The sequence below is a fragment of the Pelobates fuscus genome, chromosome 13, assembly GCF_036172605.1.
Source record: "Pelobates fuscus isolate aPelFus1 chromosome 13, aPelFus1.pri, whole genome shotgun sequence".
Taxonomy (NCBI): domain Eukaryota; kingdom Metazoa; phylum Chordata; class Amphibia; order Anura; family Pelobatidae; genus Pelobates; species Pelobates fuscus.
In genome coordinates this window covers 102,789,934-102,862,022 of record NC_086329.1, presented here as the reverse complement: position 1 = coordinate 102,862,022, position 72,089 = coordinate 102,789,934, and the positions used below count along the sequence as shown (strand labels likewise).

At 42.0% G+C, this 72,089-nt stretch overlaps 2 protein-coding genes across 4 annotated transcripts; both read left to right on the top strand.

Annotated features, from left to right (window-relative positions):
• The first annotated feature begins 26,154 nt into the window (after positions 1-26,154).
• LOC134582387 (C-reactive protein-like) lies at positions 26,155-41,262 on the top strand. Of its 2 annotated transcripts, XM_063438966.1 has the most exons (4): positions 26,155-26,225; positions 31,980-32,035; positions 39,864-40,514; positions 41,001-41,256. In XM_063438966.1, the coding sequence occupies exons 2-3, from the start codon at positions 31,981-31,983 to the stop codon at positions 40,466-40,468; spliced, it is 660 nt and encodes a 219-aa protein (XP_063295036.1). In that variant the 5' UTR covers positions 26,155-26,225; position 31,980; the 3' UTR covers positions 40,469-40,514; positions 41,001-41,256. The 2 variants fall into 2 exon arrangements, with proteins under 2 accessions (XP_063295036.1, XP_063295035.1); XM_063438965.1 differs by having other exon boundaries at positions 39,864-41,262.
• A 5,233-nt stretch (positions 41,263-46,495) lies between these two features.
• Positions 46,496-58,516, top strand: LOC134582556 (C-reactive protein-like). 2 transcript variants are annotated; one of them, XM_063439232.1, is made up of 5 exons: positions 46,496-46,634; positions 51,217-51,357; positions 51,999-52,057; positions 56,164-56,769; positions 57,280-58,516. In XM_063439232.1, exons 3-5 carry the CDS (start codon positions 52,003-52,005, stop codon positions 57,924-57,926), a joined length of 1,308 nt encoding a protein of 435 aa, XP_063295302.1. In that variant the 5' UTR covers positions 46,496-46,634; positions 51,217-51,357; positions 51,999-52,002; the 3' UTR covers positions 57,927-58,516. The 2 variants fall into 2 exon arrangements, with proteins under 2 accessions (XP_063295302.1, XP_063295301.1); XM_063439231.1 differs by lacking the exon at positions 46,496-46,634 and adding an exon at positions 48,993-49,170.
• The last annotated feature ends 13,573 nt before the right edge of the window (positions 58,517-72,089 follow it).

Here is a 72,089-nt window from a genome sequence, read left to right as displayed (position 1 = left end):
TTATTAAATGGACACTCCAGGCTTCCACACACGTTAGATGCACTGTGTGGGTTAGGTTAGAGTTAGTTATACTGGATGGGTTATTATTAAAGGGACACTCCAGGCTTCCACACACGTTAGATGCACTGTGTAGGTTAGGATACAGTTAGTTATACTGGGTGGGTTTATATTATTAAAAGGACACTCCAGGCTCCCACACACGTTGGATGCACTGTGTAGGTTAGGTTAGAGTTAGTTATACTGGGTGGCTTTATATTATGAAAGGGACACTCCAGGTTCCCACACACATTAGGTGCACTGTGTAGGGTAGCTTATAGTTAGTGAAACTGAGTGGGTTTATATTAATAAAGGGACACTCCAGGCTCCCACACACGTTAGGTACACTGTGTAGGTTAGGATACAGTTAGCTATACTGGGTGGGTTTATATTATTAAAGGGACACTCCAGGCTCTCACACACGTTAGATGCACTGTGTAGGTTAGGTTAGAGTTAGTTATACTGGGTGGGTTTATATTATTAAAGGGACACTCCAGACTCACACACATGTTAGATGCACTGTGTAGATTAGGATACAGTCAGTTAAACTTGGTGGGTTTATATTATTAAAGGGACACTCAAGGCTTCCACACACGTTAGATGCACTGTGTAGGTTAGGTTACAGTTAGTTATACTGGGTGGGTTTATATTATTAAAGGGACACTCCTGGCTCACACACACTTTAGATGCACTGTGTAGGTTAGAGTTAGTTATACTGGGTGGGTTTATATTATTAAAGGAACACTCCAGGCTCCCACACACATTAGTTTCACTGTGTAGGTTAGGTTACAGTTAGTTATACTGGGTGGGTTTATATTATTAAAGGGACATTCAAGGCTTCCACACACGTTAGATGCACTGTGTAGGTTAGGTTACAGTTAGTTATACTGGGTGGGTTTATATTATTAAAGGGACACTCCAGACTCCCGCACACGTTAGGTGCACTGTGTAGGTTAGGTTACAGTTCGTTATACTGGGTGGGTTTATATTATTAAAGGGACACTCCAGGCTCCCACACACGTTAGGTGCACTGTGTAGGTTAGGTTACAGTTAGTTATACTGGGTGGGTTTATATTATTAAAGGGACACTCCAGGCTTCCAAACACGTTAGGTGCACTGTGTAGGTTAGTATACAGTTAGTTATACTGGGTGGGTTTATATTATTAAAGGGACATTCCAGGCTCCCACACACGTTAGATGCACTGTGTAGGTTAGGTTAGAGTTAGTTATACTGGGTGCGTTTATATTATTAAATGGACACTCCAGGCTTCCACACACGTTAGATGCACTGTGTAGGTTAGGTTACAGTTAGTTATACTGGGTGGGTTTATATTATTAAAGGGACATTCCAGACTCCCACACACGTTAGGTGCACTGTGTAGGTTAGGTTACAGTTAGTTATACTGGGTGGGTTTATATTATTAAAGGGACACTCCAGACTCACACACATGTTAGATGCACTGTGTAGATTAGGATACAGTGAGTTAAACTTGGTGTGTTTATATTATTAAAGGGACACTCAAGGCTTCCACACACGTTAGATGCACTGTGTAGGTTAGGTTACAGTTAGTTATACTGGGTGGGTTTATATTATTAAAGGGACACTCCCGGCTCACACACACTTTAGATGCACTGTGTAGGTTAGGTTACAGTTAGTTATACTGGGTGGGTTTATATTATTAAAGGGACACTCCAGGCTCCCACACACGTTAGATGCACTGTGTAGGTTAGGTTAGAGTTAGTTATACTGGGTGGGTTTATATTATTAAAGGGACACTCCAGGCTCCCACACACATTAGGTGTACTGTGTAGGGTAGCTTATAGTTAGTGAAACTGAGTGGGTTTATATTAATAAAGGGACACTCCAGGCTCCCACACACGTTAGGTACACTGTGTAGGTTAGGATACAGTTAGCTATACTGGGTGGGTTTATATTATTAAAGGGACACTCCAGGCTCCCACACACGTTAGGTGCACTGTGTAGGTTAGGTTACAGTTAGTTATACTGGGTGGGTTTATTTTATTAAAGAGACACTCTAGGCTCCCACACGTTAGGTGCACTGTGTAGGTTAGGTTACAGATAGTTATACTGGTTGGGTTTATATTATTAAAGGGAAACTCCAGGCTCCCACACACTGTGTAGGTTAGAGTTAGTTATACTGGGTGGGTTTATATTATTAAAGGAACACTCCAGGCTCCCACACACATTAGTTTCACTGTGTAGGTTAGGTTACAGTTAGTTATACTGGGTGGGTTTATATTATTAAAGGGACATTCAAGGCTTCCACACACGTTAGTTGCACTGTGTAGGTTAGGTTACAGTTAGTTATACTGGGTGGGTTTATATTATTAAAGGGACACTCCAGACTCCCGCACACGTTAGGTGCACTGTGTAGATTAGGTTACAGTTCGTTATACTGGGTGGGTTTATATTATTAAAGGGACACTCCAGGCTTCCACACACATTAGGTGCACTGTGTAGGTTAGTATACAGTTAGTTATACTGGGTGGGTTTATATTATTAAAGGGACATTCCAGGCTCCCACACACGTTAGATGCACTGTGTAGGTTAGGTTAGAGTTAGTTATACTGGGTGGGTTTATATTATTAAATGGACACTCCAGGCTTCCACACACGTTAGATGCACTGTGTAGGTTAGGTTACAGTTAGTTATACTGGGTGGGTTTATATTATTAAAGGGACATTCCAGACTCCCACACACGTTAGGTGCACTGTGTAGGTTAGTATACAGTTAGTTATACTGGGTGGGTTTATATTATTAAAGGGACATTCCAGACTCCCACACACGTTAGGTGCACTGTGTAGGTTAGGTTACAGTTAGTTATACTGGGTGGGTTTATATTATTAAAGGGACACTCCAGGCTTCCACACACGTTAGATGCACTGTGTAGGTTAGGTTAGAGTTAGTTATACTGGGTGGGTTTATATTATTACAGGGACACTCCAGGCTCCCACACACGTTAGATGCACTGTGTAGGTTAGGATACAGTTAGTTATACTGGGTGGGTTTATATTATTAAAAGGACACTCCAGGCTCCCACACACGTTGGATGCACTGTGTAGGTTAGGTTAGAGTTAGTTATACTGGGTGGCTTTATATTATGAAAGGGACACTCCAGGTTCCCACACGTTAGATGCACTGTGTAGGTTAGGTTAGAGTTAGTTATACTGGGTGGGTTTATATTATTAAAGGGAAACTCCAGGCTCCCACACACGTTAGGGGCACTGTGTAGGTTAGATTAGAGTTAGTTATACTGGGTGGGTTTATATTATTAAAGGGACACTCCAGGCTCCCACACACATTAGTTGCACTGTGTAGGTTAGGATACAGTTAGTTATACTGGGTGGGTTTATGTTATTAAAGAGACACTCCAGGTTCCCACACATGTTAGGTGCATTGTGTAGATAAGGTTACAGTTAGTTATACTGGGTGGGTTTATATTAATAAAGGGACACTCCAGGCTCCCACACACGTTAGGTGCATTGTGTAGATTAGGTTACAGTTAGTTATACTGGGTTGGTTTATATTATTAAAGGGACACTCCAGGCTCCCACACACGTTAGATGCACTGTGTAGGTTAGGTTACAGTTAGTTATACTGGGTGGGTTTATATTATTAAATGGACACTCCAGGCTTCCACACACGTTAGATGCACTGTGTGGGTTAGGTTAGAGTTAGTTATACTGGATGGGTTATTATTAAAGGGACACTCCAGGCTTCCACACACGTTAGATGCACTGTGTAGGTTAGGATACAGTTAGTTATACTGGGTGGGTTTATATTATTAAAAGGACACTCCAGGCTCCCACACACGTTGGATGCACTGTGTAGGTTAGGTTAGAGTTAGTTATACTGGGTGGCTTTATATTATGAAAGGGACACTCCAGGTTCCCACACACATTAGGTGCACTGTGTAGGGTAGCTTATAGTTAGTGAAACTGAGTGGGTTTATATTAATAAAGGGACACTCCAGGCTCCCACACACGTTAGGTACACTGTGTAGGTTAGGATACAGTTAGCTATACTGGGTGGGTTTATATTATTAAAGGGACACTCCAGGCTCTCACACACGTTAGATGCACTGTGTAGGTTAGGTTAGAGTTAGTTATACTGGGTGGGTTTATATTATTAAAGGGACACTCCAGACTCACACACATGTTAGATGCACTGTGTAGATTAGGATACAGTCAGTTAAACTTGGTGGGTTTATATTATTAAAGGGACACTCAAGGCTTCCACACACGTTAGATGCACTGTGTAGGTTAGGTTACAGTTAGTTATACTGGGTGGGTTTATATTATTAAAGGGACACTCCTGGCTCACACACACTTTAGATGCACTGTGTAGGTTAGAGTTAGTTATACTGGGTGGGTTTATATTATTAAAGGAACACTCCAGGCTCCCACACACATTAGTTTCACTGTGTAGGTTAGGTTACAGTTAGTTATACTGGGTGGGTTTATATTATTAAAGGGACATTCAAGGCTTCCACACACGTTAGATGCACTGTGTAGGTTAGGTTACAGTTAGTTATACTGGGTGGGTTTATATTATTAAAGGGACACTCCAGACTCCCGCACACGTTAGGTGCACTGTGTAGGTTAGGTTACAGTTCGTTATACTGGGTGGGTTTATATTATTAAAGGGACACTCCAGGCTCCCACACACGTTAGGTGCACTGTGTAGGTTAGGTTACAGTTAGTTATACTGGGTGGGTTTATATTATTAAAGGGACACTCCAGGCTTCCAAACACGTTAGGTGCACTGTGTAGGTTAGTATACAGTTAGTTATACTGGGTGGGTTTATATTATTAAAGGGACATTCCAGGCTCCCACACACGTTAGATGCACTGTGTAGGTTAGGTTAGAGTTAGTTATACTGGGTGCGTTTATATTATTAAATGGACACTCCAGGCTTCCACACACGTTAGATGCACTGTGTAGGTTAGGTTACAGTTAGTTATACTGGGTGGGTTTATATTATTAAAGGGACATTCCAGACTCCCACACACGTTAGGTGCACTGTGTAGGTTAGGTTACAGTTAGTTATACTGGGTGGGTTTATATTATTAAAGGGACACTCCAGGCTTCCACACACGTTAGATGCACTGTGTAGGTTAGGATACAGTTAGTTATACTGGGTGGGTTTATATTATTACAGGGACACTCCAGGCTCCCACACACGTTAAATGCACTGTGTAGGTTAGGATACAGTTAGTTATACTGGGTGGGTTTATATTATTAAAAGGACACTCCAGGCTCCCACACACGTTGGATGCAATGTGTAGGTTAGGTTAGAGTTAGTTATACTGGGTGGCTTTATATTATGAAAGGGACACTCCAGGTTCCCACACGTTAGATGCACTGTGTAGGTTAGGTTAGAGTTAGTTATACTGGGTGGGTTTATATTATTAAAGGGAAACTCCAGGCTCCCACACACGTTAGGGGCACTGTGTAGGTTAGGTTAGAGTTAGTTATACTGGGTGGGTTTATGTTATTAAAGAGACACTCCAGGTTCCCACACATGTTAGGTGCATTGTGTAGATTAGGTTACAGTTAGTTATACTGGGTGGGTTTATATTAATAAAGGGACACTCCAGGCTCCCACACACGTTAGGTGCATTGTGTAGATTAGGTTACAGTTAGTTATACTGGGTTGGTTTATATTATTAAAGGGACACTCCAGGCTCCCACACACGTTAGATGCACTGTGTAGGTTAGGTTACAGTTAGTTATACTGGGTTGGTTTATATTATTAAAGGGACACTCCAGGCTCCCACACACGTTAGGTGCACTGTGTAGGTTAGGTTACAGTTAGTTATACTGGGTGGCTTTATATTATTAAATGGACACTCCAGGCTTCCACACACGTTAGATGCACTGTGTGGGTTAGGTTAGAGTTAGTTATACTGGATGGGTTATTACTAAAGGGACACTCCAGGCTTCCACACACGTTAGATGCACTGTGTAGGTTAGGATACAGTTAGTTATACTGGGTGGGTTTATATTATTAAAAGGACACTCCAGGCTCCCACACACGTTGGATGCACTGTGTAGGTTAGGTTAGAGTTAGTTATACTGGGTGGCTTTATATTATGAAAGGGACACTCCAGGTTCCCACACGTTAGATGCACTGTGTAGGTTAGGTTAGAGTTAGTTATACTGGGTGGGTTTATATTATTAAAGGGACACTCCAGACTCACACACATGTTAGATGCACTGTGTAGATTAGGATACAGTGAGTTAAACTTGGTGTGTTTATATTATTAAAGGGACACTCAAGGCTTCCACACACGTTAGATGCACTGTGTAGGTTAGGTTACAGTTAGTTATACTGGGTGGGTTTATATTATTAAAGGGACACTCCCGGCTCACACACACTTTAGATGCACTGTGTAGGTTAGGTTACAGTTAGTTATACTGGGTGGGTTTATATTATTAAAGGGACACTCCAGGCTCCCACACACGTTAGATGCACTGTGTAGGTTAGGTTAGAGTTAGTTATACTGGGTGGGTTTATATTATTAAAGGGACACTCCAGGCTCCCACACACATTAGGTGTACTGTGTAGGGTAGCTTATAGTTAGTGAAACTGAGTGGGTTTATATTAATAAAGGGACACTCCAGGCTCCCACACACGTTAGGTACACTGTGTAGGTTAGGATACAGTTAGCTATACTGGGTGGGTTTATATTATTAAAGGGGCACTCCAGGCTCCCACACACGTTATATGCACTGTGTAGGTTAGGTTACAGTTAGTTATACTGGGTGGGTTTATATTATTAAAGGGACACTCCAGGCTCCCACACACGTTAGATGCACTGTGTAGGTTAGGTTACAGTTAGTTATACTGGGTGGGTTTATATTATTAAAGGGACACTCCAGGCTCCCACACACGTTAGGTGCACTGTGTAGGTTAGGTTACAGTTAGTTATACTGGGTGGGTTTATATTATTAAAGGGACACTCCAGGCTCCCACACACGTTAGGTGCACTGTGTAGGTTAGGTTACAGTTAGTTATACTGGGTGGGTTTATATTATTAAAGAGACACCCCAGGCTCCCACACACATTAGATGCACTGTGTAGGTTAGGATACAGTTAGTTATACTGGGTGGGTTTATATTATTAAAGGGACACTCCAGGCTCCCACACACGTTGGGTGCACTGTGTGGGTTAGGTTACAGTTAGTTATACTGGGTGGGTTTATATTATTAAAGGGACACTCCAGGCTCTCACACACGTTAGATGCACTGTGTAGGTTAGGTTACAGTTAGTTATACTGGGTGGGTTTATATCATTAAATGGACACTCCAGGCTCCCACACACGTTAGGTGCACTGTGTATGTTAGGTTACAGTTAGTTATACTGGGTGGGTTTATATTATTAAAGGGACACTCCAGGCTCCCACACACGTTAGATGCACTGTGTAGGTTAGGTTACAGTTAGTTATACTGGGTGGGTTTATATTATTAAAGGGACACTCCAGGCTCCCCCACACGTTAGGTGCACTGTGTAGGTTAGGTTACAGTTAGTTATACTGGCTGGGTTTATATTATTAAAGTGACACTCCAGGCTCCCACACACGTTGGGTGCACTGTGTAGGTTAGGTTACAGTTAGTTATACTGGGTGGGTTTATATTATTAAAGGGACACTCCAGGCTCCCACACACGTTAGATGCACTGTGTAGGTTAGGTTACAGTTAGTTATACTGGGTGGGTTTATATTATTAAAGGGACACTCCAGGCTCCCACACACGTTAGATGCACTGTGTAGGTTAGGTTACAGTTAGTTATACTGGGTGGGTTTATATTATTAAAGGGACACTCCAGGCTCCCACACACGTTAGATGCACTGTGTAGGTTAGGTTACAGTTAGTTATACTGTGTGGGTTTATATTATTAAATGGACACTCCAGGCTCCCACACGTTAGATGCACTGTGTAGGTTAGGTTAGAGTTAGTTATACTGGGTGGGTTTATATTATTAAAGGGAAACTCCAGGCTCCCACACACGTTAGGGGCACTGTGTAGGTTAGGTTAGAGTTAGTTATACTGGGTGGGTTTATGTTATTAAAGAGACACTCCAGGTTCCCACACATGTTAGGTGCATTGTGTAGATTAGGTTACAGTTAGTTATACTGGGTGGGTTTATATTAATAAAGGGACACTCCAGGCTCCCACACACTGTAACGGATCACCTGGCACCCCGACTGAGTACCTCCGTTAAAGGATGCTCCTAGTGCTTCCTGAGGACTCCAAGCACTCTGGCAGACACCATAATCACCGAATCCAAGAAACCTTTAAAGTCTCCCAAGCGTATGAATGCTGTAGACCATTGAATAGGAACCATACGAATAGGCTTGTACCCCTAGCAGTCAACTGGAACAGCATACAATAAATCCTTCCCCCAATAATGAGACGACACATCACTTTGAGGTTAAAACAGGAACTCTGGACTGTCTCATCCAGCCTGGCTTTTATTACAATAATACACATACAGGCCACACCCAGGGGGAGGCATAAAATAACCAATCACATACATGGTTCCGCCCACACATCCCCTCCCCTCAGATAACATTAAACCCAATTATCCGGTACACCTTTTCAGCCAAGTTCTGGATGTACCCCAAAAACAGGGGGTACACCTTTAAATCTAGCATCGATGGATAGCCCTTATTCAGGGGGGAAACATATCCAAAATTCAAGTCATTCGGATGAACAGTTCGGGAGATATGGGGTTCCAAAGATTTGACCGACCGCATGGGTAAAGTATCCGAAAACAGTTCCATGCATTTTGGCCCTGCGGTCGGTCACAAACAAGGGAATGAAAACAGGCGAATTGCCTGTGTTATAGAGCCTGGAGAGGGATTGAATGAATTCCCTTGTTTGAGGGGTTCTTTCTACCGAACGGCGGGCCATTCGGTAGTTTTTATACGAATTTCTGGAAGTATGGAGGTCTCAGCGGTGTTTGCCTAGTCAAGTGTCCGATTTTAGTTCCAGACACTCGACGGCAAAACACCGCTGTTCGGTAGTTTAAGATGGCCGCCGCCACGTGTTTGTTTCCCGAATGGCGGCCACCCAGAGGACAAAGAATACATTACACTGATTGCCAATTACCCGTTTGCAACATTGTTGCAAACTGTAATTGGAGGCACACTTATTCCTGGGTGGTCTGGTTGTTCGGTAGTTTCACTCAATATAATGAATGGAGTGATTCTACCGAACAATCAGGTGAATGCTGCATACATATCCCAGGTTAAGCTTAACACACAAATACACATATAATATTACAGGCAGTACACTAGAATATGTAGCACAGTCTTAAAGGGACAGTAGTCCCAAAAGTCCCAATATGTCCATAGATGCTGTTAAAAGGGCCAGTAGCAGCAATATACAGTACAATATGCCCCAAATAACCCAGGGGCCATAGTCAGTAGGTAGGAGGCTAGCAAACAGGCTTCTCCAGGGCCCAGTGGCGAGGTTGGTTTCGCCACATTTCTCCCCTTTTCCAAACATACTAACAGGGTACCTGACCTCTTGCCGGTCAGTGCCCTTGTTAGTCCAGCAGCCCACCCACAAAACAGAAACAGCAGTACAGTCCACCCACAATGAATGGTTACTACACCTGAGTAATGGAAAAACTTGTCCAGGTGCCTCACCCCGGCTGTGTGGGGGACTGGTAGGCTGTTTTGGTGGGTTGCTGAGTGGGCAGAGACCAGCGGTACTCTGCCCTGGTGCCAGCACTACTACAGGAGTAGTCTGGTTGGAGCCTGGTTGCTGGAGACCGACTGTCTCCCCTTTAGCTGCGCAGCTCTGCTGCTGGAGACCGACTGTCTCCCCTTGAGTTACACCGCTCTGCTGCTGGAGACCGACTGTCTCCCCTTTAGTTACACAGCTCTGCTGCTGGAGACAGACTGTCTCCCCTTTGGCTAAACAGCCCTGTTGTGGGGGGGCAGGACCGACCGTCCCTACCCCCTGTGCTGGAAGTGCAGAGACCACGGTCCCATCTGCACAGGTGTGGGGCTTACAGTCTCCCCCTGGTACATTAAGCTGCCGCTGGGGAGAGGTGGTAACCAGCTCCTCTCCCATTAGAACACTCTGCCCATTGATGATCCGCCGCTGGGGAGAGGTGGTAACAATCTCCTCTCCCATTAGAACACTCTGCCCATTGATGATCTGCCGCTGGGGAGAGGAGGTAACAATCTCCTCTCCCATGCCTACTTTCAGTCTTTGTGGAGGGAGACCGACTGTCTCTCCTCCCAATTCAGTGTCCTGCTGCTGGGGAACGGAGACTGGGCTCTCTATTCCCAAAAAATCACGCTGCTGCTGGGGGGTAGGACCAACTACCTCTGCCCCCTGTAACTCAGCCTGCCGCTGGGGAGGGAGGACGCTGCTCTCCTCTCCCTGCACTTCACACTGCCTTCCCGGCATATCACTCTGCTGCTGGGGGGTAGGACCAACTACCTCTGTCCCCTGTAACTCAGCCTGCCGCTGGGGAATGGAGACTGGGCTCCCAATTCCCTGCAATTCACACTGCCGCTGGGGAATGGAGACTGGGCTCCCAATTCCCAACAAATCACACTGCCGCTGGGGAGGGAGGACGGCCCCTTCAGCTCCCTGTAACTTGGGCGCAGAGACCACGGTCCCATCTGCGCTGGTGAGGGGTTTACTGTCTCCCCTTGGTGGGTTAGGTTGTCGGTGGGGAGAGGGGGTAACAAACTCCTCTCCCTTACACACCTTCAACCGCTGGGGAGAGGGGATAACAGGCTCCTCTCCCTGCACCGTAGACTGCCGCTGGGGAGCAAGAACGGCACTTTCAGCTCCCTGTAACGCACACTGCCGCTGGGGATCTGGGCCGACTGCCCAGCATCCCTGTAGGGCCGGTAGAGAGACCGCAGTCCCATCTCCACCTGCCATCTGTGGGTCTTCCCAGGACCAATCCGTGAGGCCCCTCAACATTTGTGAGTAAGGGCCACCTGCTTCCCCACCTGGCAACTCTGGCTGCTGCTGGGGATCTGGGCCGGCTGCCCAGCATCCCGGCGGGCCCGGTGGAGAGACCTTGGTCCCATCTCTACCTGCCTGTTGTGGTTCCTCACAGGACCAGTCTATGAGGACCCCCACTTCGGGTTCCTCCCGCCGCCTCAGGGAAAGACGGCTAACCTCCTCGGATGCAGCCTCTACTCGGCTGCTGTAACGCTCCTGCTGCTGAGCATACTTCCTCTCTTTCGCCAACCGGAATTCTCGGTCCAGCCTTGTGTTTCGCTCGGCCATGACCTGGTTCCAGATCACCCGGCGTGTCTCCATGGGTATATCATCCCCATACTCGGCCACTCGCTGCCTCACCTCGGCCAGCCAATCATCTCCAGAGCCAGAACCTTCCATACTAGTCTGCTCCCAGGGGCGCTGCACGACTGCTAGCGTTGCCCTCAATTTGTAAATCCAAACGTACTGTGTCTCCGAGCTGCTTTACCTCGCACTAGGACGCCATCCCACCGCTTGCCACCAATGTAACGGATCACCTGGCACCCCGACTTGGTACCTCTGTTAATGGATGCTCCTAGTGCTTCCTGAGGACTCCAAGCACTCTGGCAGACACCACAATCACCAAATCCGAGAAACCTTTTAAATTCTCCCAAGCGTATGAATGCTGTAGACCATTGAATAGGAACCATACGAATAGGCTTGTACTCCTAGCAGTCAACTGGAACAGCATACAATAAATCCTTCCCCCAATAATGAGACGACACATCACTTTGAGGGTAAAACAGGAACTCTGGACTGTCTCATCCAGCCTGGCTTTTATTACAATAATACACATACAGGCCACACCCAGGGGGAGGCATAAAATAACCAATCACATACATGGTTCCGCCCACACATCCCCTCCCCTCAGATAACATTAAACCCAATTATCCGGTACACCTTTTCAGCCAAGTTCTGGATGTACCCCAAAAACAGGGGGTACACCTTTAAATCCAGCATCGATGGATAGCCCTTATTCAGGGGGGAAACATATCCAAAATTCAAGTCATTCGGATGAACAGTTCGGGAGATATGGGGTTCCAAAGATTTGACCGACCGCATGGGTAAAGTATCCGAAAACAGTTCCATGCATTTTGGCCCTGCGGTCGGTCACAAACAAGGGAATGAAAACAGGCGAATTGCCTGTGTTATAGAGCCTGGAGAGGGATTGAATGAATTCCCTTGTTTGAGGGGTTCTTTCTACCGAACGGCGGGCCATTCGGTAGTTTTTATACGAATTTCTGGAAGTATGGAGGTCTCAGCGGTGTTTGCCTAGTCAAGTGTCCGATTTTAGTTCCAGACACTCGACGGCAAAACACCGCTGTTCGGTAGTTTAAGATGGCCGCCGCCACGTGTTTGTTTCCCGAATGGCGGCCACCCAGAGGACAAAGAATACATTACACTGATTGCCAATTACCAGTTTGCAACATTGTTGCAAACTGTAATTGGAGGCACACTTATTCCTGGGTGGTCTGGTTGTTCGGTAGTTTCACTCAATATAATGAATGGAGTGATTCTACCGAACAATCAGGTGAATGCTGCATACATATCCCAGGTTAAGCTTAACACACAAATACACATATAATATTACAGGCAGTACACTAGAATATGTAGCACAGTCTTAAAGGGACAGTAGTCCCAAAAGTCCCAATATGTCCATAGATGCTGTTAAAAGGGCCAGTAGCAGCAATATACAGTACAATATGCCCCAAATAACCCAGGGGCCATAGTCAGTAGGTAGGAGGCTAGCAAACAGGCTTCTCCAGGGCCCAGTGGCGAGGTTGGTTTCGCCACACACACGTTAGGTGCATTGTGTAGATTAGGTTACAGTTAGTTATACTGGGTTGGTTTATATTATTAAAGGGACACTCCAGGCTCCCACACACGTTAGATGCACTGTGTAGGTTAGGTTACAGTTAGTTATACTGGGTTGGTTTATATTATTAAAGGGACACTCCAGGCTCCCACACACGTTAGGTGCACTGTGTAGGTTAGGTTACAGTTAGTTATACTGGGTGGCTTTATATTATTAAATGGACACTCCAGGCTTCCACACACGTTAGATGCACTGTGTGGGTTAGGTTAGAGTTAGTTATACTGGATGGGTTATTATTAAAGGGACACTCCAGGCTTCCACACACGTTAGATGCACTGTGTAGGTTAGGATACAGTTAGTTATACTGGGTGGGTTTATATTATTAAAAGGACAATCCAGGCTCCCACACACGTTGGATGCACTGTGTAGGTTAGGTTAGAGTTAGTTATACTGGGTGGCTTTATATTATGAAAGGGACACTCCAGGTTCCCACACGTTAGATGCACTGTGTAGGTTAGGTTAGAGTTAGTTATACTGGGTGGGTTTATATTATTAAAGGGACACTCCAGACTCACACACATGTTAGATGCACTGTGTAGATTAGGATACAGTGAGTTAAACTTGGTGTGTTTATATTATTAAAGGGACACTCAAGGCTTCCACACACGTTAGATGCACTGTGTAGGTTAGGTTACAGTTAGTTATACTGGGTGGGTTTATATTATTAAAGGGACACTCCCGGCTCACACACACTTTAGATGCACTGTGTAGGTTAGGTTACAGTTAGTTATACTGGGTGGGTTTATATTATTAAAGGGACACTCCAGGCTCCCACACACGTTAGATGCACTGTGTAGGTTAGGTTAGAGTTAGTTATACTGGGTGGGTTTATATTATTAAAGGGACACTCCAGGCTCCCACACACATTAGGTGTACTGTGTAGGGTAGCTTATAGTTAGTGAAACTGAGTGGGTTTATATTAATAAAGGGACACTCCAGGCTCCCACACACGTTAGGTACACTGTGTAGGTTAGGATACAGTTAGCTATACTGGGTGGGTTTATATTATTAAAGGGACACTCCAGGCTCCCACACACGTTAGGTGCACTGTGTAGGTTAGGTTACAGTTAGTTATACTGGGTGGGTTTATTTTATTAAAGAGACACTCTAGGCTCCCACACGTTAGGTGCACTGTGTAGGTTAGGTTACAGATAGTTATACTGGTTGGGTTTATATTATTAAAGGGAAACTCCAGGCTCCCACACACGTTAGGTGCACTGTGTAGGTTAGGTTACAGATAGTTATACTGGTTGGGATTATATTATTAAAGGGACACTCCAGGCTCCCACACACTGTGTAGGTTAGAGTTAGTTATACTGGGTGGGTTTATATTATTAAAGGAACACTCCAGGCTCCCACACACATTAGTTTCACTGTGTAGGTTAGGTTACAGTTAGTTATACTGGGTGGGTTTATATTATTAAAGGGACATTCAAGGCTTCCACACACGTTAGTTGCACTGTGTAGGTTAGGTTACAGTTAGTTATACTGGGTGGGTTTATATTATTAAAGGGACACTCCAGACTCCCGCACACGTTAGGTGCACTGTGTAGATTAGGTTACAGTTCGTTATACTGGGTGGGTTTATATTATTAAAGGGACACTCCAGGCTCCCACACACGTTAGGTGCACTGTGTAGGTTAGGTTACAGTTAGTTATACTGGGTGGGTTTATATTATTAAAGGGACACTCCAGGCTTCCACACACATTAGGTGCACTGTGTAGGTTAGTATACAGTTAGTTATACTGGGTGGGTTTATATTATTAAAGGGACATTCCAGGCTCCCACACACGTTAGATGCACTGTGTAGGTTAGGTTAGAGTTAGTTATACTGGGTGGGTTTATATTATTAAATGGACACTCCAGGCTTCCACACACGTTAGATGCACTGTGTAGGTTAGGTTACAGTTAGTTATACTGGGTGGGTTTATATTATTAAAGGGACATTCCAGACTCCCACACACGTTAGGTGCACTGTGTAGGTTAGTATACAGTTAGTTATACTGGGTGGGTTTATATTATTAAAGGGACATTCCAGACTCCCACACACGTTAGGTGCACTGTGTAGGTTAGGTTACAGTTAGTTATACTGGGTGGGTTTATATTATTAAAGGGACACTCCAGGCTTCCACACACGTTAGATGCACTGTGTAGGGTAGGTTAGAGTTAGTTATACTGGGTGGGTTTATATTATTACAGGGACACTCCAGGCTCCCACACACGTTAGATGCACTGTGTAGGTTAGGATACAGTTAGTTATACTGGGTGGGTTTATATTATTAAAAGGACACTCCAGGCTCCCACACACGTTGGATGCACTGTGTAGGTTAGGTTAGAGTTAGTTATACTGGGTGGCTTTATATTATGAAAGGGACACTCCAGGTTCCCACACGTTAGATGCACTGTGTAGGTTAGGTTAGAGTTAGTTATACTGGGTGGGTTTATATTATTAAAGGGAAACTCCAGGCTCCCACACACGTTAGGGGCACTGTGTAGGTTAGATTAGAGTTAGTTATACTGGTTGGGTTTATATTATTAAAGGGACACTCCAGGCTCCCACACACATTAGTTGCACTGTGTAGGTTAGGATACAGTTAGTTATACTGGGTGGGTTTATGTTATTAAAGAGACACTCCAGGTTCCCACACATGTTAGGTGCATTGTGTAGATAAGGTTACAGTTAGTTATACTGGGTGGGTTTATATTAATAAAGGGACACTCCAGGCTCCCACACACGTTAGGTGCATTGTGTAGATTAGGTTACAGTTAGTTATACTGGGTTGGTTTATATTATTAAAGGGACACTCCAGGCTCCCACACACGTTAGATGCACTGTGTAGGTTAGGTTACAGTTAGTTATACTGGGTGGGTTTATATTATTAAATGGACACTCCAGGCTTCCACACACGTTAGATGCACTGTGTGGGTTAGGTTAGAGTTAGTTATACTGGATGGGTTATTATTAAAGGGACACTCCAGGCTTCCACACACGTTAGATGCACTGTGTAGGTTAGGATACAGTTAGTTATACTGGGTGGGTTTATATTATTAAAAGGACACTCCAGGCTCCCACACACGTTGGATGCACTGTGTAGGTTAGGTTAGAGTTAGTTATACTGGGTGGCTTTATATTATGAAAGGGACACTCCAGGTTCCCACACACATTAGGTGCACTGTGTAGGGTAGCTTATAGTTAGTGAAACTGAGTGGGTTTATATTAATAAAGGGACACTCCAGGCTCCCACACACGCTAGGTACACTGTGTAGGTTAGGATACAGTTAGCTATACTGGGTGGGTTTATATTATTAAAGGGACACTCCAGGCTCTCACACACGTTAGATGCACTGTGTAGGTTAGGTTAGAGTTAGTTATACTGGGTGGGTTTATATTATTAAAGGGACACTCCAGACTCACACACATGTTAGATGCACTGTGTAGATTAGGATACAGTCAGTTAAACTTGGTGGGTTTATATTATTAAAGGGACACTCAAGGCTTCCACACACGTTAGATGCACTGTGTAGGTTAGGTTACAGTTAGTTATACTGGGTGGGTTTATATTATTAAAGGGACACTCCTGGCTCACACACACTTTAGATGCACTGTGTAGGTTAGAGTTAGTTATACTGGGTGGGTTCATATTATTAAAGGAACACTCCAGGCTCCCACACACATTAGTTTCACTGTGTAGGTTAGGTTACAGTTAGTTATACTGGGTGGGTTTATATTATTAAAGGGACATTCAAGGCTTCCACACACGTTAGATGCACTGTGTAGGTTAGGTTACAGTTTGTTATACTGGGTGGGTTTATATTATTAAAGGGACACTCCAGACTCCCGCACACGTTAGGTGCACTGTGTAGGTTAGGTTACAGTTCGTTATACTGGGTGGGTTTATATTATTAAAGGGACACTCCAGGCTCCCACACACGTTAGGTGCACTGTGTAGGTTAGGTTACAGTTAGTTATACTGGGTGGGTTTATATTATTAAAGGGACACTCCAGGCTTCCAAACACGTTAGGTGCACTGTGTAGGTTAGTATACAGTTAGTTATACTGGGTGGGTTTATATTATTAAAGGGACATTCCAGGCTCCCACACACGTTAGATGCACTGTGTAGGTTAGGTTAGAGTTAGTTATACTGGGTGCGTTTATATTATTAAATGGACACTCCAGGCTTCCACACACGTTAGATGCACTGTGTAGGTTAGGTTACAGTTAGTTATACTGGGTGGGTTTATATTATTAAAGGGACATTCCAGACTCCCACACACGTTAGGTGCACTGTGTAGGTTAGGTTACAGTTAGTTATACTGGGTGGGTTTATATTATTAAAGGGACACTCCAGGCTTCCACACACGTTAGATGCACTGTGTAGGTTAGGATACAGTTAGTTATACTGGGTGGGTTTATATTATTACAGGGACACTCCAGGCTCCCACACACGTTAAATGCACTGTGTAGGTTAGGATACAGTTAGTTATACTGGGTGGGTTTATATTATTAAAAGGACACTCCAGGCTCCCACACACGTTGGATGCAATGTGTAGGTTAGGTTAGAGTTAGTTATACTGGGTGGCTTTATATTATGAAAGGGACACTCCAGGTTCCCACACGTTAGATGCACTGTGTAGGTTAGGTTAGAGTTAGTTATACTGGGTGGGTTTATATTATTAAAGGGAAACTCCAGGCTCCCACACACGTTAGGGGCACTGTGTAGGTTAGGTTAGAGTTAGTTATACTGGGTGGGTTTATGTTATTAAAGAGACACTCCAGGTTCCCACACATGTTAGGTGCATTGTGTAGATTAGGTTACAGTTAGTTATACTGGGTGGGTTTATATTAATAAAGGGACACTCCAGGCTCCCACACACGTTAGGTGCATTGTGTAGATTAGGTTACAGTTAGTTATACTGGGTTGGTTTATATTATTAAAGGGACACTCCAGGCTCCCACACACGTTAGATGCACTGTGTAGGTTAGGTTACAGTTAGTTATACTGGGTTGGTTTATATTATTAAAGGGACACTCCAGGCTCCCACACACGTTAGGTGCACTGTGTAGGTTAGGTTACAGTTAGTTATACTGGGTGGCTTTATATTATTAAATGGACACTCCAGGCTTCCACACACGTTAGATGCACTGTGTGGGTTAGGTTAGAGTTAGTTATACTGGATGGGTTATTACTAAAGGGACACTCCAGGCTTCCACACACGTTAGATGCACTGTGTAGGTTAGGATACAGTTAGTTATACTGGGTGGGTTTATATTATTAAAAGGACACTCCAGGCTCCCACACACGTTGGATGCACTGTGTAGGTTAGGTTAGAGTTAGTTATACTGGGTGGCTTTATATTATGAAAGGGACACTCCAGGTTCCCACACGTTAGATGCACTGTGTAGGTTAGGTTAGAGTTAGTTATACTGGGTGGGTTTATATTATTAAAGGGACACTCCAGACTCACACACATGTTAGATGCACTGTGTAGATTAGGATACAGTGAGTTAAACTTGGTGTGTTTATATTATTAAAGGGACACTCAAGGCTTCCACACACGTTAGATGCACTGTGTAGGTTAGGTTACAGTTAGTTATACTGGGTGGGTTTATATTATTAAAGGGACACTCCCGGCTCACACACACTTTAGATGCACTGTGTAGGTTAGGTTACAGTTAGTTATACTGGGTGGGTTTATATTATTAAAGGGACACTCCAGGCTCCCACACACGTTAGATGCACTGTGTAGGTTAGGTTAGAGTTAGTTATACTGGGTGGGTTTATATTATTAAAGGGACACTCCAGGCTCCCACACACATTAGGTGTACTGTGTAGGGTAGCTTATAGTTAGTGAAACTGAGTGGGTTTATATTAATAAAGGGACACTCCAGGCTCCCACACACGTTAGGTACACTGTGTAGGTTAGGATACAGTTAGCTATACTGGGTGGGTTTATATTATTAAAGGGGCACTCCAGGCTCCCACACACGTTATATGCACTGTGTAGGTTAGGTTACAGTTAGTTATACTGGGTGGGTTTATATTATTAAAGGGACACTCCAGGCTCCCACACACGTTAGATGCACTGTGTAGGTTAGGTTACAGTTAGTTATACTGGGTGGGTTTATATTATTAAAGGGACACTCCAGGCTCCCACACACGTTAGGTGCACTGTGTAGGTTAGGTTACAGTTAGTTATACTGGGTGGGTTTATATTATTAAAGGGACACTCCAGGCTCCCACACACGTTAGGTGCACTGTGTAGGTTAGGTTACAGTTAGTTATACTGGGTGGGTTTATATTATTAAAGAGACACCCCAGGCTCCCACACACATTAGATGCACTGTGTAGGTTAGGTTACAGTTAGTTATACTGGGTGGGTTTATATTATTAAAGGGACACTCCAGGCTCCCACACACGTTGGGTGCACTGTGTGGGTTAGGTTACAGTTAGTTATACTGGGTGGGTTTATATTATTAAAGGGACACTCCAGGCTCTCACACACGTTAGATGCACTGTGTAGGTTAGGTTACAGTTAGTTATACTGGGTGGGTTTATATCATTAAATGGACACTCCAGGCTCCCACACACGTTAGGTGCACTGTGTATGTTAGGTTACAGTTAGTTATACTGGGTGGGTTTATATTATTAAAGGGACACTCCAGGCTCCCACACACGTTAGATGCACTGTGTAGGTTAGGTTACAGTTAGTTATACTGGGTGGGTTTATATTATTAAAGGGACACTCCAGGCTCCCCCACACGTTAGGTGCACTGTGTAGGTTAGGTTACAGTTAGTTATACTGGGTGGGTTTATATTATTAAAGGGAAACTCCAGGCTCCCACACACGTTAGGGGCACTGTGTAGGTTAGGTTAGAGTTAGTTATACTGGGTGGGTTTATGTTATTAAAGAGACACTCCAGGTTCCCACACATGTTAGGTGCATTGTGTAGATTAGGTTACAGTTAGTTATACTGGGTGGGTTTATATTAATAAAGGGACACTCCAGGCTCCCACACACGTTAGGTGCATTGTGTAGATTAGGTTACAGTTAGTTATACTGGGTTGGTTTATATTATTAAAGGGACACTCCAGGCTCCCACACACGTTAGATGCACTGTGTAGGTTAGGTTACAGTTAGTTATACTGGGTTGGTTTATATTATTAAAGGGACACTCCAGGCTCCCACACACGTTAGGTGCACTGTGTAGGTTAGGTTACAGTTAGTTATACTGGGTGGCTTTATATTATTAAATGGACACTCCAGGCTTCCACACACGTTAGATGCACTGTGTGGGTTAGGTTAGAGTTAGTTATACTGGATGGGTTATTACTAAAGGGACACTCCAGGCTTCCACACACGTTAGATGCACTGTGTAGGTTAGGATACAGTTAGTTATACTGGGTGGGTTTATATTATTAAAAGGACACTCCAGGCTCCCACACACGTTGGATGCACTGTGTAGGTTAGGTTAGAGTTAGTTATACTGGGTGGCTTTATATTATGAAAGGGACACTCCAGGTTCCCACACGTTAGATGCACTGTGTAGGTTAGGTTAGAGTTAGTTATACTGGGTGGGTTTATATTATTAAAGGGACACTCCAGACTCACACACATGTTAGATGCACTGTGTAGATTAGGATACAGTGAGTTAAACTTGGTGTGTTTATATTATTAAAGGGACACTCAAGGCTTCCACACACGTTAGATGCACTGTGTAGGTTAGGTTACAGTTAGTTATACTGGGTGGGTTTATATTATTAAAGGGACACTCCCGGCTCACACACACTTTAGATGCACTGTGTAGGTTAGGTTACAGTTAGTTATACTGGGTGGGTTTATATTATTAAAGGGACACTCCAGGCTCCCACACACGTTAGATGCACTGTGTAGGTTAGGTTAGAATTAGTTATACTGGGTGGGTTTATATTATTAAAGGGACACTCCAGGCTCCCACACACATTAGGTGTACTGTGTAGGGTAGCTTATAGTTAGTGAAACTGAGTGGGTTTATATTAATAAAGGGACACTCCAGGCTCCCACACACGTTAGGTACACTGTGTAGGTTAGGATACAGTTAGCTATACTGGGTGGGTTTATATTATTAAAGGGGCACTCCAGGCTCCCACACACGTTATATGCACTGTGTAGGTTAGGTTACAGTTAGTTATACTGGGTGGGTTTATATTATTAAAGGGACACTCCAGGCTCCCACACACGTTAGATGCACTGTGTAGGTTAGGTTACAGTTAGTTATACTGGGTGGGTTTATATTATTAAAGGGACACTCCAGGCTCCCACACACGTTAGGTGCACTGTGTAGGTTAGGTTACAGTTAGTTATACTGGGTGGGTTTATATTATTAAAGGGACACTCCAGGCTCCCACACACGTTAGGTGCACTGTGTAGGTTAGGTTACAGTTAGTTATACTGGGTGGGTTTATATTATTAAAGAGACACCCCAGGCTCCCACACACATTAGATGCACTGTGTAGGTTAGGTTACAGTTAGTTATACTGGGTGGGTTTATATTATTAAAGGGACACTCCAGGCTCCCACACACGTTGGGTGCACTGTGTGGGTTAGGTTACAGTTAGTTATACTGGGTGGGTTTATATTATTAAAGGGACACTCCAGGCTCTCACACACGTTAGATGCACTGTGTAGGTTAGGTTACAGTTAGTTATACTGGGTGGGTTTATATCATTAAATGGACACTCCAGGCTCCCACACACGTTAGGTGCACTGTGTATGTTAGGTTACAGTTAGTTATACTGGGTGGGTTTATATTATTAAAGGGACACTCCAGGCTCCCACACACGTTAGATGCACTGTGTAGGTTAGGTTACAGTTAGTTATACTGGGTGGGTTTATATTATTAAAGGGACACTCCAGGCTCCCCCACACGTTAGGTGCACTGTGTAGGTTAGGTTACAGTTAGTTATACTGGCTGGGTTTATATTATTAAAGTGACACTCCAGGCTCCCACACACGTTGGGTGCACTGTGTAGGTTAGGTTACAGTTAGTTATACTGGGTGGGTTTATATTATTAAAGGGACACTCCAGGCTCCCACACACGTTAGATGCACTGTGTAGGTTAGGTTACAGTTAGTTATACTGGGTGGGTTTATATTATTAAAGGGACACTCCAGGCTCCCACACACGTTAGATGCACTGTGTAGGTTAGGTTACAGTTAGTTATACTGGGTGGGTTTATATTATTAAAGGGACACTCCAGGCTCCCACACACGTTAGATGCACTGTGTAGGTTAGGTTACAGTTAGTTATACTGTGTGGGTTTATATTATTAAATGGACACTCCAGGCTCCCACACGTTAGATGCACTGTGTAGGTTAGGTTAGAGTTAGTTATACTGGGTGGGTTTATATTATTAAAGGGAAACTCCAGGCTCCCACACACGTTAGGGGCACTGTGTAGGTTAGGTTAGAGTTAGTTATACTGGGTGGGTTTATGTTATTAAAGAGACACTCCAGGTTCCCACACATGTTAGGTGCATTGTGTAGATTAGGTTACAGTTAGTTATACTGGGTGGGTTTATATTAATAAAGGGACACTCCAGGCTCCCACACACGTTAGGTGCATTGTGTAGATTAGGTTACAGTTAGTTATACTGGGTTGGTTTATATTATTAAAGGGACACTCCAGGCTCCCACACACGTTAGATGCACTGTGTAGGTTAGGTTACAGTTAGTTATACTGGGTTGGTTTATATTATTAAAGGGACACTCCAGGCTCCCACACACGTTAGGTGCACTGTGTAGGTTAGGTTACAGTTAGTTATACTGGGTGGCTTTATATTATTAAATGGACACTCCAGGCTTCCACACACGTTAGATGCACTGTGTGGGTTAGGTTAGAGTTAGTTATACTGGATGGGTTATTATTAAAGGGACACTCCAGGCTTCCACACACGTTAGATGCACTGTGTAGGTTAGGATACAGTTAGTTATACTGGGTGGGTTTATATTATTAAAAGGACACTCCAGGCTCCCACACACGTTGGATGCACTGTGTAGGTTAGGTTAGAGTTAGTTATACTGGGTGGCTTTATATTATGAAAGGGACACTCCAGGTTCCCACACGTTAGATGCACTGTGTAGGTTAGGTTAGAGTTAGTTATACTGGGTGGGTTTATATTATTAAAGGGACACTCCAGACTCACACACATGTTAGATGCACTGTGTAGATTAGGATACAGTGAGTTAAACTTGGTGTGTTTATATTATTAAAGGGACACTCAAGGCTTCCACACACGTTAGATGCACTGTGTAGGTTAGGTTACAGTTAGTTATACTGGGTGGGTTTATATTATTAAAGGGACACTCCCGGCTCACACACACTTTAGATGCACTGTGTAGGTTAGGTTACAGTTAGTTATACTGGGTGGGTTTATATTATTAAAGGGACACTCCAGGCTCCCACACACGTTAGATGCACTGTGTAGGTTAGGTTAGAGTTAGTTATACTGGGTGGGTTTATATTATTAAAGGGACACTCCAGGCTCCCACACACATTAGGTGTACTGTGTAGGGTAGCTTATAGTTAGTGAAACTGAGTGGGTTTATATTAATAAAGGGACACTCCAGGCTCCCACACACGTTAGGTACACTGTGTAGGTTAGGATACAGTTAGCTATACTGGGTGGGTTTATATTATTAAAGGGACACTCCAGGCTCCCACACACGTTATATGCACTGTGTAGGTTAGGTTACAGTTAGTTATACTGGGTGGGTTTATATTATTAAAGGGACACTCCAGGCTCCCACACACGTTAGATGCACTGTGTAGGTTTGGTTACAGTTAGTTATACTGGGTGGGTTTATATTATTAAAGGGACACTCCAGGCTCCCACACACGTTAGGTGCACTGTGTAGGTTAGGTTACAGTTAGTTATACTGGGTGGGTTTATATTATTAAATGGACACTCCAGGCTCCCACACACGTTAGATGCACTGTGTAGGTTAGGTTACAGTTAGTTATACTGGGTGGGTTTATATTATTAAAGGGACACTCCAGGCTCCCACACACGTTAGATGCACTGTGTAGGTTAGGTTACAGTTAGTTATACTGGGTGGGTTTATATTATTAAAGGGACACTCCAGGCTCCCACACACGTTGGGTGCACTGTGTGGGTTAGGTTACAGTTAGTTATACTGGGTAGGTTTATATTATTAAAGGGACACTCCAGGCTCTCACACACGTTAGATGCACTGTGTAGGTTAGGTTACAGTTAGTTATACTGGGTGGGTTTATATCATTAAATTGACACTCCAGGCTCCCACACACGTTAGGTGCACTGTGTATGTTAGGTTACAGTTAGTTATACTGGGTGGGTTTATATTATTAAAGGGACACTCCAGGCTCCCACACACGTTAGATGCACTGTGTAGGTTAGGTTACAGTTAGTTATACTGGGTGGGTTTATATTATTAAAGGGACACTCCAGGCTCCCCCACACGTTAGGTGCACTGTGTAGGTTAGGTTACAGTTAGTTATACTGGCTGGGTTTATATTATTAAAGGGACACTCCAGGCTCCCACACACGTTGGGTGCACTGTGTAGGTTAGGTTACAGTTAGTTATACTGGGTGGGTTTATATTATTAAAGGGACACTCCAGGCTCCCACACACGTTAGATGCACTGTGTAGGTTAGGTTACAGTTAGTTATACTGGGTGGGTTTATATTATTAAAGGGACACTCCAGGCTCCCACACACGTTAGATGCACTGTGTAGGTTAGGTTACAGTTAGTTATACTGGGTGGGTTTATATTATTAAAGGGACACTCCAGGCTCCCACACACGTTAGATGCACTGTGTAGGTTAGGTTACAGTTAGTTATACTGGGTGGGTTTATATTATTAAATGGACACTCCAGGCTCCCACACACGTTAGATGCACTGTGTAGGTTAGGTTACAGTTAGTTATACTGGGTGGGTTTATATTATTAAAGGGACACTCCAGGCTCCCACACACGTTAGGTGCACTGTGTAGGTTAGGTTACAGTTAGTTATACTGGGTGGGTTTATATTATTAAATGGACACTCCAGGCTCCCACACACGTTAGATGCACTTTGTAGGTTAGGTTACAGTTAGTTATACTGGGTGGGTTTATATTATTAAATGGACACTCCAGGCTCCCACACACGTTAGATGCACTGTGTAGGTTAGGTTACAGTTAGTTATACTGGGTGGGTTTATATTATTAAAGGGACACTCCAGGCTCCCACACACGTTAGGTGCACTGTGTAGGTTAGGTTACAGTTAGTTATACCGGGTGGGTTTATATTATTAAAGGGACACTCCAGACTCCCACACACGTTAGGTGCACTGTGTAGGTTAGGTTACAGTTAGTTATACTTGGTGGGTTTATATTATTAAATGGACACTCCAGGCTCCCACACACGTTAGATGCACTGTGTAGGTTAGGTTACAGTTAGTTATACTGGGTGGGTTTATATTATTAAAGGGACACTCCAGGCTCCCACACACGTTAGGTGCACTGTGTAGGTTAGGTTACAGTTAGTTATAACGGGTGGGTTTATATTATTAAAGGGACACTCCAGGTTCCCACACACGTTAGATGCACTGTGTAGGTTAGGTTACAGTTAGTTATACTGGGTGGGTTTATATTATTAAAGGGACACTCCAGGCTCCCACACACGTTAGATGCACTGTGTAGGTTAGGTTACAGTTAGTTATACTGGGTGGGTTTATATTATTAAAGGGACACTCCAGGCTCCCACACACGTTAGATGCACTGTGTAGGTTAGGTTACAGTTAGTTATACTGGGTTGGTTTATATTATTAAAGGAACACTCCAGGCTCCCACACGTTAGATGCACAGTGTAGGTTAGGTTACAGTTTGTTATACTGGCTGGGTTTATATTATTAAAGGGATGATCCAGGTTTTTAAAACAAGTTGTAAGTCATTTTAATTCAATGGTGCAATTTCTAGAGATCTGACAACATAAATTCTGCATGTGAAAGGAGCAATCTTGACTTCAGTTTAGAGTCAGTAGTAAGACAACAATAACAAAACTGATAAAATGTTAAATTATAGCATTCGTTACAGGAAATCCTGTGTGGACTTTCCATCCCTGTAATAGGATTTTCCCAGGAAACCTGTTTTACTGTCCGTGTATAAAACAGCTGGACACAACGTGTCTCTAAATACATTGTCTTGAAATCCAACCAGGAAAAGTTCAAAGTTCAGAAACTAAATAATCTGGGCAGTAGACTCACAGGTGAGTGATGAAGCATTAACTTACAGCAAAGTGAATTCATTAGTTGTAGCGTTATGACCTGGTAACTTCAACAGGTGCCACCTCGCAGTACAATATTTTATATAAATTTAAAAATCATTGTGATAAAACAGATTTGTTACAGAGGAAGACTCGGTGATTATAGTCTCCTAGTCCTCTTCTGTGACAAGTCTGTTTTATCAGAATTATTTGTTCATTTCGTCATGTAAATTATATGTCATTTATATATATATGTAATCAGTTGTTACGTAGTCATTTCATAGCTTCAAATATATCTAATTATCTGTTCAATCCTCTTATAGTTACTAGACTTGTGAACAAAATGCGTTTCCGTTTTGGGCGATTGAATCAATCCGTGTGGGATTTAGCTCGTATTATTCATTGAATAAGACGCCACAGTTTTTTAGGGTGCAGATTAATGGGCATTTGATTTTTCTCATCCCAAATGAAAAGCAATAGTTATATTGGGGTGTCGCTAGGTCGCTTTGGGGGGAGGGCAGAGGGGACCATGGCCCTCCCTACATTATGCAGTGCACCCCCTTGTGACCCCCCCAATTGAAATTGAAATATGGAGCACTGAGTCTCCCTTCACAAGCTGCAGCCGCACTGTCACTGTGGAACTGTGTTCCACCCTTTTCCCACGAGTGGCCAGAGGGGGCATTGTGCTGGGAGGACTTCCTGCTGGGTCACAGCAGGAAGGGTCATTCTGTGTGGGGGAGCAGTCTGTGTGCGTGTGTATGGGGGGGCTGTCTGTGTATGTGTGTATGGATCTGTGTGTATGGGTCAGTCGGTGAGTTTGCATGGGTCTGTCTGTGTATGTGTATGGGTCAGTCTGTGTAAGTGCTTGAGCTCCAAGAGAGAGATCTCTCATCTTGTGACCCCCCCTGTACCCGATAGATAGGCAGCCTTCTCAACCACCACGGATCTGATTGTGACACCCCTTCCCTGCAAGGTAAGATTGGGTAAAGGGGAATATTTTTTTTTTTCGATTATTCAAGTAAAAGTGTAAAGCTCTTCCCTATTCCCACTCTCTACACTCTGAACACAGCACACCCTCACAGACAATGAACCCCGCAGATACAGTACACTCCCACCAACACAGAGTACACCTTTGCATACACACACAGCGCACCCCTCACACATATCATCTCTTCACCCACATACACACTTCTTCCCCACATACCTTCACCCCCACACACATATATACATACATACATGCTTCACCCCATTACACACCAAATCTCATATATAAATATATATATATGTACAATAACTACAGCTCCTTGATAAGCACACAACGCAACCCCAATACACATACACTCTCAATGAAGCCCCTAGATGCATAAGCACATACTTTACAGGCCCTTTCAGCATACACACAGTCTCAAAAACTCCTCTACATGAGCGTGTGCACACACTACAGCCCCTAGTTACACATAGTACACCATTAGCAGACTCCTCTATACACACAATTCACCACAGCACCGTCTAAACAGCATGGAAAATTATCTTGCATCTCCTGAAAAGGTTTTCCAGTTTTCGTGAAAAGGTGTCTTGCATGTAATAAGGAAGGCACAGCGGTGGGACTACAGGGAGTGCTGATGCTGCGGTTACACCGGGGCCCATCGAGTGGCCCTTGCTATTAGGGCCACCAAACGGGCCTGTGTCTTCAGGGGCCCAAAACGGATTTTGCACCAGGGCCCACTCTATGTTAGTTCCACCACTGTGCAGCAGTTTTCCCCGGCACACACGCTCTGCCCCTGCATGGAAGATTGCCTCTGCCCCCAATCTCTAACTGAGACACACATTGACAGACATACACACATTCTGACAGACATACAGTGACAGGCACACACTCTCTGACTGAGACACACACTGACTGAGACACACACTGACGGAGACACACACACAAAGTGAGAAACATACACACATTTTCTCAAACACTCACAAATTGCTATTTTTATTTAAATTCACCCAGCCTCCTTACCTTTGGGAGAGCTGAGTGGATCTTCCCGTGGCGTCCAGTGTGTCTCCTCTCAATCTCCCTGCAGTTTCTCTCTGCTCCCCTGCGCGCTCTCTGTAGTGATGCCAGGAACGGAGTGACATCATGTTACTAAACAGTGTGTAAGGGAGCAGAGAGGAACTACCTGAAGGCTACTGCTCCCTCGCGCGCTGTCTCCATGCTCCCCACGGCAGCCAGCTTTAATGTTTCCTATGCAGCTTAGCAAAAAGAATTACAAATGCCAGGCACCAGGGCAAAATGTATAGTTGCCATGGTGACCTTGCGCCTTGAATTTGTTGAGCCCTGTGTATGTATGTGTGTGTGTATATATATATATAGTCAATACAATAATAAACAACTATCTGCGCACCAGTCAAGCCATAAGACTTGCTTTTCCCACAGAAATCACGAATTTGCAGTGATGTTACTGCCGCAAAGGATTCTGGGTGGGCATATGCAAATTAGTTTAACAAAGAATCGCATATTTGCCTCATTCCATTTTAAACATGGATTCCTTTGAGTGTTGTTGGGCTGCTGAAAAATCACCACAGAGTCTCATAAACCCTTACGCTGCCATGGACTTACGCCCTAAGACGTTTCTCCTTTCCTTGTCTCTGTCTAAACTCAGCCACTGGGAATACTCAAAAAGTCACACCAGTTCAGATAGATTATCAATAAAATATATATATATATATATCACACGTGCTCACCACATTGGGTAAAAGAGTATATAAAATATAATTTACCCTAATGGGAAAATAGATGGTAAGAAGATCTTCTTTAGATAAACATACAGAAAATACAATCTAAAAATTGGGACAATAAATAGCAAGTAATGGTGCAGGATTGAAGACACCAGAAAAAGCGCAAATTTTGAACCTTAGCGTGGGGTCATTTTTCCGCTAGCTTGTACCAAGTGTAGTGGTAATAAGCATTTGTTTCTGCCTTTTTGACACACAAAGTGAGTTTGCGCAGTATATTTTACAAACCTTATGCATGCTATGACTGTATGATACTTCATATGTTGCTCAGCTATGTGGTCTGAGTACAGCAATACCTCCATAATTACCTTTGCCAGGTATATGTGGACATGGAAGGGGCACATTTGACACACAGTCATTCCAGGTTTTTTTTTTCAAACTTTGAATATTTACACTGTGTCCATGTCCCATTTTAGCAGGCTATATAATCCAACTACCCCATAAAGGCATACCATTTCTTAAAGAAGACATCCCAGGGTATTTCAAAAGGCATATTTTGAGAACAGGGGGGAAGAGTCAGCGCTAAATAACAGATAGAAGGGCAGCAACCCAAAAAAGGGAATCTCTCAAGACCCTAATAAAAACAAAAAATGGAGATATAACAACAAGTGGGCCTAGGTAAAAAAATGATAAAAAGTCTCGCTAAGACAACAGATTAAAAAAAGGGGGTGAGATCCTCAGGAGTTGATCCGTCAGGATAAAAAAAAATATTCATATAAAAGTCATATAAAAGTCTCACTAATATATCAGGATAAGGTCAGGAGTACAGCAATACCCCCATATGTACCTTTGTCAGTTATATGTGGATGTTGTTATATGTGGATGTTGTTATATGTGGATGTTGTTATATGTGGATGTTGTTATATGTGGATGTTGTTATATGTGGATGTTGTTATATGTGGATGTTGTTATATGTGGATGTTGTTATATGTGGATGTTGTGGATGTTGAAGGTGCACATTTGAGATGCAGTCATTCAGTTTTTTTCTAACTTTGAAGTTTTACGCTGTGTCCATGTTCCAATTTGGAGTAGTTTAGTTGGTTGGTTATTGAAACTTTCCCACAAACACATACTATTTATTAAAGAATACACCCTGGGGTAATTCAAAAGGCATATTTTGAACCTTAGCGTGGGATAATTTTTTCTCTAGTTTGTTCCAGGTGTAGCATTTTTAAATGTATTTTTTTACTTTTTGAACTTTTTTTGCTTATTATTTTTTTAAAAACTTTCCTAAACTTTCTTAAAACTTTTTTTACAGATTTAACATTTCTATAAGCTTTTCTTTTACCATTAACCCCTAACTAGCGGTAAGCAGCACTAACTGTAAATTCCCCAATGTCCCATAACTCCCACCCACCACAGATAGCAAAATATATCATTTTACAATATTTAAATTGCTTACTTAAATAAATTGAACCCCTGAGGGTTAAAAAAAAAAAAAAGTTAACCCTAAGGGGTTAAAAAAAATTGGATCACAGTATAATACTCTGATCTGTAATTTGATCGCTGTAGGTTCTGATCCACTGGCAGGGAAGGGGTTAATTTTAATTAGGACTGGGTAATGGAGGGTGGGATTTTTGTAACTTTTTTTAAAATGTTATTAAAACTTTTTTTTAAACTTTTTTTTAACGTTAACCCCTAGCTAGCCTAACACCAACTCCCCACTAACTTCCACCCACCCCAGCTAGCTAAATATATTATTTTAATATATTTAAATTAATCAAATAAAATTAACCCCTGAGGGTTACAAAAAATAAAAGTTGAAAAAATCAGATCAATGTAAAATGTATACCCTGCCAATTGATCACTGTAGTCAGTGATCAATTGGCAGGGAAGGGGTTAATTTTTATCTAAAATGGGTATAGGGGGGTGGGATTTTAAACTAACTTTATTTTTATTTTTTTTACACAGGCAGAAGATCATCACTGATCCATCTCCCTGCACTTCACACAGAACCCGGAAGAGCAGGGAGGCGGATCGTGAGTCCCTACAGCACATGTGCTCGCTCTGACAGCTTCGGCGATCGCGGGTTAACTTTACCGGATCCAGCACACTCACCTATCGACTAAACAGCAACTTCAATTTTGAGAGATTTTATTAGTTTTTTTTTTTTTTTTAAAACACCTAATCTAGGCAAAAATAATAGGGGTTTAGTTACATTATACGATCATACATTGCATAAGCCTGCCACAACATCAATGTACCCCATCTTTGGCAGGTCCTACACTAACAGCCTAATGTCTGCTCTTCTCTATATATATATTCTATATCTATCTATATATATTTTTATTTCTATATATATTTATATATATGTTATAAACGCACATATACACATTTTATAACTGCCCCCTACTTTTATCTCTGGCCCCTTATGTGCCCCGTCTAAGTATGAATCCGGGAATCGCCACTGAGGTTATATGGTCAGTTCTCTATGTCAATTATATGGTTACTTGGTAGTTATGGGTTAGTTCCCTCATACATGCCATTAATAATTTACTAAAACATCCAATTCTGAAGTATTCAAACGTTCAAATAACCCTGAACAGTGAAGTGTTAATTCACTTAAAAATACATAATTATATGCATGCAGGTTTTCATTGTGGGTAGTATATCTACCGAACAGTTTTTTTTTTTTTTTTTTTGTTTTTTTTTTTTGTATTTAGACAGTAGATTGTCCCTTTAATTTGTTATTACACCCCAAATCATCATTCATAGCATACTAACACCTCCAGTCTCTAAATGGGACTTGTATAGAGTCAAACTAAGAAGAAATACAATCTCCCATATCAATGAAATAAATCTCTTATATTTTTTTATTGAAATTTTGCAAGACACATCACAGTTAGCTGTTTATTAAAAACCCTCACAATTAGAACCAATACCTAGTTATCAGATAAGGTGCCGTTGTTACTAAGATAGGAGTGACTTCATGGGAACTAAAAAAGCTGAACTGATGGTGTGTTTTTTTATTAGGATGCAGCTTCAATTCCTGTTCATCGCATTTTTCATGGGATCTTTCGCAAAGAAAGGTAATTAAAAAAATAAATCTTAAAAATTTAAACTATCAGAGATTATGCATCATTTCATATCTAACAAATCCATCATCACCCGATTTAATAAAATGTTAATAATTTTATTATGTTCTGTCTGGTTCTTATAATTTCTGGACAGGTTTATGTAAATTATTAACGACTTTTCAAGCCTTTCTGGGTATAAATTAAATTTATATAAATCAGCCGCGCTCCCAATTAATCTAAGTATTCGGACAAGTAATATTTTATTGGATTAATATGGACTTGATTGTGCGATTAGTTCCTTTAGATGCTTAGGCATAGAAATCTTGGGCGACCCCACCAAATAAGTGAAGGTAAATGTCCTCCCACTATTAAAATATACTAGTAAAAAACTGAAAGAATGGATAATGAAAGAAGTCTCGTGGCAGGGGGAGAATTAATATCAACAAGCCCTATAATGGATTTATCTCTTTTTATATGATCCTTGTGCCCTGTCCGGTCATCTGGCTAGATTTGGTTTAATTCCCTTTTACTGAATTTATCTGGCTTGGTAAGCGCCCTCATATTAACACAAGTCGTCAAGTCTTGAAATTAAATCAAAGGGGGTTAAGAATTCCTTGGATAAAGGACGATTGGAAAGCTTGTTCCCTTGCTCATATTATCTATACTCATTTTGGTAATGATGAAACAAAATCGAAATATGCATGACAAAAACTGGCAAATTAAATGAAGAACTGAGGATAATATTTTGGCGAAACAAAAGAAAAGCCCAAAAGAAAGTCCACTGTTTAAATTTAATGGAAGTCCACTATAAACTTTTAAGTAAATGGTATTTAGTCCCAAGTAGGCCGTCGAGGATCTACTGTAGTGTTCCAGATAGATGCTGGAGATGCTCTAATCAGAAAGGACATTTTACGAACATATGGTGGGATTGCCAACCCGTGCTATTTTTTCGGAATATGGTGCATATTAAAATTCAGATTTTACTTAACAAAACGTTAGAATTCCACTCCAGCTTTTATCCTATGTCCATCCTCAATGATTATTATACATATTTTAGCTGCAGCCAAAATTATAGTAGTTAGAAACTGGAAGATGAATCTCGCTCCTTGTTGGCGTCCGGTTAAAGAACAACCTATTTCATAAATTAAAATGGAGATGGGTATCTCCAAGTCCTAACATGCAGATTATAAAAACTGGTTAGAATCCATTGAGCAATTATAACATGCTATTTCTCCCCCAGGCATTATTATTGTTAATATTTTGAATCCGCTAATTATGAGGTTCTCCTCTTGTGCTCCATTCCAGCCTCACCCAGTTTTGTCTTGTTGTCTTTTATTATTTATAATTATTCACAATTTTATGGAATGTGGATTTGAGTTTTATGTTTCTCATAGTATTGTTAAGTGTACGTATACTGTGCTAATCAATAAAAATTAAAGACATAAAACACAATGTTGATCATTACTTTGTTATTTATTTATTTATAAAATATTTTACCAGGATGGATACATTGAGATTTCTCTCGCTTTCAAGTATATCCTGGGTCCACAAAGCATTGCATTGTTACAATAGGATACAATAAAATACAATATACAAACTGTATATATATATACAGTATCTCAGAAAAGTGAGTACGCCCCTCACATTTTTGTAAATATCTTATTATATCTTTTCATGTCTTTTCATGGGAGACATTTCCACTTTTTTTTTTGTATTGAGGTATGCTAAATATCGTGCTAGTACTGGATCAAAGGTTATAGGAGGTGGGAACAGCTGGGGAGAGCATTCTACTCTGGTAGGGTGGGAGCTTCCCAGAAATGCTCTTATGCACAAGGCTGGACAGATTAAGAGTGTGTCAGGATTCTAGCCATAGCCAGTTTAGCTCTTTTAAAGGGACACTCCAGGCACCCAGACCACTTCTGCCCATTGGAGTGGTCTGGGTGCCAACTCCTACTACTCTTAACCCTGCAAGTGTAATTATTGCAGTTTTTTTTTTTATAAACTGCAATAATTACCTTGCAGGGTTAACTCCACCTCTAGTGGCTGTCTACTAGACAGCCACTAGAGGGCACTTCCTTGATCATAGCACAGGAAACCTGTGCTAGAGCGTCCCTGGATGTCCTCACGCTGTGTGAGGACCTTCAGCGTTGCTCATTTCCCCATAGGAAAGCATTGATCGCCCCGGCCGGTGGGTGGGATCAGTCTCGCCCACCGGCCTACGCAATCACTAGGAGGAGCGGCGGCGGAGGGAGAAGCAACGGATTGTTTTCCTGGCACTGGAGTTTCCTTTTAACATGTCACAATGGTGGGTAAAGTTATTACATTCTAGTACAAAGCGGCAGAACATATTATATAAAGTATTACGTTTATTAAGGTGGGTTTGCGATGCAGGTGCATACACGACATCCCCATAATCAATGACCGGCATTCACATTTGTTGCCTTGCTGTAGGGATTAGGCAGGATTTGTTTCTGTACAGGGAACCTAGTTTTGGGTAAAGTTTTGAAGATATTTTTTTAAATGTGAAGGCCAAAGGATAGATTGGTATCTAGCAATATACCTAGATATTTGAAAGAACAGACAGTGTGCTATTTGAATTTGTTCTGATACATAGTTGTTGATTTTGTTGTCTATGTAATTTAGGTACAGTTCCAAAGATGAAGAGTTTGTTAACCGCTATCCACTTTTCTACCTCTGTGAATTGGTTTTGGAGCACAGTCTCAAGCTGCGGAAGATTGGGTTTATTAGCGTAGATTACAGTGTCGTCTGCATACATGTGTACAGTTAAGGATTTGCAGACATTAGGCAGATCATTTACAAATAATGTGAATAGCAGGGGGCCGAGTATGGAGCCTTGGGGAACACCACACGTGACTGGTAGAGGGAGGGAGGCGCTATCAGAAATGGCCACATATTGCAATCGGTCTGAAACATATGATCAAAACCAGGTTAGCGGACGATCACCAATGCCTGAGTTTTTATGTTTTTGCAAAAGAATGCCATGTCTACTGTGTCAAATGCATTGGCAAAATCAAGGAAAATAGCTCCAGTTGAGTCTCCTTGTTTCATGCTAATTTGGAAACTTTTAAGAGGGCAGTCGAAGTTGAATGATTTGGCCGAAAGCCTGATTGATCACGGGTCCGATAATGTGATAGTTGATAATATTCACATAGTTGCGTGTGGACGTATTTTTCCACAATTTTTGACAATACCGGGAGCAATGATATCGGGCGATAGATACTAAAGTATTGTCACCACTTTTATAGATAGCTACATGTTTTGCAGTCTTCCAAAGTTTGGGTATGTTTCCCGACACTAGGGATTCATTGATTAGGGTAGTGACAGGCTTAGCAATTGCTGGCGCACTGAGCTTCAGCAACATTGCTGGGATTTAATCTGGTCCACACTGGTTTTTATTTTTTTTTTATTTTTTTTTTATTCTTTATTTTTGTAGTGCTTATAGACGTAACAAGGTGCACATGCGGTACCCCAAAGGCAATCCACATGCTTTTGCAAACATTAAGTACAGTTAGGTATATAACAGTTTTTGCACATTTTTAGTATTAATTTGAGTAAGATCAGGATGTAACAGTGCGTGTAATTATTCTTGGCATAGTAGGTGCAATCTAAACAACTGGTTTTACATTAACGTCTGGCTACATTGGTTCTGTCATGTTATGTTGAAGTCGTTGACTTCAAAGTGTATGTTTAAAACTATAGTTAGGCTTAGTCTGCGCGTCTGTCGATCTGTTAACATCACAAATGCTGCATACATAAGGGTTCACGTGAGTACTACTGGTTGGCATTAAGACTTGTCTACATCGTTAAACAACATATTATACTAGGTCGCGCGTTTGTTGGTTCTAAGCCGTGGCAGGAAACATAAAAATTAAGAAAAAACAACAGGCCATATAATAACATCTGACCACATGAATTGTATTATATACTGCTTATGAACTTAACTTTAAGGTGTATGTTTATAGCTATAATCAATCTTAGTCTGCACGGTAACTGATCTGCTGACCTTCTAGATTATGCATGTATGTACGTAGTGGGGAATCGCGATGCAGCCTAGAACAAAATCTAACCCCATTAAACCCCCCAGTAACGACAGACCACTTAGTATGGATGAAACAGGCCACAGCATTTATTATGACAAACTAAATTACTGCATAACACATCCATAACTTTATTTATTAGATCTCTTCTTTTCTGTAACCAAAACATTAGACATAAATAAGCATAAATTAACATATATACATATATAACTCCACCCATAGTGTTATACAGTGACCCAACCGTCCTTGCCAATAAAACCTGGAGTGGTTCCTAATCACCACTCCCTCTCACCTCCCCCCTCGTCATAAAAATCATATATTTCCAATGCCTGCCATCAGATATCACCTTATCCACGCTCGATGGGCACGAGACCTCAGGCAACCTAAAGTTTAACCTTTAGAGCAGGGGAGGTTTGAGACCTTAAAAAACTTGTTCATCTCATTCCATCTACTTAAACGTAACCTCAAACTCAATTGGCAAGGACATACCCAAGGCTAGCTGTGACGAAACGTACTATAGGGTGGGCGGGAGGGAAGCTGTTTGCTGGCCCGAATCCCAAGTGGCACTGAGGTAAGACCTCCCCCACACTGTCTTACACAGAACATAATCCCACCCACAGACTCTTTTCAACCAATGCTATGCATCTATCCCCACACTCCTACATGTGCCCTTGTCCGCTTAGCTGCGCTATCTCCCCAGGGCCTTATGTTGCAATTCAAGTGAATACTGCAGGCTAGTACTAGGGGCTGTCTGCGACTCTAATGTACAGGTTATAGTAGGTCGCTCATTTGCTGGATTCGTGCTGTAGCAATAAGGGTAATGAAATTAAGATGAAGATAACACAACATTCTATACAATAACTTCTAATCACATGAATTCCTTTGAGTGCTGCTAGTGTAATCAGCTCCAAAGTGTATATTTAAAACTGTGTCTAGGCGACATACAAGGTCTGCAGAGCATGTAACAGTACTTTTCAAGTCAAGGAGAATATCGTTGCATTCGGGTATTACTAGCGTGTGTCAGGCCCAGTAACATGGAAGTAAACCATAAATGAAATGTCAGTGAGAAGCTTATGCGAAATGTATCCTTAGCATACGTTAGCAGGTGGCCTAATGCAGTGCTAGTGTATGTTATAATTCGTGGACCTTGTGTGTATGGTGTGCTCTGCTGATCAAGACCTGCTTGGAGCATACCTATGTATGCTGGGTATAGGGAAATGTGTTAGTCTCTTGGCCGCCTGCCCCCATGGTGTGGTTAAATTGTTAAACCGTGAGATAAATAAACGGAGAAGTGAGTGCATCTGAACTAACTGGTAGTGACTTGTGTTCCGCTAGTGTGGGTAGTTTAGCCGTGCTGTATATCCGAGGAGAGACTAGGTGCCAGGGGGTAAATAAAACCTAGGATGCCTTAGCTAGGATGCGGGCGTGCTGCCGTTGGGCGACCACTTAAGGCAGGAGCCTACTAGTTACCTCGTGCCGGAGCAAGCGGTGGGCCAATAGCAAGGGGTGTTATGATTAGCACACACGGTGTGAGTGCAACAGGTGAGCAACAGGTGATACGAGTTACGGTAATGGCTGGGCCGCAATCAACTAGCAGTGAGACATTAATAGGAGGCATGCAGGAGAAACATAAACAGTTAAATCAATATTAAAATTAAGATGATCGGAACCAAAAATAACACATGGAAACATTAGTCAGGCCTGCAGTATGTGGGTTGCTTGGCCTCGTAGTATCGGTCACTGAAACCCGGGCAGGGTGTTAAATCTCTGCATTCCGGTCATGTGGTAACTGTTGCATATGGGTCGGGTGTTAGTCCCTGTGGTACAAATGGGGTTGTTCGGGATGGGTCCCAGGTGCGGTTCGGGGGTGGAGTGCTCTGGCAGTGTGGCGGCGTGAGGGAGTCTCGTGGTAGGCCCAAGGCCTGCAGTAGCTGTGCTGCCTCGCTCATGTCGCGGATTTGGTGGGAGTCTGTACCCTGATGAATGGTTAGTGTGTGGGCTGGCTGCCATCGATATTGGAGGTCCCTTTCTCGTAGGAGCGTGGTGAGTGGCCTGAAAGAGCGCCGCCACGCTAGGGTGTCGCTCGATAAGTCCGCAAAGAAAGACAGTGTCATGCCCTCGAATTGGAGTGGTGGTTTTCCCCGTAAGGTGGTGAGGATTGCCGTCTTGTCTTGGTGCGTGCGGAAGGCCAGGATGATATCCCTGGAGGCTGAAGCTGGCGCTTTGGGTGAGATGGGGATTCGGAAGATACGTTCAGGGCCCGTTCTTTCAGCTTGAGTGTGTGACAGTATGGTCATAAGCAAGCGATTAATGAGTGGTGGTAATGCCGCTGTGGGTATTGCCTCAGAGATCCCTCTCAGTTTAATATTATTGCGCCTTCTGACATCCTCTTGGTCCGCCATGCGGCGCTCCATGCTCCGCTGCTGTTGTTGTAGGTCACTCACGGTTTTTTGGAGTTCCCCAATGTCTTGGGTGTTCTTTGTGGAGGTGGTTTCGAGGGTGTCCATACGGGTCGTCAGGCCTCTCAGGTCCCCCCTTAACGCCAATATATCTGCCTGCAAGTTGGTTTGAAGATCTGCGAGCAGTTGTTTCAGGATCAACGTGGTTACCGGAGAAGAATCCGGTGAGGGTCTGTTAGGCTGTGGAGGTATTCGTGGCGCCGGAGCTGGAGTGTATTCTTCCCCCGACAGGTCATCGGAGAAGTCTGAGCAGCCTCCGTGGAGCGCCGCCATGTTGTGCCCGCTGGCGCCATGCGCTTGTCTCCACATATCTCCTATCGTAAGCCCTGGGGTGGCTTTGTCTGCGTTGATTTTCTTTGATTTGCGACCCATGTCGTGGGGGGTGTACCAGGGTTCCCGGTTCTGTTCTGGGGGGTACACAGTTTGGGTGTAATGTCCCGGTTTTCTCGTTTGGGCCTAGGAGCTCCGATTTGGTGTGACTGCTGTCTGCTGCGGCTAGCTGGTTTTTATTTTTTAATTATTAAAATGTTTATTAATGGCACTAACAGGCACAGGTCTAAAATTGAATGTATCTAAATAAGGATTTTGAAGATTTGGCAGGGCCTGATCTTTATTTGTGGTCTGAAAATGAGTGTCATTCGTTATCTTAGCAACCAGGAGGATTAGCACATCCAACAAAGTAATTATTAAAGGCATTTGCTACATCTATAACACCTGTCTGCTGAGTCTATCCGACAGGGCATTCACCAAACTCTACATTTTTTAAAATTAAACTAGAATTGTAAAATTGAGGCTAAAATAACTGATTTGGATAAAAACAATCCATGTCAGTTGTAGGCATAGCTTGGCTATTTTTTTTAGCTTTTATTTTGCAATTTGGGCTTAATTTGATAAAATTCTTAATTCACCGAATAATGCTGTATGTGTTTTTTTTTTCATTCCTATGCCTAAAGAAAATGAGAAGGTTTTCTCTATAACACAGTTTTGTTTGTGTAAATCTCTGTAGTTTTCCTAACAACAGATATTAAATATGCAGAGAATTGACATTAGTCAGCCTAGAATAGAGTTCTGGGCTACCTAAGTCATGTGTGCCTGAGTGCAACTACCCCCCAGCACACAATTAATAATAACAGTGTTTCAAGGAGAACCTACCACCATGACCTCTTCAAAAAGTGGTGATGGTGGTTTGTATATATATTTTTGTTCTCTGATTGTGTCTTATGTTACTGTAGTTAAAAGGCAACTGATATTCTGAATAGTGAATTTTATTTTACAAACTACAGAAAACCCTTATGTCTCTTCTTTCTTTTTTGTCATTTCTAGATCTAAACGGGAATGTGTTCCTGTTTCCCAGGCAATCACCATCGTCCTATGTCACATTGAGTTCAAATTTGTCACGACCACTGAGCAAATTCACTTTGTGCCTGAAGTTTTACAGCGAACTAAGCAGTCGATATGGTCTCCTGACCACGTCCACGTCTGAATCAGAAAGCAATGATGTGTTCTCACTTTCTGTAGTCCCAGGATCCAGTTCATTGCTCTTTACCATAGGCAGTGAGTCTCTATATTTTAAAGTGGCTCTAGATACAGGTAACTGGATAAAAACCTGTGTGTGTTTTGATTCTGATAGCAAAGTGATGCAAGTATGGGTAAATAACCGTGCCTTAGTGCGAAAAGTTGCAAGCAGGAATTTCTGGAGTGATACACAAATTGTGATGAGTCTAGGGCTGCTTAAATATGCAGGTCAATATATATCATTTTATTCTTTTTTGGGCGAAATTAGCGATGTGAATATGTGGGATTATGTTTTGCCCCCATACAGCCTTAAGCAAGATATTTTTACATTTGCGGAAGGGAATTTGATAAACTGGAGCAACCTGGACTTTGATATTCAGGGAAATGTTATAGTCCAACCGAGTCTCCAGTGAGAACCTTGTTCAAGCCTTTATTCTCCATGATAAGATACAGTGGAACCTAGGAACTCGAACTTAATCCGTTCCAGAAGGCTGTTCGAGTTCCGATTTGTTCGAGAACCGAATCAACATTTCCCATAAGAATTAATGTAAATTTGATGAATCCGTTCCAGACCCCCAAAATTACAGCATTTTAACACACATTTTACAGTTTAATAATGCCTTACATGCATAAAATCATAAAGGAAAAAAATGATAAACACAATGTACAGTAAATGAAATTAAAATGTAACTTCACTTTACCTGTAATGATGAGAGTTGATGGTGTAAGTGGAAAGGAGAAGATATATTATTCTTGGTTGGGGATATATAACTGTTCTTCTTGCATTTAAATGTGTCTAAAGTGTGTCTAATTGAACATGTTTGTGGCATGATTTGTTTGGGTAGCGAGGATCGATCACATTTTTTACTAAAAATTTTTGTTCGACTTCCTAATTGTTCGAGAAAGGGACTGTTCGAGTTCCGAGGTTCCACTGTAATTACCAACCTATATACAATCACCGATCTCCCTATTTCTGCCCGACATCTCTTGAACTTATGCGATACCTTGGTCAAGGTTAGTCACTTAATTGGTAATTTTTTAGTATTTAAAAGGGAACTTTAAATACAGGCAGAAATACATAAATAATAATAATGATAATAATAAAAAATAGTAAGAATTGTGAACCCTTTTCATAATTGTTCAAATGTACTTTTTTACAATTTAACATAAAAACAGTGGTTTATTATTACTTGATAACAGAGTAACTGTTTTATAGTCTCTGTGTGTATTATTTAATAAAGCTTACACATAGGTAAATACCCTTTATCATTATTTATTTATTTATTTATTATTGCCATTTATATAGCGCCAACAGATTCCGTAGCGCTTTACAATATTATGAGAGGGGGATTTAACTATAAATAGGACAGTTACAAATAAACTTACAGGAACAATAGGTTGAAGAGGACCCTGCTCAAACGAGCTTACATTCTATAGGAGGTGGGGTGTAAAACACATTAGGACAGGAATTTACAATCAAATAAGGTGGGCTGCCCTTTTGGAGAGGGCAAGAGACAGGTATGTGAGGTAAGGGTTAGTCTTGGAGGCCATAAGCTTTCCTAAAGAGATGGGTTTTAAGGCACTTCTTAAAAGATGCAAGACTAGGGGAGAGTCTGATGGCGGTAGGCAGGCTATTCCATAGGAAGGGAGCCGCCCGCGAGAAGTCCTGCAAGCGCGAGTTGGCCGTACGAGTGCGGACAACGGACAGGAGGTGGTCACGGGCAGAACGGAGAGACCGAGAAGGGACATACCTATGGATCTGTGAGGAGATATAAGAGGGGCTAGAGTTGTTCAGTGCTTTATAGGTGTGAGTTAGTACCTTGAATTGACTCCTATAGCATACAGGAAGCCAATGTAAGGACTGGCAGAGGGGTGAGGTGTGAGAGAAACGACTAGAGAGGAAAATCAATCTAGCAGCAGCATTCATTACGGACTGTAAGGGTGCAGTACAGCTATTGGGGAGATCATTACATCTCCTTACTTATCCTTGCTCTATGTGGATGGTCACTTAGATCAGAAGCGCATATATATCCTACCAAAAAAACAGGCGAATAATGAAATGTTAGTGTACATTCACATTCTGAAATCATGCACCAAATATCTCAAAAATGCACTCTGGTGAGGTTTCAGAGCTTCAAATTGTGCATGGTGATAATCAACAATAGGACAAATCTACCCCACTGTCTCATCTTAACCTGACATGGGGATCAATAAACCTTCAGTTTACTTTACTTTATCTTATAAAAGCATTCGTGTATGTCATCCACCTTAAATGTTAAAAGGTTCTCTATAAACTCACATGGTTCAGAGCCTTCGACAAACTCTAACAGCTCAGCATTATGGGAGGGATTCCCTTAAATGTTAAAAGGTTTTCTTAGACTTTGATTGACATAATATGCGAAAGGAATCTGTTTTGTGTTTCTCTACATTCATACATGTGACGAAATGCCACCAGGGATGATAAAGACTGTCACCTAGACTGGGGGTCAAGCCAGCAGCTACAGAGACCCCAGCTGGACTGACCTACGAAAGGCTTGACCAACCAGGCAAACTCTCTGACCGTGCCTCCAACTCACAGGCAGGTATTTATCCCTCTGCACGCGCCTCCGTCTCCCAGGCAGGTATTGATCTCTCTGCACATTAAATTTACATTAATTACCCAGGCAGCTAGGGACCCCTTCTGCCTGTCCTGCTTCTCCCAGGCTGGCATCGACCCCTCTACCTGTCTTGCTTGCAACTATTACCTTTACAAAGGCATTTACAAAGGCGTTTGAGGCTCTCAGGCCCTTTCTTGATACGTCCCAGGGATCAGAGAATAATGCAGCCAGCAAGCAGGTCCAAAAACTCTGCTACTGGATAACTTAAGCAAACCAGACAGGATACAGTTCCCAATGGAATTAACACACAATGTTTTATTATGAACAAAGACAAGCCTTTGGTGACGTGTCCTTAAACACGTAGTGAAAACCATTTAAAATGCAAATATATAGAACATTGGAGAACAAGCAATTATAATTAATATGTGAAATATATTATACAAGTAACTTTTTCAAACACAATAAATAGCAGCAATATAATTATTGAATTACTCGATTGGTTGCACTAATTTGCATACCAGCATTATGTAAATATACACATTTCTATTCAGTCTGCAGAGGGCACTGCAAAGTTATCACAATAGCAATAGATCGTTCGTACATTTATTGCTGCTGTCACAATAAACATTACACGAATCTGTGTGGGTTCACTGACACAGAATGTACATACTTAACTGTGTCAATGGTTCTAAAAAAATAATGTCAGAAGAGACATTGTGGTAAGTCATGGCAGACTTAATGGGAAACAAAGTATCATGGAAGGCGTAGTCATATTTTTGGCTATAGCTTTGTAGTAAGGGCATAAGTATTGTTTACCCCTTAAGAATGGAGGCAATTGTACAAGTTCTGACCAAAACAAAAATTAAATGAAACCTAGAATTTGTGCTATATGTCTGTTTAGCCAAAATGTACTTCTTCATTTTAAGTGCACCCACACTTACCCAATCATTCAAAATGTCCAGTGTTTTTTAGTAGCCTTGTAGTCACAAATCCTGGCCAAAGTTAGTGTTCGTGTTTGTTTTTTGCATTTTTCACACACAAACGTTTTACTGCTCTAATACATTCATATTTGTATTCAGTGATGTGTCACAGTAACCCACATGTACATGTTTTATGGGGTTTTGGGAAGTCACAGGGTCAAATATAGGGCTTGCCCATTTCAGTTTGCCAGATTGGTTTGCTGGACCTATGTTGCCTTTGAGACTATATGGCAGCTTAGAAATACGATTTACCCCATTTTGACATACCAGTTACAAAAATAGACAACCCAAAGTATTTAAATGGGGTATGTCCAGTTTTTTTTAGTACCCAGTAGTCGAACAGTTTTTATGAGAGTTTAGGAAAGTTACAAGGTCAAATATACGGCTTTAAAATGAGATTCTCTGGTATTTCTGCCTGGTATAGGCAATTAATAAATAATATATTAATACAATAATATAATTATATATATATATATATATATATATATATATATATATATATATATACATATATATATATATACACTGTGAGTGCAGCTATCTCTATGGATATATGGATAAACAGAGCCCGGGCTTTTTAGCACCTAGCACTTAAGGGGAAGTGGAACAAAAGATTTACTATTGTTGTGTGTGTAAAACAATCAAAAACCAGCACCATAGGTCATACTATTGAAATCCCCTTGTATCCTACTCATAATAAATGGTGCCCAGTACAAGTTTTTGACGCTTATTTTCTTTCACTTCACAAACAAACTCTACAACCTTTGCTCAAACTGCATGGAAACATTCTGACTACAACAAAATTGATGCTTTATGTACGACTACTGTTGACTAGGCTCAGCCTAAACCCCTATCATTTCTCAGGTCACTCTTTCCGAATTGGGGCGGCATCTACAGCATCTGCTAATCACGTACCCACTCACATTATCAAGGTTGCTGGAAATCCTCAGCCTACACACTCTACATACCTAATCCCGTTAAAGAATGAAGACAAGCTTTCTGTGACTTATCTAAATAAATAAAGTTGGTTAACCGTATTACATCTTATGGTATTTTCTTTTGCCCACTTTTATTACAGGCCTACTGCTTTGTCGGTTCCAGCCCACCACCGACTGGTTCCAAGTCATTGATGTTATGGTTATTATATGCTAGATTTCTGTATACGGCTATATTGCCCTGACAACAAATTTGAAGGCTTGGCCTGTAGTTGTGGGAGGGGCTTGAATTCCCTTTAAAAGGGCTGCCAATCCACTCCCACCTTACCGTTGCTGGTCTGGCGAGTCACCCCTCCCACCACTCCCACTATTCATAAACACCCTCTAAGGTAGGCCCACTTTTATTACAGGCCTACTGCTTTGTCGGGTCCAGCACACCACAACCGACTGGTTCCAACTCATTGATGTTATGGTTATTATATGCTAGATTTCTGTATACGGCTATATTGCCCCGACTACAAATATATATATATATATGCTACTGTCTACATTACATTGGAAACCAATGAATATCGGAATACGCTATTATCGGTCTCCAGTTTTCATTTACAACACTTCAAGGATCCACTTCCCATATCTCAATTTGTGCAAGTTCTAAGATATAATAGTGAACAAGATACCAGAAATGTCCAATTGCAAGAAATGTGAGATAGATTTCTGACAGGGGCCTATCATCCACATGTTTTAGAGACGGCAAAAGCAAGAACAATAAAACTTTGGTCCTTGCAAATCCACAAAAAGAAAAAGAAACCACAAGTCTCCACACGGACATATGTTTTTACATTTAACATTCCACACTGGCACAGTAAAAATAAGAAAATCAATTCACAAATATTGGGAAGTTCTACATTCTGATAGAAGCTTACCAATAGTATTCCAAAACTATTCTGCCGTGAGCTACAAAAACAAAAAAAAAAATGTAATCCCTTAAGGACACAAGCAATTTTTGAATTTTTTGCTGTTCAACCACGATTTGCATGTCTCTCATTTATTGCACCGACACATATTATATACCGTTTTTTAGAGGACATATAGGGCTTTAATTTGATGTCACATATACATGTATAAAGTTTCTTTAATTATAAAACAAATGCCAAAATACTGGAAAAACATTTAAAAAAAATAATAATATGGCAATAATATTATGTGCATATTTCCAGCTTAGAAAAAGTAATTAAAAATAAACTAATGTATGAGTCTTGATTTATAAAGTACATAATATGTGTAGGATTTCAGCTTATTTTGAAAGTTACAGGTCACAAAATACAAGGACTAGCAGCTCTATATCTCTATGACGTTGCGGTGCGCACTGATCACGTGGTGCGGACCGCAATGCCATATTGGTACACCTTGTTAGGTGTATAACCTGACCGTAATTCTGTCCAGAATGCTCCTTTTAGGTGGGGAGTGGTCCCCCCCTTTCCCCACCTTCTCTTCTCCCTCACCATACCTTCCCCTATTGATTTGAATTCTATGACCGTGCCGACCGCTATGTTTATGCCAGCTGTGGCCATATTAGTGCTCTCATTTTATACTATGTGGTGGCCATCTTGGTGCCCCGTTTAAAGCTCCCCACACATTTTTATACAATATTTTTATATTTTAATAAAATATTTTAATTTTCAAGTTATGTTCCCATATGCATAATTAAACCCCCTCTTTTTTGTTATCTTTCCATTGCATATTATATTTTACACAAATGTTATGTTAATTTAATTTTGGTCACGTGACTGATGCCATCATCTGACCGTTTTTTTTTATTATGCTATTTAAACATGATCGGTCCAAGACAGTGTAACACTTTGAAAAAGCCCTATTTTGGGTGAAACGCGTCAGTGTTTTTATGCTGGATTTGGTTTTATTACTTGTTTTATTTCATGGAATTTGGACCGTCCTAATTTATCTTTGAAGATTCTGATCGTAGGATTCGCTCAGTGATTTCCCTGGTGGGGATTATACCACCTACGCCTATTAGGATTGAGCAATACCTCACATTGCTCTCCTTTTGTGAGTATACCTCCTTTTTATCGATGTATTTATTTATTTCTTTTTGTGCATAGGATTACAGCGGTGCTTGCATAGCCACAAAAGCTTTCACAAGCGCGGTCGACATTAACTGATAAATAAAACATAAACATGGCATGCAGATATCTTACACATATTTGTTTTGTGTACAGCTTGAACTAATGGATCTCCATGTGGAGGTTCGCCCTATGTGTGTAGACTATAGCAGGTTTAGCTTTTATGTGATGTAAGTATCGCTTAATCTGAGCGTTTCATGTAAAAAATGTATGGGTTGTTTGCGCCAGCATGGTTGTATTAAACTGGTGTCTGAACTCTCTTGGGTCTGGAGTATTGTAAATCCAGTGGATGGGCACAGCGCACATGTTTATTAGCTGATGGGAAGCCGAGTGTCGTGTGGGCACCGCTATGTGTGCATCAAGAATAAAGGTCACCTGCTCGTTATGTAAAGTGGTTGCCTGATGCTGTATAGTGCTCTAGTTGAGATAGCTCATATAATAAAATAAACAAAAGCAGAACAAAGGAACACAATATAACAACAAGTTTAACTGAGGCTGTTAAGTGCCACTGGGGTCTCTCAAGGCGATTCACTCTGCCCCCTCGGCCCCTCTCTCCGCTTGTGTTTGGGAAGGCATAGAAATCAGGATTGCAAAGGACTAATAACATTTAGACATAACGCTCATAAACACAAATGGTTAAAAAGGAGTGCTGGGTTGGAAACATTACCCTAAATGGGCCAAGAGGCCTAGTGAGAGGAAGGCCTGTATTGAGGGGGGTGTTTAACCTATGCCCACTGGTCCACACAGCCTGCCCAGAGGTATGGGAAAAATCTGGGTGTCCTCCAAGCTACCCCACCAGACCCAGTCTCTAGTACAGTCCTGCATTTGTTTCTCACTCTTACGTTCGCCTCCCGCGGTCTGGATGGAGTCTCGGGACTTCTGTGCATGAGGCCGGAATCATTGCTGAGTAGTGAGTAAGCCGTGCCTGGGGGTACGTCCTCATGCAGATTGAGAGGCAGGAGGGTGCTGGTAGGTCTTGCTGTGTTGTTTGCTTGTTGTACCTTGTCTGGGCCGTGTATGTGGGTGACCCGGTGGTGGGGTAGATCAATGCGCAGCTTGCGTTCTTTGCCGGTGTCGGGCCCTAAGTGTCCCCAGTGACCCCCCCCCCTTCGTGGTGCCAGTCGGCTGTCGAGGCGTTGGGCCACTGGTCGACTGGTTAGTCACGGTTTCCGCCCTGGGAGGTTGGCACCGTGTAGTGGGGCAGGCTAGTGCAGCCTGCGTTCTAGATCCCTCCAGAACCTCGCAAAGTGCTTGTCCAGCCTTGCCAGAAGGTCATGTGCATCCTCGATGGGACGCTCTGTGTCTGTAGCGTCAGCCATCTTGGATGAAGCTGTGCTCTCATTCTTTGTCCCCGAGGCGGCCTGTAATCCCTCCGCACGCCTGTGGTAGCATCTGCTGGGTGGACAGGGATCTCCCCCACTGGTCCATAGGGAGGAGTGACGGGGCTTGTTTGTGTTATGTGTGTCGTCAGAGTGCCTTTGGGTCGGGAGAGCGGCCGCCTCACCCGTCCGTCGTGTGCTAGGCCGCACTATCGGTCCAGGTGTCAGCGGGTGTCGAGCGGGTTTCTCATCTTCCCATTGCCCGTCCACTGTTGCGAGTTGTTTACGATTGTGTGGTACCGCTTTTTGTTTCTTCAGATGCAGCATTATGTCGCTTAGTTCGCCAGAGTGAAGCAGGAGCTTTTGAGATACACGTCTTGTCGCCATGATGGTTAGGCCCCGCCCCCGATTTATTTATTTTAAAGGAACACTATAGTCACCTAAATTACTTTAGCTAAATAAATCAGTTTTAGTGTATAGATCATTCAATTTCACTGTCATTTAGGAGTTAAATCACTTTGTTTCTGTTTATGCAGCCCTAGCCACACCTCCCCTGGATATGATTGACAGAGCCTGCATGAAAAAAAAAACTTGTTTCACTTTCAAACAGATGTAATTTACCTTAAAAATGTGTATCTCAATCTCTAAATTGAACTTTAATCACATACAGGAGGCTCTTGCAGGGTCTAGGAAGCTATTAACATAGCAGGGGATAAGAACATCTGAATTAAACAGAACTGGCAATAAAGAAAGCATAAATAGGGCTCTCTTTACAGGAAGTGTTTATGGAAGGCTGTGCAGGTCACATGCAGGGAGGTGTGACTAGGGTTCATAAACAAAGGGATTTAACTCCTAATTGGCAGAGGATTGAGCAGTGAGGCTGCAGGGGCATGTTCTATACACCAAAACTGCTTCATTAAGCTAAAGTTGTTCAGGTGCCCCTTTAATAATACAGAGAGAATTAGATTATCTTTTTATTTGCATTTTATATACTGATGATTTCTGACTGCTACACTGCAGTGCACTGAAAAAAGGATATTACCACAACTGCTGAAGACACCTCCCAACATGCAACTAAGACCATCAATTTATCCCTAGACGGGGGCGTATGTATCTGGAGTTGAACATAGGCTCCAAAAAATTGTAAGTGCATTTTGTTTTATCTACAATCGCCAGTTACCTAAATACTACACTATAGTACGCTTTCTTCTCTTATTACCTATACTGGTCCATCCCTATCTGGATTTGAGGATATTACTAAAGGCTCTACTTTCCTGCATTTCCTTTTCTATCCACGATACCTCCAGAAGGAAGAGACTCTGGTTTGGGAAGTTCAAACTGCCATATGCATAACATACAAGCGCCAGAACTCCTATCCTTTTATCTATTCCAGTTAGGGACTAGCTTAGCAGATAGCTCCCTAATTTGGTATTCTTAAAAATAGTAACCCCACTGAAAGATACCTAATTAGAAACGTATCTACTAAACAACTGAACGGCCAAAATGAAGAACTTTTGCAGTTTCATTTGCTCTGTAGATAATTTTCAATCCTTATGTGAATGATAATTCCGATCCTTATGTGAATGATAATTCCGTTACTTATGTGAATGATAATTCCGTTACTTATGTGAATGATAATTCCGTTACTTATGTGAATGATAATTCCGTTCCTTATGTGAATGAATTCTAATGAATCAATTCCTTTTTTTTTACACATTATCTAGGTTGAGGTGCACGCAGCATTGTCTTTACGCTTATATTGTATATACGGTACTTAATTTTAAGCCTCAAATGTAATAAACTCATATCAAATTCCATGTACAACACTATGTTATTTTGGTGAGATCGAAAAAGTTCTGAAAAGTTTCCATACTTAGCAATTATCCCAGTTTTAATAGTGCATGTCCATCTATTGCATTTTACCAACCCCTCATGTATTATATGTGTTTGCAATTATTTACTAGGGTGCACTTTTAGAGAGCAGGCGAATGGTCAGTTTGTAGAACACAACCATATATCAGTGAGAAATGCTTTTTTATTCTAAAATATTTGAACAACTAAGGAGTTATTCATTTCTTCCGCTAGCATTATTTTGTGTTTGGATAGAACATTTTCCAATGCGAATCCTATCTATAGCCTAAGATAAGTGTAAGTGTGGTAAGTGTGCCTCAGCTGGCCAATGCTCTGGATGTCACAGAAGACACAATTAATACGAGAGCTGCCTACTTATTTACAAGGTCAAAATCTGAATTCAATGCAACATATTGAAGGCAAAATTAGCTTTACAGATTATAAAAAAATTCACTTATATTTCAGAAAATACAATGCTCTGTAATCTAATGGTTCTGAAAGAGGTCATTTATCAGAACTTTAATATTGTGCTGACTTATTGGTAACAATGATTGTATCCTTATGCCCAGCACTTCTTAAAGGGAAACATTGATTTTGTTGATAATAACCCTTCCAATCCTGTTTTTCCCCACAAACTTAAAATAAAAATTAAAAAAAAAATAAGTATAAACGTATCTCCATTCCAGTACCAAAACCAAGTTCCCCTAGCTGCCTCCATTGACGTCACTCTCCCTAGTTGTTGGGAGAGGACATTTTGAGAGTAGGACATGTGCGGCACCGGGGTGGAGGAACATGCAACCATCGAATGTCTGTCAACAGCATGCTGTGCATGTTGATATCAGACATCTAATGGTCACATAATTGACTTTAGATAGGCCATAATTCTTGTTCTAGGCTACCTAATGATGCCTCTATGATGTTACCAGAGGCGTAGCATCATGACCACTTTAAAACACTCAAGTGTACATAGTACTTGGTCTAACCGTTTCATTCATAGAAAGAATTTAGGTCCAGGCATTCTTATCTTCATTAATTACATTATTGGCTTGTGGGCCCAGGGATTCTTCACCTTTCAATAAATCACTTAAGGTAGGTGCTTTCTTCCATCTCGCTAAATGTGCTGACAGTATATAATAAGCCATTATTTTAATTTGTGATGTGACGTTTTGCTGAGGGATAGAAAAAGTAGCCAAATTTTGAAACACATTCAAGTTTCTCCAGTGTGACAACCTCCCCCCATATTTTTCAAACTTGATGTCAACACACTACAAGTAGCTGTGCAGCTAAATAAAACCCATTGTTTAAACTTCTTTCTTCCAACATTGGGTCGGATTACAGATAAGCAGTTCATGAATAGCACAAAAGAGGTATACATAAATCCGTGGCAGTACACATCCAAAAAATCAAAAAAGAAGAGGCAGCGTGGGGAGAGGCTGGTGGAAGCATTTGGAGCACTGGTTGAGGAAGACAGAAAACAAGGTAAAATATCCTTATCATCCTAAAATGTTTCAGTTAATTTATTTACCTCTAAACACATACAAATCTAAAACTTAAAAGGAATTTTATGAGTGTCATATGAATACGTTAGCACTACTGTTTGCCTACATTTCCCAAAATGCATTGGGATTTTCATACACATGTATGCTGTGTACCGTTTGCTTTGAAATATGGCAATAGTACTCTTGTCAGAGGGCTAACATTTTATATACTCTGCTATATATAACATCTGTATTCAAATACGTACTTTGGCCCTGAGTTGCTTTTTTATTAGAGCAACACTCCAAACACAGCTCTCCGAAGAGAATTACACGTGCAGTGTCTTTTTTAAAAAAAAAATGTTTCAATCTATAAAAGTGGAATTTTTAATACAAATTGTCACTTTTATAAATCAATGCTGTAACATCTCATTTTTTTGTCAATCATCTGGGGAGGATTTCTTCTCCATCTTTTAGATCCACTTAGCTATTGATTATTTATTTAATATTCATTTATTTTCTTAAGAAGTATAAATAAATACAAAAATATAATAAAATGTTCTCAACATAAAGTAAAACTGCATTTATTGATGGTATGTGTAAAATGGGGAAAATGGAAACATGATTTACTCTGTTTTTTTCTAGGAAGATGAAGACATATATCATTTTGTTTGCATTCATTGTGGGATCTGTTGCACAAGAAGGTAAATATCACCTGTGGGGGTATTTGTCTATTTATACAGTATTGTTTCTTCGTTAACTATTTAAGGTCTATACAGTAAATGATGGTGAGTTGAAAACCCAATGTCACAATTCAGGCCAAAATATCTGCATTGGTGTAATTTTACAATTTCAGATATCTTTTAAACAAAATAAAAAATTGGGGGGAAATCTGTATTTGTAAAAGTTTGACACTAATAGACAGCATGACATAAACAATGTTCAAGTGTACAGTGCACATAGTTCAGGGGGGCTGCACCTCCGCGGGGGTGGCATATGACACAATGTGTATGGTTGTCCCGAAGATTCCATTACTCCATCTCTTAGATGTGCTGCATACAAAGTCCTCAGTCATAAGGAAGCTCCCCCAGCACCGGAAGAGGAGAGAAAGAGAGAGATAGAGAGCTGAAATAAGATATAATAGGGACATGGAGACAGGTGCAGGAAGTAGGAGAGTAGAGAAAAGGGATAACGGAGAGAGACAAAAGGGTGGGGGGTGGGGTGAGGGAAAGGAGTGTGGGGGATGGGAGTAAGTTGAGTTGGAATGGGATCCTTGAGTCAGTGGGCCATGTCAAGTCAGTTCGGAGAAATGTATTGAATCCAGGGAGATCAGGCAGACATATATGTATCTGTGGTCAGGGAAGACGCACCATCAGTAGCTTCCACTGTGTGGGTTTCTAATACTCATTGCTGAATATCTGGGGCGGTGGTTTGACATCAGAAGAATGGGACCAGATTGCTCACAGCAGTTAATAAGTATTTAATGAGGGATTTTGTGTATGTGCGTAGAGGTAGAGTGGTTTTCTGTACCAGTACCATGTCTGGTGTAAAACTGACTTAATCCCCTGTAATCTCCTTTATATGTCTGCAGACCACCTTCAGATAGTTGAACCACCATTTTGCAATTCAACTTTTAATTCACCATAATTAACTGTTTAGTTGTTTTTTTTGTTTGTTTTTTTTTTTAAATATGACATCTAACTTTATTCGACGATATATAAAAATAATATTTAGGAAGTATTACTTTACTGAGAGGGTAGTGGCTGTCTTCCAGAAAGACCATATAAAACTCAATTATGTGACCTGGGCACCTTGTAGGAATGCACTGAATTCAATGCTCTTCTAGGAGCCATATCTGAATGCGCACCTGGCACTTGCGACACGTGCGCATCGGTTTCCAATGCTCCTCTATGAGGAGAATTTGATTGGCCATTGACAAGATTGCTGGATGATGTTCCCAAAGCGCATTTTAATTATAGCTGCCTCTCTCTTGCCACAGGTGGAGGGAAATGGGGACACTATGTCCCACTGCATTATTATATATTTAGAGCCCCATCTGATTTTGTAATGTAATAGCAACTATGTCCCCCAGTTTTATTTATTTAATTAATGGCACCACCATGGATGCACAGGCGTGTACACTGATTTGAATCCCCCCCCCCCCCCTGTCCTGTTGGAAGTGTTTGGTTCAGCAGTAATCCAGTTCTCATGACCGAATTTCGGCCTTGCCGAGCTGGCACGTTGACGATTGAAGGTACTGAGTAAAAATTTTTATTTCGTAAGAACTGAAAAAATCTTGATGTGCAAAAGTCTACTACATGTGCAGTAAAACAGAAAGAAATATAACATATATATTTAAATGCAACACACGTATAAAGTGCAAGCCACACAGTGCATAGAGTGCTAACATAACCAACATTCATTTTGTTTTTTTTTATAGAATCATAGTTTAGTTCGATAATTCTGAGTGCTAAGACACTACATCTTGGATAACAATAACTAATTATCCGTGTGATTTGTTCCCCTAAAAGCGGCACTGTTACGCCAAACGTACCTTTCTCCTATTGATTCCTCATCTCTTCCTCTGTCAGGATCTGTTCTTCTTTTCTTCCTGTCTGCTCTAGTTTTCTTTAAAACATAAGACAAAGTAGGGACTATTTTGGCTTATGTATTTTCCCTAGGCTTAGGAAGAAATCAAAGAAAGAGAAGTTACCTGCGCTCTCTCCAAAAACAAAATAACAAGTCCTGCGCTCAAACTCCCATCACTCCTGGGAGGCAGCAACGACCATAGCACACATCAGCCCCAACACATACAGTAAAAAACAAAGAAAGAAAAGTTACCTTCGCTCTCTCCTTAATCCCTATGTATTTTTAAACAAATGGAGGTCACTTAGTTACTCCAATGGCCACTGGAGGGAATGCCCGCCTGCCAACGTCAAGGCAGACCCCCCTAAGCGGTTCCTACTCTGACTCTTCAGCCTGCTTCCTTGAGCTTCTGGCAAAGATATCTCTAATGAGACAGAGAGGGGTATTTTTTATATACACCCCTATATACTTATTAACCCTTAATAGGGAACACATGGGATGGGCGGCAACATTGTAACAAAGCTGTGTGATACAAAAAGTGAATACAAATAGAAAAAAACAAGTCCTGCGCTCACTCCCATCACTCCAGGTTTGCCTTGTTTATATGAATATCTGAATAATTTTCTTGTACTATAATTTGCTTTAATCTTCTGATATTTCTTATTTTGCAAGCTTTCTTTACCCAAAACCTAGTTTACATGTTAATCCAATTGTGTTTATCACACCATACAGTCATTTTGTGTTTCTGCACATCCGACAAATCAATAGACTTCACCAATGGACATACTCTAACCTTCTTAAGATCTCCCTATGAAAAAAATGCAATCTTCATCAAGAGTAAATGCTGTGTATTTCTATAATAATGTGTCATGTTTCTTAAGCAGTTTTGGTGTATAGACCATGCCCTAGCAGCTTCACTGCTCAATTCTCACTGCTCAATTTAGGAGTTGAAACAGTTTGTTTCTGTTTTTGCAGCCCTTGCCACACCTCCCCTGGCTGTGACTCACACGCTCGCACAGTGTGTTTTCTTTAGAAGTTTTTACCTCCTTCTCTGTTAAACTTTAATCACCCACTGGAGGTAACTGCAGACTCTAGCAGGCTATTAACAGAGCAAGAGATAAGAAATTCTAAATTAAATACATTGTTCAGTAAAGGAAGATTAAACGGCCCCCTGTACAAGTGTTTAGGAAGGCTGTGCACATTAAATGCAGGGAGGTGTGACTAGCGCTGCATAACGAAAGTTATTTAATGTAAATTGCAGAGAATTGAGCAGTGAGACTGCAAGGACATGACCTATACACAAAAAACACCTGAATAGGCTAATGTTTTGGTGCTTAGAGTGCCCTTATTTATATATATTTTTAAAGAAACTGCAAGATGCTCCACATAAACTTTGCAACATACTTGCATATACATTTATGGAGCAGCATATGAAGTTGTGCGTCAGCCACTCCAGAGAGGTATCTCTCCCGGATCCAGAGTAATTCCTCAAATAAATTTATGGATCTGGTAATATCTAGCAGTTTTTATAGGCAAAAACATGTGGATCCAGAAGGATCTCATTGTTTTTATGAAAAATTTAAAGATCCAGAGTAATTCCCCCCCCCCCCCCCCCCCCCCAAATGTATGGATCCGGCACGTGGTAAGATCCAGCGATTTTTTCTAGGAAAAACTTTATTGTTGAAATACCACATCCATAAGAGAAATAATGCTCAGTGGCATAATATAAAACCACAAAAAGTTCAACACAACTGTGTTGACAAATAAATCAGACTCTCTTCCTGTAATAGGCCTCAACTTATAAAGCTGTGCAAATAGTTTTGTGTTTAAGGATATTGATGGATATTGACAGTTGGATAGTAAGAAAAAAACATCCACATTCACTTACACAAGTTTTCAAGTTAATGTTTCTCAATATTACTGGACCCGAGTCATTAATCCCATTACTTTATAATGAAACTAGAGATTAAAAGTAATGAAATTGTTGTGATTTTGAGTGCAAAACATAATTATCAAAGAGCATGCGTTCATTGAAAACATATGAAGTCATATATGCCGATTATAGTTATGAACATTATTTTAAATTGGTTTTGTAATGGTTTTTGGGTAGGAATATAAATATAATTATTATAGGGAGTGAGTTTAGAGGGTTTTCTACTTAGGTTGGGGTGGAGTTTGGATAGTAAATCATTTGTACCGTCTCAATCTTTTCTGTCCTGTTTAGATTTGAGCAACAAAGCCTTTCTCTTCCCTAAAGAAACTGCCAACGCACACATCATTCTAAACCCCAAGGCAGCAAAGCCTTTAGAAAAGCTTACCGTCTGTCTTCGATCCTACACTGAACTCACTCGAGAACATTCTCTTTTTTCTCTGGCATGCCCTGGCTCAGGAAAAGACAACACTTTTCTTATCTTATCATTGCCACCAAACGTCCACTCAGTTTATGTTAACCAAGAAGAAAATCGCTTCAAGATTGACCCAGAGGTTCTGGACTGGAAACACACCTGCGTGAGCTGGAACTCTGACACAGGAGTGATCCAACTTTGGGTCAATGGGAAGCTCTATCCAAGAAAGATCTCAAATGAAGGATTTACTATTCCAATACCAACCTTTATTATCCTGGGACAGGATCAAGATTCCTTTGGGGGTGGATTTCAAGCTGCTCAGTCATTTGTGGGTGAAATAAGAGATGTCCATATGTGGGATTTTGTATTGAGCCAGGAAGATATACAAAAAGTTCTGGTCAATGATATAAATGGAAATGTTCTTAGCTGGACAGCTCTGCAGTATGAGAGTAATGGGGAAGTGGTTGTCCCATTCAAAGTTCAGAGTAAGTCCTTGAGGTACCCATCCAGTCTGTACCCTCAATTCTAGTAATATATAGGCATTTAAGTAATGAACAGTTGGTTATTATTATTAAACTTTGGGCTTTTTTATTGGAATAATCACTATTTTTCTAATAATATAGAACAAAAAAAAACTTTCAATAAAGAAAGTGTTGTACATGTTATGTAATAGCTGTTTTATAAAAATGATAAGCCAAACCAGAGGCAGACCCAAAACCGATAAAGGCTTATCTGGTTGGTTTCCACTCAGAGCTCCAAAAAATTCAAAACCGCTTGTGCTAGAAGAGAAGGTAGCTATGACATTAGCAAGTCAGGCTGGTTACCCAGGACAATAATGTCAGGTAGTTCCTGTCTGTACTAGAAAATGAACAATTTCAACCTACATTTGGTGACTGGAATTCATAATTAAAATATACTTTTTTATTGAGAGTTGAAATGGAAAATGTACTTTGACTGGTAGACTGTTCCTCACTATTTCATTTTTTTTTCTTTAGATTTGGGCAGCAAAGTCTTACTCTTTCCAAAAGAATCGGCCACTGCCCATGTCATTCTGACTCCAGAAACATCAAAACCTCTAGAAAAGCTCTTCATCTGTCTTCGATCCTACACAGAAGTCACCCGTCAGTATTCCCTCTTCTCTTTGGCAAGCCCAGGAAAGGACAATGCTTTTCTCATCCTCCAAGTACCACCGAACATTTGCTCGGTCTCTGTCAACCAAGAAGGTCATAACTTCAAGACTGACACAGAAGTTCTAGATTGGAGGCACACCTGTGTGAGCTGGGAGTCTGACACAGGAGTACTACAGCTTTGGGTTAATGGAAAGCTATACCCCAGAAAAACAATACAAAAAGGATTTGCTATTCCTTCCCCAACCAGTATTGTCCTCGGGCAAGACCAGGATTCTTTTGGAGGTGGATTTGAAGCTGCTCAGTCTTTTGTGGGTGAAATAAGTGATGTCCATATGTGGGATTATATATTGACCCCAGAAGATATAAATAAAGTTCTGCTTAATGATAAAACTGGGAATATCCTCAACTGGACAGCTCTGCAGTTTGAGAATAAAGGGGGTGTACTTGTTCAGCCAAAACTGCAGTGTAAAACTTGGGGGTACACAGCCAGTATGTATTCCCCATGCAACTAATAGAGCATGGTCCGAATGATAACATTAGTTATTACCAAACAACTAGGGACCATAATTTGCCTTGATAATAAAGGTTTCTACCCCATTTAATCATTATTTATCAAATTATCTATCCAAACGCCTATGTAACTTGGTCTGTAGACCTTTACTATATATTTATATGTATACTAAATTTCAAGACTTAGCAGTCATGCATGTGATAGGATAACACAAGTAGTTTTAATGAGTTTATGTAGGACGCAATGCCACACAGTGTTTGTTTAGTAGGTGGGCACCCGATTGAACCAAGTAAGTGCCAAATTATTTTTAAATGGTTGTAAAATTTACTCCAAGATGGCGTTGGAGGACTCCTGTCACCATAACTATTTCGGCACACTGTAGTAGTCATGGTGCTTAGAGTAGCCTCTTCATAAGGAGGTACCCAGCTTGAAGATGGCTTCCAATAATGTCAATGATTTTGTTTTGCAATAATTGTGTTTTGTTAAAAATCAAATAATACATCCCAAATAATAATTTCATGTATAATAATTGATTGAATGACATTAACTTTGTTAAACTGACCGTGCAGTAATAAAACTTCATAAAAGAAACTTGGATGTTTTATACGTGGCATTATATGATCTGATATATTTCCAAAGAGTGGCATTAGAACCGAGAACCTAAAATTTACATGGGGTACATGGCATCTTAAAATGTTTTTGCTAGATGGCCTTATGTGATGAAATCCTCATTCTTGTTTGAAGGGTCTTCTCTGGCATTGAAGTAATCCAAAAGGATCTTCTCTGGTCTTTCTGGTTTGCTCTTCAGGGGGTCTATGCTTTATGGTAGGGAGAAGTGAATCTACTGACACTACACTCTTAAAGCACAACAAGAAATTCTAGAATTAACTTAAAGAACTTTCCAGTACACATAATAACAGGGTTCTTGAAGGGACACTTTTAGATTACCAATAAATTGACTGTTCTATGTTATTTACATTTTGTAAAAGAGGCCCGTAGACAGATGTATTAGGAGAAATGTCTGCCTTATGTGTTGCAGTGAATCGCGGCCTACTGCTGATTAAATATATGGATACTATGTTGGTGATTGCTCTGAGACATATTTTAGTGTCCTAGATTATTTTCCTTTAATTTTGACTGAGGAGCAAGGAGCTCACATTTTGACTAAGTGGAAGACGCAGCAGCTGACACTGATGCCCCCCAAGAAGAGATCGGGACAGGGACCAATCTATGGATACTTTGTTTCTTCTCATAAGCCAAGGGCTCCCCTTGAGACACAGATAAACTGATGATATTCAATTACAAGGTTTGTCAGTGTAGAATTTATACAGTAAGGTATATCAAAGTTTTTTTCAGAGTCCATACAGATGTTCAAACAGCTACTAGATGCATACTTGCAAAAACAGAATATTAAAGGATATCATTTTTCAATGTAGGGTAATAGCTGCTTGATCCAAGGATAAATCTGACTGCCATTCTGGGGTCAAGAAGGAATATTCCTCCTAGTTTGTTGCAAAATTGGAAGTGCTTGAAACTGTTTTTTTTTTGTTTTTTTTTGCAAAAAACTAATCTGAGGAAGGCTGAACTTGATGGACGCAAGTCTTTTTTCAGCTATGTAACTATGTAACTATGTAACTATGTAACTATGTAACTATGTATAGGTGAAAAAGGGAAATAAGGGGAACTGGTTATCTAATTGTCTATCTGTCTGTCTATCTATCTATCGAATTGTCTATCTGTCTGTCTATCTATCTATCGAATTGTCTATCTGTCTGTCTATCTATCTATCTAATTGTCTATCTGTCTATCTATCTATCTAATTGTCTATCTGTCTATCTATCTATCTATCTATCTATCTAATTGTCTATCTGTCTGTCTGTCTATCTATCTATTAGGATATGGATGACAATTCAATATTTGTACTTGAATCAGTGCCTATCCTAATATAGTACACAAACAGCATAGATGTGACCGCTCCTTAGAGTGGTCGCACTTAACACTTTGCCTATGGTTAGACAGTATGGTAAAAGAGCGGTCAAAGAACGAGTCAAAGTCAGGGATTACACAAATCACACTAATAATAATCTAAAGCAAAGTCCAGGGGAGCCAGAGGATGTGTAATCAAGAAACGCCAAGTCAAATGTCGAATACAGAGAGAAGAGAACGCCATTGGATACACAAGAATTGAAACAAATATTACCACTATAAATACATTTCCTGAGAATTTGCAAACGTATGGGTTTCTTTGTCATGTGTGTAACATATGTGTAAAACTGGCCACTCATGTAATCAGTATTACATTGTAGTTGAACATTCATATTTTAAAATAAATGTGAGGTGCATTTAAAGAAAGCATTTCTCTTGTCCAATCACATGACATTTTTAAACCGTGTTGAGTTGTAGAACTAATCCACAGAACGTGAAACAACAGGTTCTAGGCTGGTGGATAAGAACACAGATTAACAGCAGCTCAATACAAGAATATAACGGTGAGATCTTCAGAAAAATATTTATAAAAAGTACATTTTAGGGACGACGCTTGCATGGTAAGTATAAAACTATTTCCTGTTTTTAATACAATGTTTGGACCTTCCTTTTTATGTGCCTGGACCTAATTTATTTCCCCTCCTTTACCCAAAGGGTAATTTATTTCCCCTCCTTTGATTAATATTTTTAGGCACGGTTTCCAAACAATTTATTATTTTTGGATAAACTTTTAAAATGATTACTTCAAACTATTAAAACTATATCATACATCCAGATATAGTCAATGTATCAAAACATTCACATATTACATACTACATACAGAATATTAAACCAATCTAAAAGCTTATCAAAAAATATTACATTGAGGCCATTATTGTTTTAAATGGCTGATAGAGACGTTAATGTTATTTTATTTTTATTTACAGTCTAAATTCCATCAATATGTCTGTATGTCTGTCTGGCCATCCATCTGTCTATATTTCTGTCTGTCTATGTATCTGTCTGTATGACTATATTTCTGTCTGTCTATCTGATGCTGCCTGGTGACAAGACATATTTCATGTATCAGTATACATCATGTCCCATTACGGTATTGTCAGGGCCGGCGCTACCTGTAAGGCGACCTAGGCAGCCGGTGCAGCCGGTGCAGCTCCTAAGCCTCAGGCAGTGCAGCACTGCTGTATGGAGGGCGGCCGGCAGGGCCGGATTTTCCTATAGGCTAACTAGGCTTCAGCCTAGGGCCTCAAGATCAAGAGGGGTCCTACATTCAAATTGTTAGCAAAATTTCAATTACATTATTCTAAAAACAGTGAACACTAAAACACTGAGCCGAAAATAAGGAGAAATTCTATACATATGATATGACCAGTGTCGTACTAAGGGCGGGACGGGTTACCACGGCAACGCTCTGATTGGGTCTCGCGAGATCCATGGTCTGCAGCTCTGCGGAGCTGCAGACCGGAAATGAGGGCCACCAGACCACCAGGGACCCCACCGAACCACCAGGCAGCCCCCACTGGACCACCAGGGATTTAAGGTAATTTTTTAGTCACCCCCCCTCTCCTCATCACCCCCCTCCCTCTCACAATCACCCCCCCCTCTCCTCATCACCCCCTCCCTCTCACAATCAACCCCTGTCTCCTCATCACCCCTTCCCTCTTACAATCACCCCCCCTCTCACAATCACCCCCCCTCTCCTCATCACCCCCCTCCCTCTCACAATCACCCCCCCTCTCCTCATCTCGACTTTTTTTACATTTATTATCCGTGCCACATTTTTTATAAAGGTTAGTACCAATCACAACATGTTCCATTTAACATATTGATATATATATCACAGTAATGATGTATTTTATTGTCTCTCATGTAATTTACAAACTTAAAAATGGGAGGTGAAAGGGCCTCATAAGTGTCGGCCGGGTTTAAATGCCCGGAGGAGGGAAGCGCGGAGCGCTCCCTCCTGCTGGTCTCTCAATGTAGCGTGGCCGGGCGGCGCGGAACGCGGGACAGGAACCTCTGTTTCCTGTTCCCGGCCGCCGACGGACTGACAGGAAGTGCTCACGCTACATAGGCAGGAAGGAAGAGTAGGGTAAGGACCATTGGGGGAAGGGGGGTAAAGACCATTAGGGGAGGGGGGAGTAGGGACCATTAGGGGAGGGGAAGGGGGGTAGTAAGGACCACTAGGGGAGGGGGAAGTAAGGACCACTAGGGGAGGGGATGGGAGGGGGGGGGGGGTAAGGACCACTAGGGGAGGGGAGGGGAGGGGGGAGTAAGGACCATTAGGGGAGGGGAGGGGAGTAAGGACCATTAGGGGAGGGGGGTGGTAAGGACCACTAGGGGAGGGGGGTAAGGACCATTAGGGGGAGGGGGTAAGGACCACTAGGGGAGGGGATGGGGGGTAAGGACCGTTAGGGGAGGGGATGGGTGGTAAGGACCGTTAGGGGAGGGGAGGGGAGTAAGGACCATTAGGGGAGGGGGGTGGTAAGGACCACTAGGTTAGCGGGGTGGTAAGGACCACTAGGGGAGGGGAGGGGAGGGGAGGGAAGGGGGGAGTAAGAACCATTAGGGGAGGGAATGAGTGGGGGGGTAAGGACCACTGGGGAGGTGAGGGGGGGTAAGGACCACTAGGGTAGGTGAGGGGGGTAAGGACCACTAAGGGGGGGAAGAACAACCAAAGGGGGTAAGGAGGGAGGACCACTAAGGAGAGGGGAGGAGGGTAAGGACCACTAAGGGGGGGGGGGAGAGGGTAATGACCAGAGGGAGGGAAGATTACCACTAAGGGGTGGGGGAAGAGGGGAAGGTCTACTAAGGGGTTTGGGAGAGGGAGGACCACTAAGGGGTTTGGGAGGGGGAGGACCAATAAGGGGAGGGATGGAGGACCACTAATGGAGAGAGGGGGAGTGAGAAGACCACCAAGGGAGGACTGCAGAGGGACAGGAGGGAAGGGGAAATCAATAATTGACAGGAGGGAAGAGCACTATGAAAAAAAACATAATAAAGAGCTGATCCCCTCTCAGTCCATATCCTACCACACAAACCATCTCTTTTACACTACACACATACATAATGCATCCCCCCACACACACACACAGAGACATACAGTGCATTCCAACTCACACACAGACACACCCGAAACACACAATGCATCCCTTACGTTCAAACAAACACTCATTCTCTTACACACAGAAAGAAAATGCATCTCTTACACAATCATTCCACCCCTTACAGACACACACTGCATTCAATTAAATACACAGAAACACACCTTGCACCCTTACACACACACTCACACACAGAAACATACAATGCATTCCTTACATGCAAACACACACTGCATCCCCTATAAACACACTACATCCCTTACACAAATTGCTATCCCTATACACTACTATAAGAACAAACACACATTGCATCCTCTACAATAACACATAAAACATCCCCTACACACATACACTCCACTTCCTGTGAGAGAACTAATGGGTGGGCCATGTAGGTGGATTTATGTGTGGGCATTGTAGGCATACTCACGGTCAAGCCCTGGGGGCCCAGACCTTGAGCTGTGTAAGGGGCCCTAAAAAATGGAGCTGCTTCATGTTCGTTACTTGTTGTGAGCACTGTTAAAAACAGTCTCCAGAGAGCCTCTTCTACACCAGACCTGTGGAGCCAGACTGAGCCCATCATCAGCCTCTTGTCCTCATCTGGTGGGAAGTAGGCAATCCAATATATTATTAGTGGCACTAATCTCACATTAAATGGATACTATAGTTACCAGAAGCACTACAGCATAATGTAGTGGTTCTGGTGTCTATAGCCTGTGCCTGTAGGCTTTTTAATGTAAACACACTGTCTTTTCAGATAAAAGACACTTTGTGAAGACTGGCGTTGGCCCATATGGCAGAGCATATGGGCGGGGCATTGTGATGTCACATGGTGGGCAGGACATATGGGGGGGCGGCAAAATTGTTTTTGCCTAGGGCGGCAAAAATCCTTGCACCGGCCCTGGGCATTGTTTAAGAATGTAAGTTACATTTCCAGGAGCAGTGATTGAAGTCTTTATTTTAGAGAGATGGACGGACGTATCATATTCTTCCTATTTGTTACTGGAGCGACGGCACAGCAAGGTAAGCCCAAACAATGGAGATGAGTGGATTAGTTGTATTTATTTAGATGAAATGCACTCCAAATTTATTGAGGTCACAGCAACATAACAACAGTTTGACCGAGTGATTTGAAGAGATGTGTTCCCATTTTCCTTCTGGATTTTATGTTAGCTAGATGTGGATCCAGAGTCCGTTTTTGCACCTTTTGGGGAATGAGGATGCATATAGGTGGGTGTTGGTCTCTTGTATGTCGATTAACCCATTCAATGCCAAGTCAAATCTGCTATTGATGGTTTAAAGGAACACTATAGTCACCTAAATGACTTTAGCTAAATAAAGCAGGTTTAGTGTATAGATCATTCCCCTGCAATTTCACTGCTCGATTCACTGCCATTTAGGAGTTAAATCACTTTGTTTCTGTTTATCCAGCCCTAGCCACACCTCCCCTGGCTATGACTGACAGAGCCTGCATGAAAAAAAAAACTGGTTTCACTTTCAAACAGATGTAATTTACCTTAAATAATTTTATCTCAATCTCTAAATTGAACTTGCAGGGTCTAGCAAGCTATCAACATAGCAGGGGATAAGACAATCTTAATTAAACAGAACTTGCAATAAAGAGAGCCTAAATAGGGCTCTCTTTACAGGAAGTGTTTATGGAAGGCTGTGCAAGTCACATGCAGGGAGGTGTGACTAAGGTTCATAAACAAAGGGATTTAACTCCTAAATTGCAGAGGATTGAGCAGTGAGGCTGCAGGGGCATGTTCTATACATCAAAACTGCTTCATTAAGCTAAAGTTGTTCAGGTGACTATAGTGTCCCTTTAATGTGAGCGGGATCCATTAATACATGTAATCTACAAATAGGGATTTCGCTCACTCCCTGTGTCATTTCCTTCTCTGCCTCCCACCCTATTACCCTACTACCGTGCCTCACAACCATCTCACCCTTCCTGTCACTCTCTCTCTCTTTCTTTCTCTTTTTATACCTCTCTATCTCGCCCTTCTCTCATACCCTCTCTCTCTCTCTCTCTCTCTCTCTCTCTCTCACCTCTCATCCTCTCTCTCTTTCCCTGTCTCTTACTCTCACTAACTCCCTCACTCAATATCCTTTCCCCTCCCTCTGTGTCTCCTTTTCCTTATTTCAGAGAAATCAAGTGACAGCTTTATCATTTACAATGCTTTAGTATTTTTCCTCAGTTATAATATATTATGATATATATAGCATTAGTCTTGGCCAGGCACTGCACCTGTCTGTGAATGATAGTAGATGCAGTCAGGGATGGCCTGTCCATAGGTCCTGGTGGGGCCATATTGACACTCCTGTCATTATATGCCAGAGACTGCTCTCTAATTAGGCAATTTAGGCACCTTAGGGCAGACTGATCTGTCATGTCCTAGATCTGTGACCACCGGCTTAATACCAGGAGGAGCACCGGCGGCTTATCCTGTATGCCACCGGGTGCAAGGCTCCTCCAATCACTCTGCCCTGAGAGACAGCGCATCTGGTCTGCCGAGTGCCGAGCTGCAGACAACGTGATAGAAGTCTTGAGATCTCCCAGATCGTTGCTGCGGGTTACCATGGCAATGCTCTGGATGCTCGCGAGACCTCTATCACATGTTCTACAGAGAGCTGCAAACTGGAGAGCTCCCCACCAGACCACCAGGAATGACATTGGATCACCAGAGAATTTATGAAAAATAAATATATTTAAATGTTGGGAGGCTTATCACTAAAACTTTGTAACATAGCTGTGTGATACGAAAGTGTATACAAATAAAAAAAAAAACAAGTCCTGCGCTCAAACTCCCACCATTCTTGGTGGCAGCAATGACCACAGTACACAACAGAACCAACCAAAGAACAAAAGTTACCAAAACCCTATGTATATTTAAACAAATGGAGGTCATTTAGTTACTCCAATGGCCATTGGAGGGAATGCCCGCCTGCCAACATCAAGGCAGACCCCCCTAGACTGGTCCTACACTTACCTTTCACCTTGCTTCCTTGAGCTTCTGGCAAAGATATCTCTAATGAGAGAGAGGGGTGTTTTTTTATATACACCCCTATATACTTATTAACCCTTAATAGGGAACACATGGAATGGACGGCAGCATTGTAACCTATCTGTGTGATACAAAAAGTGAATACAAATACAAAAAGAAAAGTCATGCGCTCACTCCCATCACTCCTGGGCGGCAGAAACGACCGCAGTACACATCAGCCCCAATATATAGAAAAAAACTAAGAAAAAAAGTTACCTGCGCTCTCTCCTTAATCCCTATGTATATTTAAACAAATGGAGGTCATTTAGGTACTCCAATGGCCATTGGAGGGAATGCCCGCCTGCCAAAGTCAAGGCAGACCCCCCTAAGCAGGTCCTACTCTGACCCTTTAGCCTGCTTCCTTGAGCTTCTGGCAGATATCTCTAATGAGACAGAGAGGGGTATTTTATATACACCCCTATATACTTATTAACCCTTAATAGGGAACACATGGGATGGGCGGCAGCATTGTAAAATAGCTGAGTGATACAAAAAGTGAATACAAATACAAAATAAACCAAAGCTGTGTCATCGTTACAAATATATTTTCGCCATCTCCTAAATACCTTTTTTAGCTCTAGAAAATCAGTCTAATGCCCTAATCATAATCTAGTGCTGGAATAAGACAGATAATATTTTCCAAACTTCACAGATTATTTTTAAGACAGTTATAAGCAAAAAAAAAAAAAAAATCTCCATTGTTTTCTACTTTTTTTATTTTTTTATTTAAATTTTTTATTTTTGTAGTGCACGCATCTAACACAAGTAGGTTCGAGGTACCCCAAAGGCAATCCTCAAGCTTTTCCCACGCGAGCATGTGGGGTATATTCTTAACAGGCACACATTTTTAAAGATTTCAGGCTTAATAACATATAGGTAGGTCATTGCTTTACTTAGGTAGCGGTGACATGCTAGGGCTTTTGCACATATTTTAAAAAATAAGAGGAACAACATGTTAGTCGTATGAAAAGGAAAACATGAGTCAGGATGATCATACTAACAATACATGAATAACATTGATTGAACGTATACTATGCTAGGCATTTTGCTTATTGCGCTATAGGCATTAACATGAAAAAATATATATGTATCAACAGTGGTGTATCTTGGTTTTGTGCTGCCCTAGGCAGGACAAAACTCAGACACCCCCCGCCCCCCCCCGCGCGCCACCCCCACCCGACCCTTCCCCCCTGCCGCGCCTTCTAAATACACACACATTCACTGACAGATACGCATACACTAGCTAACAGACACACACAGTCGGACACACACACACACACACTAACAAACACACACAGTCAGACACACACACAGTCGGACACACACACACTAACAGACACACACAGTGAGACACACACACTAACAAGCACACACAGTCGGACACACACACACACAGTCGGACACACACACACTAACAGACACACACTGTCGGACACACACACTAACACACACACACAGTCACAGACACACACTGACACACACACACACAGTCACAGACACACACACACTAACACACACAGTCAGACTAACACACACAGTCAGACACACACACACACTAACAGACACACACACACACTAACAGACACACACACACACTAACAGACACACACACAGTCAGAGACACACACACACACTCACATTAACACATTTTTTTTTTATTATTTACTCCCCCCCCCAGCCTCCTTACCTTTGGGAATGCTGGGGGTGGGGGGGTTCTCCCATTCCCTGGTGGTCCAGTGGCTGCAGGGCGGCACTGCCGGGCAGGCTGGGCGGCCGGCGAGGGAGCTCTTCCCCTGAGCTCTCTGCTCAGCTCCCTCGCGCGCCGCCCGCAGAGTGAGGCTGGGAGGCGGAGCCGGAATATGACGTCATATTCCGGCTCCCAGTCTCACTCTGCGGGCGGCGCGCGAGGGAGCTGAGCAGAGAGCTCAGGGGAAGAGCTCCCTCGCCGGCCGCCCAGCAACCAGCCCAGCATGTCTGTTAGCCGCAAGGCTAACAAGACATTTGCCTTGGGCATTTGGGGGCGGCGTTTTTTGCCGCCCCCTGGAAAATGCCGCCCAAGGCAAATGCCTTGTTTGCCTCGCGGCTAATACGCCCCTGTGTATCAATTCACAGGCTTTATCAGCGTAGTTATTAGCTTGGGGCCACCACCTTCCCAAAAACACAAAATTTGTCAGACGCCTATACTATCAGGGATAGCTGGATAAGGCTACAACTTCAAGGGTGGGTTTATGGTGCTGAGTATGTAGAAGGGCAAAAAATTTATATAGCCAAAACATATAGAATAAAAAAACAAAAAAACTTATAGAATGCCTTCAGTTGCTTGTTAGCCGATTCCATCAGGAGGCCAGATAGCTGTGTCGCTGAGCTTGGTAGCTCGGTGATGCTTGGTAACATTTCTGCCCCAGGTCTTCAGGGGGCCTAAGCCCGATGTGGGTACAGTCTCTGTGCCCCTGCTGAGCTGGTCCAGCTTTTCTAGGTAAAGAGCGGTGTCCTTGCTTGGTTTGCAGGGGAGGCTTGTGGGGTGCCACCCAGGTCTCTTCAGCGGTGCGGGTTTACGTTGCTGGGCTAAGTGTGGGGCCCGGGGGGTTCCCTGTGCTTGTCGGGGTTGTGAGCTGTAGTGTTCAGGATGGCTACCACGGCGGCGCCCTGTCTGTAACTGTGGTGTTAACACCCTCCATGTAGGTCTTTGCTTACTGTGTTGCCTATGGGCTGCTTTGGGGGTGCGAGGGAGGGTCCGGCCTATTTGGCGCCGGGTTGCCGGGCGGATCCATGCCTCCACTACCTTGATTGCCACCCTGAAGGCCTGTCTTCTGGCATAAAGTCGTGACCACAGCTTGATATACAGGTTATCGTAGAGCTCCTCCATGTTCTCGGGCGGTAGGTGGAGCGTGCGATGCCTCGCGGGCCGCATCTCTCCCTCCTGTCTAAGTTGCAGGGCCGAGGTGTGCTCGTCCGCCATTTTGGAGGCCCCCGCTCCCGTTCTGCTGATATGGGCTGCAGGCTTGTTCGGAGAGTGCCGGGTGCTAGGTTCTCCTACTGGCGGGGATCGGGATATCCCCCGCCGATCCATGGGGGGGGGGGAAGGTATCGTTCCCAGCTTACTTGTGTCTGGGTGCGTCTGGCGGGAAAGCGGCCGCCTTTCTCCGCCTCCACCTCCGGTAGGCCTCAGTCCGCAAATGCGGTACCCGGTGGACCCCAGCGCCGTGCTCAGCATTTCCGGGTTCGGGTCGGCTGTCCCGGTCCAATGAGCCCACTTACAGGAGGGTGAGCGCACTTTATTTCAGGTTAGATTTGATATTTGTGCTGGTTTTGTCAGGAGCTGTTGCAGAGCACGTCTGCCCTGCTCGCTGGTCAGGCTCCGCCCCCCCCATTGTTTTCTACTTTTGTAATTTTGTGAAAAATAAAAAAAACAAAAATAAATAAAATGAAAGGAGAAACTCTTTACTTATATCATTTTCCCGGGCATCCCAATGAAAACTGCAAATTCCCTTTTTGAGTTGCGGGTTGCTGCAACACCAGCTCATACCTTTTGTCAATGTTTCCTTAATTGATGGTAAAGTAGTAGTAGCTTAAATAACAAGGTATGATCGACGTGGCCGCAATGAGAATGTGATAAACTATCTAATTTACTTAAGGTCTTAGGGAGATTTTTTAATAAACCCACCTTTGGAGATAATGGTATAATTGACGGATTTATCTTTTTAATCAGTGAATGTATTCCCTGCCAGACGGCTGCAATTTTGGACAGCGCCACCATATATGTGAAAGAGTACCAAGGCCCCCGCAACCCCTTTAACACCTATCTGAATAGTTTGTGTTAATTTTATGAAGTCTTGAAGGGGCCAGGTGCCACCGGTATATAATTTTGTAGTGATTTTCTATATGGTTAAAACACCGTGTGATCCTTTTGAGAGATGATGTGAATCCAAGCCATTCTTCCAGTTCCCACCCAAATCTTTTTCCCAGGCTAGAATGTTATCTGGTTTTTGGTTTAAGTGAAATAAATACATTTTTTTTCAAGGTTCGAAATTTTTCATTTTCCAAATTTGTGGTCAAGATTGCGGATGTCCAATTGCTTGTTCTCTAAACTCAGTGACATAGCACTTATCCTGTGGGTTAAATGAGGAACAAGCAGATGTTTTCTATAACGTTCTAAGAAAGCCATCTTAGCCAGGGTATTTATAATTACTGTACAAAGTTTCAGTTCATGAAAATTTATATTCCATTTTCCTGGTAAAGGGAACTTAAAGATATGTACCTCGCCTATGAGAAATATAAGAAGCCGATTGCTTTCTTATTTTTTTTTTTGGGGGGGGGGAGAATTTAAATAATCAATTAAATGGTTAGAGAGATAAAGAACGGTCTTTTACATGGAAAGGGTTTTCATCTTGCGCTCCTAAATATTCTCAGTTTTGGGATGTCGCTCTTGTTTTGTCATTCTTGGAAACATGGCCATCTAACGAGGCACTTTCTCTTCGACAACTGTCGGCCAAGTTAGCTCTTCTTCTCTGTTTAGTTTCTTTTTGGAGAGTATCGGACATTCAAGCATTTGATGTCCACGCAATTGACTTCACTCCCCAAGGTGGTCGTTTTAACATTTCTTGCCACACTAAAGCTAATTCATCAGCAATTACTTACCCTTACTCCCAGACAGACAGTTTCTTTGTGTTGCTCGCTGTGTTCAGCACTACGTCTCCTCTACAACTCCTCTACGTACTCCTACGGGCCCCCTGTTTATCTTATATATGCGACCACACAAACCAGTGTCTTGTATCCACAATTGCCCGCTGGATTAAGTGGCTCCTCGCTTTGGCAGACGTGGATTCATCCTTTGGATCTCACACTATTAGAGGTGCTGCCGCCTCTTCCGTCTTTCTGGCCAACGGGATCCCTTGCGGATATTCTAGCATACGCTGATTGGTCAAGGGAAACGTTTTGTTTCGTTCACAACTTGTACATTTGGCTGCGGTGTTAAGGGGTTAACACCGCAGCCAAATGTACAAGTTGTGAACGAAACAAAATGTAAACAAAACCTGGCATTTGCGCTATATGTCTGTCCAACCGTAATTCACCTCTTTCATATTAAATGCACCCCCCCTTATTATATATCATTTTATTCAGGGGAAACAGGGCTTTCATTTAATATCAAATATTTAGCTATGAAACATAATTTAATATGAAAAAAATAGGAGAAAATAAGATTTTTTTTTGATTTTTTTCGTTCTACATGACATTTTAACTGTCAATGTCATAATACTGTTTGCTTTTACTGCAATAAAATACACATATTTGTATTCAGCAAAGTCTCACGTGTAAAACAGAACCCCCTTTGTACAGGTTTTATGGTGTTTTGGGAAGTTACAGGGTCAAATATAGCATGTTACATTTGAAATTGAAATTCGCCAGATTGGTTACGTTGCCTTTGAGACTGTATAGTAGCCCAGGAAATAAATTTACACCCATAATGGCATGCCATTTGCAATAGTAGACGACCCAAGGTATTGCAAATAAGCGATGTCCAGCCTTTTTTAGTAGCCATTTGGTCACAAACACTGGCCAAAGTTAGCGTTCGTATTTGTTTGTGTGTGAAAAATGCAAAATACGCCAATTTTGGCCAGTGTTTGTGACTAAGTGGCTACTAAAAAAGACTGGACATACCCCATTTGCAATACCTTTGGTTGTCTACTATTGCAAATGGTATGCCATCATAGGGGTAATTTTCATTCTTGGGCTACCATAGGGTCATAAAGGCACCGTAAGCAATCTGGCGAATTTTAATGTGAAAAAAATTAAACACAAGCCTTATATTTGACGCTGTAATTTTTGAAAACACCATAAAACCTGTACATGAGGGGTACTGTTGTACTCAGGAGACTTCGCTGAACACAAATATTTGTGTTTCAAAACAGTAAAAAGTATTGCAGCAATAATATCGTCCCTGTAAGTGCTGTTTATGCGTGAAAAATGCAAAAAACGTCACTTTTACTGGCGATATCATGGTTGTAATACATTTTACTGTTTTGAAACACTAAT

Excerpts from the sequence above, each read along its gene's own strand:
- LOC134582387 (XM_063438965.1), top strand. The coding sequence starts at position 31,981 with ATGCAGCTTCAATTCCTGTTCATCGCATTTTTCATGGGATCTTTCGCA. Across the intron at positions 32,036-39,863 it reads GGGATCTTTCGCAAAGAAAG|ATCTAAACGGGAATGTGTTC; the intron begins GTAATTAAAAAA and ends TGTCATTTCTAG.
- LOC134582556 (XM_063439232.1), top strand. The coding sequence starts at position 52,003 with ATGAAGACATATATCATTTTGTTTGCATTCATTGTGGGATCTGTTGCA. Across the intron at positions 52,058-56,163 it reads GGGATCTGTTGCACAAGAAG|ATTTGAGCAACAAAGCCTTT; the intron begins GTAAATATCACC and ends TGTCCTGTTTAG. Across the intron at positions 56,770-57,279 it reads TGTCCCATTCAAAGTTCAGA|ATTTGGGCAGCAAAGTCTTA; the intron begins GTAAGTCCTTGA and ends TTTTTTCTTTAG.